The 72,089-nt window shown below is 43.9% G+C and overlaps 1 protein-coding gene across 2 annotated transcripts; it reads left to right on the forward strand.

Annotated features, from left to right (window-relative positions):
- The first annotated feature begins 13,436 nt into the window (after positions 1 to 13,436).
- FBXO32 (F-box protein 32) lies at positions 13,437 to 51,212 on the forward strand. 2 transcript variants are annotated; one of them, XM_027560908.1, is made up of 9 exons: positions 13,437 to 14,440; positions 20,502 to 20,614; positions 21,465 to 21,514; positions 22,566 to 22,658; positions 36,075 to 36,168; positions 37,010 to 37,194; positions 43,880 to 44,062; positions 45,099 to 45,242; positions 45,889 to 51,212. In XM_027560908.1, exons 1-9 carry the CDS (start codon positions 14,325 to 14,327, stop codon positions 45,976 to 45,978), a joined length of 1,068 nt encoding a protein of 355 aa, XP_027416709.1. In that variant the 5' UTR covers positions 13,437 to 14,324; the 3' UTR covers positions 45,979 to 51,212. The 2 variants fall into 2 exon arrangements, with proteins under 2 accessions (XP_027416709.1, XP_027416710.1); XM_027560909.1 differs by lacking the exon at positions 45,099 to 45,242 and having other exon boundaries at positions 14,058 to 14,440.
- Positions 51,213 to 72,089: the final 20,877 nt, after the last annotated feature.

Genomic DNA, 72,089 nt, shown 5'->3' on the forward strand with positions numbered 1-72,089 from the left:
TTATAACTTGATGACAACAAATCAAAAAAAGTAGAGTAACAGCTAAATTCTACCACAAGTCTATAGAAATCAACTTTCTCGTTTATGACATAGAAATGATGTAACTCACCATAAGAAATACTAGGAAGAAAATACATACATCTATGTAGCAAACAGACTCGTGGTTGCCAAGGGGAAGGGAGGAGAGGAGGGAAGGATGGCAGTTTGGGATTTGTCGATATAAACTATTATATCTACGACAGAATGAATAAGCAACAAGGAATACTGCCTAGCACAAGGATCTATATTCAGTATCCTCCAATAAACCATAATGGAAAAGAATATTTTTAAAATGAACATCTATGTGTGTATAACTGAATCACTGCTGAATAGTGGAGATTGGCACAACACTGTAAATCAATTGTACTTCAATTTAAAAAATAAAACTTAAAGAAAATATGTCTGCCTAACTTTCTTAGGTAAAAGAGACTTTTAAAATAGCCCTCCATCTCCTCTTATTTTATATGATTCCTGGCATGGCTGCATGTAAATCAAACATTTGTAGATCAAATTGATTTAAATATTGTAGAAACTCTTTTTCAAGAAATACTACTGGGAAAGTGAAGGCTGCTTCAATAAGATGAAAACATTCTGCTTCAATGAAATGAAATCAGCTCCCAATTTGTACCACACATGGGCCCAGCAGGTTACAAAACTCTGCTCCAATGGTTGAACATAAGCGGTTTTAATGAAGGCATAAGTTACAGAGGTGTAGATAGAGTTAAGGGAGCTTTCAAGAGACAAGGACAGCAGGAAGCTGTTGTTACCTCTGGGTCTTCAAGGGCAAGGAGAGAAAAGCAATTCTTCAGAATCCAATGAGAATTGAAATTAGGGCAGAGGAGCTGCCTGGCAGGAACCAGAGTCATAGAAGGCTTGGGCCAAAGTGCTGAAGCAAAGAGGAAGATATATTCTGACCTCTCTCCTCCCACCCTCTAATTTTTTTGCCCATAACTCCCATTGACCAAACCCAAATGGAAACCAGAGGGCAAGAGAGCCCAGATGAGGTGGTCTACAGGGCTTAGCCCTAAGCCTAGAGTGTGTGCATGTGTGATGAGTCACCCAAGTCGTGTCCAACTCTTTACAACCCTATGGACTGTAGCCCACCAGGCTCCTCTGTCCATGGGATTCTCCAGGCAAAAATACTGGAGTGGGTTGCCATGTCCTCTTCTAGGGGATCTTCCTAACCCAGGGATCGAACCCGGGTCTCTTAAGTCTCCCGCATTTGCATGTGGGTTCTTTACCACTAGCGCCAGCTGGGAAGACCTTAGGTCTAGAGAAGGACAGAAAATGATTGTGGGGAAGAGAAAGGGAGAGAGGCTGAGAGCCACCTGCCTGGGCCACCCTGTTGCATCCACTCAACATCCATCTTGTCCTTCACTCAGATGAAGAAACTCTCATCCCCAACATTATTGAGACACCAAGTCTCACAAACTGCCATATCATGGAAAAGAGATCTCAGAACAGTCACATTCTCACCTGGAACCTAACTTGTAACTCACCCTTTACCAGAGGTAGCAGAAAGACAAGCAGAAAAAGGAAACTGTACTTGATTAGATAAGACACCTACAGCAACTACCATCCACTCCTCAGTTGCTGATCAAGGAACCGAAATCAACAACCAAACTTCCTTTTTCCATTACCCAATCCACCTTCTCCCCACTCTCAGCACTGTAGAGGACTGGAGTTTTGTTTACTTGATAGATGAGTCAGCCTTTTATTTCCATAGGATTGGAGCCCTTAGTGACCCAATATTTACTGGGTTGTCATGGTTTTTCACTAACCATTGCTACTGTATGTGAGAGCACCAAGTGACCCAGTGAGTCTTCTGGGCTCTGGATGTGTTTTTTTCTTGGCTTTGTTGGGTGGCAGTAACCTACTTTTCCTTGATAATGAGGATCAGTCAATCTCTCCAGCCAACACAGTAATCTTCCGACTGCCTGTTGGTCCAGTGGAATGGTGGTGATGGTTTAGTCGTTAAGTCATGTCTGACTCTTGCAACGGCATGTGCTATAGCCTGCTGGGCTCCTCTGTCCATGGAACTCTCTAGGCAAGAATACTGGAGAGGGTTGGAATGCCCTCCTCCAGGGGATCTTCCCGACCCAGGAATCAAACCCACCTCTCCTGCTTTGGCAGCCAAATTCTTTACCACTTAGCACCACCAGGTAAGCCAGTGAGGCGCCTCAAATGGCCAGGGACACTTTCAGCTTCAGCTGTAATGCAACTGTGTCTGTGGTCCCTGGTAAAACCAGGACCTCCAAACCCGCCAACCCAAGATCTCAGGGATGAAAAGCCCCAAAACACTCTAAGCGCGTTGTTAGGTATAATAATCTAAAAACAAGATGAAGGTACTCCCACCTCCCCCTGGGTTCCAAGACCTTGTATTCTGAATCTGGCAGAACACCATATATATTTACTCTATTTCTTAGGACAGGAGACTCAAACCTTTAGGACATTATTTCCCAGCGGTCTTTAGGTCATTCTATGATTCTATCAAGCCTCTGAGTGATGGGCCACACAGTCATATCAGCTAATTTTGTCAACAAGAGGCCAGTGCTATATTTCCCCTGCTGTAAACTGAGTTCCTCGGTTATTTAGGGGTGAGATGGTATGGGACACCAAGACAATTGAGGCCCCCTCCCCGAGTCCACGTGGCAGCTGTGTTACAAACCAGTCAGCTATGGTCTCAACTCTCCTTTACATGGAAGAATTTTCTTCCTAAGGTCTAGTATCCTACTCTCTGTTTTATTCTTCCTGTTGGTTTCACATAAACTTCAGAAGGCAGAATGGTGTCATAGGAAGAGCATAAGTTTTGGGGTCAAAAGACCCAGATTCAGATCCCAATTCGGCCTCTTATAAGCTGTGCAAGTCTAACTATACAATTTCTTTGTGAATAAAATCAGGATATTACACTTACTTTGCAATTTTCAGGGTGAATTAAATAAACTAATGTAGATGAAAAGTCAGGCACACAATACACATTCAATAGACGGTCCTCCCCCTCTTCTGTCTTCAAGCTAAATCCCACACCTGAAACATCAATTTTAGAAGTTGTTTATAACAAAATGTATACTTTAAGGAAACTTATAAAATATCACCCACTGAATTTTCTCTGCCTCAGTCTTGCTGCCCTGATGATGCACATGGCATGGATTTACAAGAAAAACCTACAGCTTTCGGCTTTTCAATTCTTCATCTTTTTCTTTCACACATGGCCAGCTCAGCATTCTTCTCTGTCTCAATGTTTCTAAATCTGCCAGTTTTGTGCAAACCAAAATCCCCTGTCTGGGCTTGAGTCCAGTTTTCTCAGCAGATGATTTCTTTTGGTAAGCCCTAATACTTACAAATCATCCTCTGGTCTAACTCAACCCTTGGCCCCAGTTTACACGTAAGCACATGAGACTACAGGGCTTAAAGGAGTGCAGGGTGGAGGGGAGGGTGTGTGTGTGTGTGTGTGTGTGTGTGTGTGTGTGTGTGAGACCCAGTGTTTGAATACCTTTCCTACATGGGAGTTCCATACTGTGAAGATTGTTGTTTGCAAGCAACAGAAATCAACCCTGTTGATTTCTCTTGAACACAAGATTTTATTGGAAGACCATCAGAGTCGATAGCATCAGCAAGAGACTGAAAAAACAGGTGTGGAAAATAGGTGGAAACCGAGGGAGCCCAAGGACTATGGCAGCACCCCTCCAGTGATGCTAGCCAGGAATGTCTTCCAACAAGAAACCACCAACTTCCTTCCATCGTTCTCCTGGGAGTGTTTGTAATCAGTCAAGTCTAAGTCACATGTCTGTCCCTGACCCGACCACAGCAGGGAGCAAGAAAATCTGGTCCCCTCAGGTCCTATATTTGGAAATAAGCACTACCTCCCACCAAGACACAATGGGGTATCCCCCCCTAAATCAGGATGCTAGCAGGAGGGTGCTACTAACCAGATGGTAAACACATACACACAACAAATTTTCAACACACATGCATTCACACATGCATTGGTTTTAGGCATTTTATAATTCTTGGCTTATTTGTTTAAAAGAAAGTTTGTTAGAACTTATTTATAGTGAGAAATAGCTCTATATATATTTGTAACATTTTTCACAGCCTGTGAAGAGGGAGCTTTTCATTTCATGGTTCAAGGCTGTGTGCTGCAACCACTGGCAGAGAAGAGCCATCTCATATGGACCAGATAGGGGAGGGCAAAAGAGAAGAGCCCCTCTGGATGTTGTTCCAAAGAGAGTTCCTGCCTCCTTCTGGGCAGGTCTGGGCAAGTAGGAAAAGGTCCTTTCAGCAACACAGGCAATCTCCCCTACCCACCTCCAGACAGAGAAAACACAGAGTTTGTTCTGTTCTCGACTTTAAACCAGTGAAAGTGAGGCCTCATTCAAACAATGAGACTCTAGTCTTCAGCCTCCCATCCAAGCATTCACTTTTCCTTTCACCTAGGCTAGAATCTTGAAAGCCCTCCTTGGCACTTCCGTCTTCATCCTTTGCATCTAATCAATTGCCAAATCCTGCAGTGTCTACCTCCTACACGCATCTCAAGTCCATCCCCTCCTCATTGCCCCAGCTGCCTCTCTCCTGGCTCTGACGCTCATCAGCTGCTGCCTGGAGACATCCTCCTACCTTGTCCCCTGTCGCCTGTCCCACGTGCTTCTCCGTTAATCCCTCTGACACCCAAGAGATACGTACCTACAGCACCATCAACCATGAGATTCCCCTGCTGACAGCTCTTCCCTGGCTCCCACCGCTTAGAGCAAGCCCAGGCTTTCCAACAGTCCTCACTGAGCTCTCTGCCATGTCCCCCAACCCCAAGCCCTCCATCCCCAGCTCTCCTCACTCCCTGCTTCAAGGTCTGAACTTTGCTGCACCCAGTGCCATTCCCCTCCTCTTGTCATTGGCCTGTCTCCCCCACCTACATAGCCACCCCACTCCCATCTTTATCTCCTTTTGCTTCATCAGCTCTTTGTTGTTGTTTAGTCGCTAAGTCATGTCCAACTCTTTGGCGACCCCAAGGACTGTAGCCCAGCAGGCTCCTGTCCATGGGATTTCCCAGGCAAGAATACTGGAGTGGGTTGCCATTCCCTTCTGCAGGGGATCTTCCCAACCCAGGGATCAGACTTGCATCTCCTGCACTGGCAGGTGGATTCTTTACCACTGAGCCACTAGGGAATTCCCATTTTAAGACTCAGCCCAGGAGCAACTCCAGGAAGCCTCGCCTGACCATCCCAGGTTGGCTTTGGTGCTTTATCCCTCCCTGTGGATGTCCCAATGACTTCCATGCAAACCTCAATCACTGCACATATCACACAGTTTTAGGAGTGTATTTTTATGTGTCTCTCTTTCCCTATGGCCTATACTCCCTCTGAGAGTAAATGGTCATCTCTGTGTTCTCTAAGCTGCTTTAGATAGAAAAGATATGATGTGTCCTTGCTGAGACAATGAATTAATGACATTCTATAATAAATTCTACAGCCTGTAAGATGATCAAAAAACAGAATAAAGATAACCACTCCTTTTACTTAGTTGATAGAAGAAACAATCTAATTTACATACCATCTCTTTAATAAACACACCATTTGAAGACATTTAGCAAAAGCTTTTATGGAATACCATTTTTAGCAAAGCAGATGTTTAAAAGACTAAATTATTTCTTAAATTACTATCAACAGTAAATCCTGGTTGAAAATAGTATGTCTCTTAAGGGACTGAATTTCTCAGGCAGTAGTCAAAATGGGAAAGATGAACATTTTGTACTTCCTTTAAAATTACCTTCTTCTTCCTGAAATGAATGTACTGTTGTTTAAAAGAAATCATGGGTTCATTTTATTTTTATCGAATCACCTGAGGCAAACAGTAAAACAGTTTTCAGTTCAGAGACCACAGTTCTAGGCTATGACTTAGCAATTCAATTGTACATACACAGAGACCTCCTATGCACCAGGCATCGGGCACACATCAGAGAAGAAAATTCACTTACAGACTCTGGGGAAAACCATGGCTAAGACAGGCAGAAATAGACAACTGACTCAAGAAAAAGCACAGCAGAGAATTGTTTTCCTATTTCCCAGTGAAAATTTGTAATGATTGTTATCGATCACCCTTCAACCAATGATGTCATAGAACTGTATAACCATGTCTATTCCACGTATGTGTTCACAAATGTGAAAAACTGAACACCAAACAGGTTAAGTGACTTCTCCAGGACTTGACAAATCAGTAGCTGACTCATATGAGGAAACACATTCACCATAATTCATAAACCCCTTCTCCAATCACTAGGGTTGACAAATCCAAACATGCATTGATTACAATTTGTCAAAATATAACAAGCTGTACATTTGCATTCAGTCTGATGGTCAAGTAAGGACTTACAAGGCACTTGATTTTTCAAATCTGCTGTTTCTCCAGAAGCCTAACTTTGAAGAGGAGTCTCTTTAAGGGTTCAAATACCTGTGACCGTTTTCCTTCTATTCTTTGGACCAAACTCACTGATGAAACTCTTGATAAAATCCAATCATTGGAATGTGCAAAGCAAAGGTTTGAATTTTGCTTCAAATGTTACTTTTCTCGGGGACAGTGGTCAGTACGAAAGGTTAATGGAATATTCTGACCCTATTGGCTTGGCATCATGTTTCTCGGTTCCCAGGACCGCTACTAACTAGTTCTGTGTTCCTGAGTGACTTTCTTTTCTTTGGAAGTGGACTCGGTAACCTCTAAAAGTTGGTTCTCATTTTTATCAGCAGACTTTCAAGTAAGTGGTTAACATACCCGAGCATTAGTCTCTTCATCTGGGTCATTAGTTTCTTCACCTTCATCTGGATTCACGGAATAAATCACATACCTCACAAAGTTATGTGAACATGAGTGCTGATAAGTAAGTAAACCACAAGACACAAAGCCTAGGCAAATTTTAGTTTGAGCTACTTTTGCATAGGAGAAATCTCAGAACTCAGATTTGCTATTCAACCATTCAAGATACTATTTGAAGAACTATAGACAGTTTTAGCCAATTTCAAGCACTCATACTGTATTTAAAGCTTTATATCCATTACAAATGTAACATAAAACTTTAATATAACAAAATTGAACATTCACATATTTTAAATCTATGAATTTTTTAAAAAGACATTAGAAGTCTGGGCTGTTGGTGTAAATGTTGCAGTTTTATTTATTTCCCTATATTATACAAAAGTTAGTAGTTTTGTCTCCAGATCCTTTCTGCTACTTATCAAGAGAAAAAAAAGAATTTTCATTAAAGTTGACCTATAAAAGAAGGATTATAGCAAAATGTCCTTGACCCTCTCTCAGAAACAGAACCAAGCCCCTATTTGAAGAATAGCAAATGATTCTCATTAAAGTAATGAGAATATTTGCAGTGACATGTGTCCGACCAACTTTAATTTTGTTGGCAGGACTCCTGGAAGCCAGGGACCCAGAAATAACACACAGCTGGCAGTTCCTGCTCAAACACACCTAGCAGACATATTTCACACTGTTTCAAGGATGCCCTACCCTACACAGCCAAGGCACAAGGTCATATGCAAATTTCTGTAGCATTAAACATACAATCCTCATGACAACACTAGCAGGTTGAAAATACACTAACTCCTCCTTTATAAAATTTACTCTAACTTGAACAGGCTGAGCCAACAAACTTGTTGATTCCAGCCCCCGCCCAACCCAACAAGCTATTTTTAACTCACAATTACTGCTGATAAGTATTTTTCACACACACACACAAAAAACACCCTTTTAGAAAGAGAAACTATGAAAAATCAAAATATCATTACATTTCAGGGAGAAGAAGTCAGTCCCTCGGTCAAAGCTATAAAAAGATGTCATTTTTAATTAGAAACATATTTATCATATTTATTATACTTACCAAGTTTTTCACAGTTCTCTCTACAAACAGTTTCTCTAAACAGCCTTACATGGTAGTAATCAGCCTACAACTGTGCCAGGTTTAACTTTGAAAACGCAGTCTTTGGAACAAGAATAAGGCCCACTTCCAGAGTTCAAGTGCAATAAATAATTACTAACAATATGTAAACTTTCATTTCATTGTACAGTTTGCTCCAATAGACACATTGTCTCATATCTGGAAAATAGCTAAGTGAGCTGTGCTCTGTGTCCTCAACACTTAAAATTTGGTAGGGAAATGGCATAAATGCACTTAAGCAAATTTTGCATGAAAATAATAATAACTACTACTGATGGTAGCACTATTATATGTACTTTATACACATTACTTCAATAAATCCTCACAATACCCTCTGAAGTAGGTACTGTCATCATTCCCATTTCACAAATGAGGAAAGAGTAGCACAGAGAGGTTAAGTAACTTGCCCAAGGTCACACAGCCATTTCAGGAGGGAACTATGATTTGAATCCAGTCAATCTGGCTCCAGTTGGAATTGAAGTTAGATTCAAAAGCAGAGACATTACTTTGCCAACAAAGGTCCTTCTAGTTAAGGCTATGGTTTTTCCTGTGGTCATGTATGGATGCGAGAGTTGGACTGTGAAGAAGGCTGAGCGCCAAAGAATTGATGCTTTTGAACTGTGGTGTTGGAGAAGACTCTTGAGAGTCCCTTGGACTGCAAGGAGATCCAACCAGTCCATTCTGAAGGAGATCAGCCCTGGCATTTCTTTGGAAGGAATGATGCTAAAGCTGAAACTCCAGTACTTTGGCCACCTCATGCAAAGAGTTGACTCATTGGAAAAGACTCTGATGCTGGGAGGGATTGTGGGCAGGAGGAGAAGGGGACGACAGAGGATGAGATGGCTGGATGGCATCACTGACTCGATGGACGTGAGTCTGAGTGAACTCCAGGAGTTGGTGATGGACAGGGAGGCCTGGCGTGCTGCGATTCATGGGGTCACAAAGAGTCGGACACAACTGAGCCACTGAACTGAACTGAACTGGGTACTAGCCTGGGTTCCACCACATACTAGCTGGGTTATCCCAGACAGGCTATTTAACTCTTCTGAGCCTCAGTTTCCTCATCTATAAAATGGGAATAATGGTACCTAGCTCACAGGCTTTTGTGAGGATTGTTAAACAGGATTACATTTGCGAAGTTCTTGGCACACTATCTTCAGTATGGCTAGTATCTGCCATCAAGGTAACAAGCGCATGAAAACATCATTTTGAGGGAAGCCACCACCTTCTCTATTTGCCTCACCAACTGGTAAGGCATCACTGTTGGAGAATTCAGATATGCAGGGCAGGACTAGGGAATGTTACCCTCCCACCTCCTTGTTCTGTCATGTCCTTAGAAATAATAAGGTGTCAGCAGGTAAAGACGTGGCACTACCAGCATCCCAGGGTTAGCTCAACATTCACTGTGTTATTTATGGTTTATCTGTTATGTACCAAGCACTATGCTAGGCACTGTGATGACACAGCCCTGCCAACAAGGAGCTCTCAGCCTCATAGGGGAGAAACACAGATAAATAACCGAATACCCAGCGTGTGATCTGATCAGTCTGTTGCACAAAGCTGTTCAGCAAAGGCAGAGGCTCAGTATCTGTGCAGTGGAACTCAGCCACGGTACCTGCATTGTGTGAACTGCTCAAGCCCCTAGGCCATGCTTCTAGGCCATGCTCCTGCCCAGACTGGGCCTTGGGAAATTCTCAGAGTATCCTTCTGCTTCTGTATCTTGAGTCCACAGGCATCACACTGACATTTTGTCTTTGTGGTTCTCAACTGCTCAGTCATGACAAGGATTCCAACTCCACAGCCTTTGCAGAGTCAAGGTAATTGGTCTAGACGTGGCCGAGTACATTCTTTATCTTGAAGGGCTCACAGCATTACAAGGCTTCCTGGTTGGAAACCATGTGTTGGAAAAAGTGTCAAGTTGGATTTTAAATGGTGTGGGAAATCTAAAGCAGTCACTCAGACATTAGTAATGGCAGAGCTAAGATATGATAGTCACAGAAGGAGAAAGCCAAAGGACTAGAGACAAACACTGAAGCTTCCTGAGATTAGTTCTTAGCCAAAAAGTCAAGGACCCCAAAATTGTGATTTCCTACTTATGCTTAAATTTTTTAAGTTAAAACTTCCATAGAGTTTTATCTACTCAACCCTAGTCAGCAACTGACACAAGAATTCTGTGTAATAAGAGACCACAATAATCACAGTGGCATTCAAAAATAAATATTTATTTCTTGCTACCATATCTGTGGGACAAGTGGGGTTGTCTGTTCTACGTGTTGCATTCTAGGACCCAGGCTTGAGAAGCAGTGGCTACTCTGAGTATTCTCTTGTCATGGTTTTGGTAGAAGTACAAGAAGACAAGCCCAATCAGACAAACACACACATGATATCCTCTGCTCGCATCACATCCCCTGGCATCCCACTGGCCAAAGCAAGCTACATGGCCAGAATCAGTGTTAAGAATAAGGGAAGTACTGAGTTCATATTACAAAGCTACAATAATCAAAACGGCATGATACTAGCGCAGTAACAGACACCTAGATCAATGGAGCAGTATAGAGAGCCCAGAAATAAATCTACGGTCAATTAATCTACAAACGAAGGGAGCAATAATATACACTGGAAAAAAGAGTCTCTTCAATAATAGGTGGTGCTGGGAAAACTGGATAGCCACATGTAAAAGGAAGAGATTAGAACATTTTCTCATACCATACACAAAAATGAGTTCAAAATTAGAGACATGAATGTAAACTCTGAAACCATAAAACTCCTAGAAGGGAGCATGGACAGAACACTCTTTGACATAAATGGTAGCAAGATTGTTTGTATCTATCTCCTAAGGCAAAAGAAATAAAAGCAAAAATAAACAAATGAGACCTAATTAAACTTAAAAACTTTTTCCCAGCAAAGAAAATCATCAACAAAATGAAAAGACAACCTACTGAACAAGGGAAAATATTTGCAAATGATACTATTGACAAGGAGTTAATACCCAAATTATGTAAACAGTTTATACAACTCAAATATCAGAAAAACAAACAATGTGATTAAAAAAAAAACAAAACAGGCAGAAGATCTGAGTAGACATTTTTCCAAAGAAGACATACAGATAGTTAACAGGCACATGAAAAGATACTCAACATCACTAATTATTAGAGAAATGCAAATAAAAACAAAAATAAGATATCACTCACACCTATCAGAATGGCTATTATCAAAAAGTCTAAAATAACAAATGTTGATGACGATATGGATGTACACTGTTAGTGGGGATGTAAACTAGTACTAGTACTAGTACTAGAAAACAATACGGAAGTTCCTCAAAACACTAAAAATAAGAGTTACCCTATGATCCAGCAATCCCACTCCTGGCAATATATCCAAAATAAATGAAAACACTAATTTGAAAACATACATGCACCCCAATGTTCATAGCAGCCCTATTTACAATAGTCAAGATATGGAAGCAACAGAAGTATCCATCAGCAGACAAGTGGATAAAGAAGGTGTGGTGTATATACACAATGCAATACTACTCAGTCATAAAAAAGGAACAAAAATCTGCCATGTGCAGCTATGCGGATGGACCCAGAAGATAGTATGCTTAGTGAAATTAGTCAGGCAGAGAAACACAAATATTTTATCATTTATATGTGGAATCTAAAAAATAAAAATGAATATAGCAAAACAGAAAGAGACAAAACAGAGGGAACAAAGTAACGGATAATAGTGGGGAGAGGGGCTAGATAGGAGTCAAGGATTAAGAGATAGAAACTACTATGTACAAAATAGATATTCAACAAGGATATATTGTACAGCACAGGGAACTATAGCCATTATTTTGTAATAACTTTAAATGGAGTATAATCTATAAAAATACTGAATCATTATGCTCTACACCTGAAACTAATATAATATTGTAAGTCAACTATATTTCAACTTTTAAAAAAGAATCAGGGAATTACATATTATTAAGAGGCCGTGTGCCACGTGAGGGCATTACACAATCAAAGGGAAAAGAACTGGTAACAATAATCCCATTTAAAATACTTTCTAAACAATCCTGAAAGGTAGACATTTATAGGCTCTATTCTTTCCTGACAGCTGAGAAAACTGAGCCTCCAGAATTTGTCATTCATCCAGGTCAGACAGACAATACGTTGCTCTAGCAGAATTAGAATTCAAATCTTCTGCCTTCTGTAGTTTCTACAGAGCTATAGCTCATGTGAAACTGGCACGCATTTTTAATAATCACATCCCTTAATTATGCTCCCTTGCAGGTATCAGCTCTCCCCAACAAAGGCCAGACCCAACACCATCTCATCTATGAGCCAGAAAATAGTGACTATCATTTGTTTGGGACCTTCTTTAGTGTTTTTACAAGCTATTTTTACTATTACTACACTAATAAATTATTTATGGTGGAAAACCTGAATCAGAAAACTCTGGCTACTTGAAAACAGACTTTATTAAAAACATCTCCTTTCCCCTCCAACATGTACCCCTCCCAAGACACACGCAATTTGTCTACTCTGAGCCTTCAAGATAGCAAGAGTTGGTGGCTGCAGAGGAGGGATTGTGGAGGTATCAGGGAATCAAGCAGAAGCTAACTCTTGAGCATGGAGATTTTACTTTGCTGTGACCACTCTTTGCAATCCAGTCACCAAACGGAACAGATCATAAAGCACCATAACTAGAAGTCATGAAGAGCAAGATGATAGCCTGAGGTCAGCAGCCTCCCATATGCATTCACCTACTCATACGACAAATAGTTATGGAAGGCCGTCTCCAAGCCTGGCAAAGTGCTGGAGCTGGGATGCTCCCCAAACAAGACGCTGGAGCTCCCCCGGAGTTTACATTCTGCAGAGAGTGGTAAAACTTATTACCAAAAAGCAAACAGGGTGATTTCAGACTGTACAGTGGGTTGTGAAGAAACAAGCCTTGTGACCCTGGCTAAGTCATAGGCTTAACCTTTCTCAGGGGCTGGATCGCTGCCAGACTGGACCCCCTGCTCGCGGTTAGGAGGATTAGGTGAATAAACTGAGGTCTGTGAGGGTCTAGGACTCCGGAGGCATTGCCTCCTCACTGTGGGCTTTGACCGAACTTCCTTCAGTCCCCTTCAGTCGGGCGGAGGGGCTTTCTGGAAACTCTTACCAAAACTAAAACAAAACTCCTGGCCTGATTCTTCCCGGAGGAGGGCCTAATAGCCCAGAGGATACCAAACAGCAAGGAAGGGGAAGGGGCTTAGAGGTTCTTCAGAACAAAAGCCCAGGCCCCGACGCCCTAGAGGGAGGCTCGGACAGCGAGCGGAGCTAGGACTTGTCTAACCTGCTCCCAGACTGCGCTGTGCGGGGCCGGGCGCCGCAGCAGCCAGGGCGCGCAGAGTGGGTAGGGGACGGTCCCTGCTCTCCACTCCCACCGCCCGGGGACCAGCCGCCGCCCGGCCTCCTCCTCCTTCCTTTGCCACCCGGGGGACAGGTCTGACAGCAGACTCTTCAACAGTTCGAAGGCAGAGGGAGGAGTTCCTCCTCCCCATCCCCGCCTCACGGCGGATCCCTTCCTCCACCGAGGAGATCGAGGTCTAGGCAGTGAGAGAGGCCAGGAGGCTGCACCCCGCTACCCGGCTCCGGGCTGCGCAGTGCCGGGTCAGCTCCCGCAAGGCCGCTTGGAACCGCGGGGCTCGACTGTCACAGCTCGGGGCTGGGAGGCGGGGAGCCTCCTTTCCCCCCACCCCGAATCCGCAGCGATCCAGACGCCGCCCGGGCCTAGTCCTCCCCGCACCTCGCCAGGCCGGGAGCTGCAGGAGGACTGGGTGCAGTTTCCCCGAGCGCCCTGCCTCGCGCTCGAGCCGCAGCAGCTGCGCTCTTTGCGTGCGGGAAGGGGGCGCAGAGGGGCCCGGGGCGGAGAGGGCAGTGGGAGCCTCGGCCCCGCAGCGCGGCTTCAAGTTTCCATCGGCGAGCGGTTGTGCAACAGCCAGAAGAGCTGGAGCCGCGGGCGCCGCGGAAAACAAGTCGAGCCTATAAACAAAGCCACGTGGCCTCCGGGCTGGAGGGGCCGGGCTAAGAGCAGGCGGCTCTTCCGGCAACAAAGAGCCGCGGCCGGCGGCCCAAGATAAATACGGCGGCCCGGACCGCAGCGCTGCACTGCAGCGAGCTTCGCGCGCCCCGCGACCCTCTACCGTGCGTTCCGCGAGCGCCGGCACCTCGCTCCGCACCCCCGGATCCCGCAGCCGCTCCCTCACCGGCCCCCAAGTACCCCCGAGCAGCCGCCCAGGGCAGGCGCGCCCCCGAGGCCGCCAGGCAGGTCCCCGTCCATCAGTCCGTCGCGCCCATCCGTCGCATCCCTCGGCAGTGCCATGCCATTCCTCGGGCAGGACTGGCGGTCGCCGGGGCAGAGCTGGGTGAAGACAGCGGATGGCTGGAAACGCTTCCTGGACGAGAAGAGCGGCAGCTTCGTGAGCGACCTCGGCAGGTGAGGGGGTCGCCACCAACTTCAGCTGCGGTGGACAGACTCTGGCTGGCCTCTCGGAGTCGGGGGCGGGTGAATGGGACGCAGGCAGGCCGGAACAGGGTGAGGAGGGAGCCCCGGACCAGAAGGATGGAAGTGACTTATCCCGGGTTTCTGCAGAGATGTCGCCAGAGCACCAGTGTTTGGTTTCTCTTATTGTTCAAGGTCAGCGTCTCCAAGTGGGCACTTCTTACAGAATCCTGGTCCCTCTGAGAAACTGATCTTATCCCCAAACGCTAAAACTTAGACCCAACTTCAAGGGTCCACTGCCTTAAAGGACACCAGCGTCGTGCGATTTGCGTGGGGGGTGGGGGTGGGGGGTGAACGCCGGCGAGTGGGTCGCATGACCTTCACCCTGGGGTGGACCCTGGGGTGGCGGGGCTCTGAGCACAAGTCTGAGACAGGATTGGACACGGGTCCTGCCCGCCGCGCCTCCAGGCTCTTCCCACGCACAGACGACCACAGAGTGGGCAGGGAGGATGAGTAACCAGGAAGGGGCGACCAGATGGTCCCTGGGGCATCCGTGCTGGCAGAGCGACGGTAAAGACCCGAGGAGGCAGAGCTGCGGAGGAGGGGAGGGAGGCGGGCTGAGAACCCCACAAGCCCTCGGCCTGTGGGAGGACCGCGTCTTTGCACCTGTTTCCTCAGGGGCCCTTTCCGTCGTTTTCTTTGAGTAGTGCGTGCGCCCCCATTTCAAGTGATGCCCATCCCCTGCAGAAAGTCCACCTGGCTTGGGTGAGCCTCTGGAGTCAAGTTCCACCTGAACTGTCAGTGTGGTGGAAAATCTGAGTTTCCGAGGAGCCTGATGCCCCACCTCCACCCCGTTTAATAACACAGAAGCAGCGACTCAGGAGTTAGACGGCCTGGAGTCTGTCAGCCCTCATCACCACAGTTGGCATCCACATCGCTGCCATTTGGCCCAGAGGGGATCAGTGCAACCTGCTCACCCTTGGGTGACTTAACCCGTGGCCTTTGGTGAAAACCACTGCTCCCCACCCCCAGCCCTTACACTGACCTCGGTGGAGAATCCTGTAGGAGGGCCAGCTTCCACTCAGGTTTACCAGTGGTTGTTTGGCTGAGCCCCTGGCACTCAATTTTACAAAAACTATCAAGGAAATACGGTTATTTCAGCGTCCTGACCTCCAGGGCCCCGCACCTCTTTGTGATTTGTGAAGCATCACTTTTTGTTTTCCAGTGGAAAAAAATAAAAGTAATTAGTCTTGGGGGTCTGCCAGGGAAGACAAGAGCACATTGACCTTTACTTTAAAGACACTTTGAGGTCGTCCCTGGGGAGTTTGGGGAGCACTCTAAAGAAATCTTACTTATAGAAACTCAGAAAATTTACGGAAAAATAAAAAGACCAACTGCTGTCTCTAGACTCTTTTAGGGACTCTAGTTGCCTATTTGGCCTAAATTTTTCTCCCTGGACTAAAAGCTTCTTTTTTAGTATAGTAGGAATGGAAGCTTCTTTCCTTCCTTCCTTCCTCCCTTCCTCCTCATTCCTAAGAAGTGAGGATCTAATATTTTGGACTTTATTTTGAGGTGATAGTTTGGATTCTTCTAGGGAGCTGCAGCCATGGTCTGCTTAGCTGTGTCCCAGCGGCTCACCCAGATACAAGCGTAGGCTGTTCCTCAGTGGGAGACAGACCAGTGGGTTCAGCAGGAGAGTTTCCAAATCAGAGGCTCTGCTTGGCATAAACATTCACACTGAATCTGCTCTGGGAGATAAGCTGGTGTCACTCCTATTTAGAATAGTGGTGCCTCTCTCTCCATAGTAGGGGAGACCTGGAGACAGGTTTACCTTACCACGAAAGTTTGCCCTTAGCTTCCCACCCCTCTCTCCCCTTCTTGAAACTCCTTTCTTTCCTCGCTTTTCAGGCCATCTGAGCTAGAACTGCCACCTTACCACCATCATGACAAATGGTGATCCATTTAGTGACCACTTGGGGCTTTTGGATGAGTCAGATTTGAGGACTCATTTGGTAGCTCCTAGCAAAGCAGCTGCCTATTTGTTTGCAGAGTATTTTTTTTCTCCCAGCAATTGTAAACAATCCCTTCCCTACTTCACATGAGAAGTCTGCCAATTTCTTCAAAGCTGTTGGCCTTCTGAGACCCGGGTTTGCAGGCTCAAATATCCCTCCTGTTTTCAGTCCTGGTGATGTTGCCCTGTGATGTCAGGTTTGGGCTGCCAGCCTACCTACTCAGGTGAAGCTGAATGCCTCTCCTGTTAGGAGAAAACAAAAGGCAGGCCCTTTTGAAAAAGAGGGAGGGGGGTGGATGTGCAACGGAGGCCTGCAAAAGAGGCCTCAGGCACTTAGTCTGATTCCACCTCCCATTCTGTGAGCTGCCTGGACAAGAGTAGTGGGGGGGGGGCGCGGGGAGGCAGCTGGGGTGAGGGTGCCTTTGGTGTGTTGCAACCTGGGGACCATGGGGATTTTTGCGTGTGGACCACAGCTTCTCTGCCCAGAGCACCTTCTCTGGACCCTGCTGGCCATTCTGTCTGTGTCCCCGGCCCTGTCTTCTTCCAGCAGCAGAATGTTCCAAAACCCCATCACAGCTAAGTGCCCTGAACTGAGATCAAGGGAGGATTTCAGATAAACTTCAAGGAGGGCGCCTTGTGAAAAAGTTGAAACTACCTAAGAGGAATGGCAAGTGTTACATTTGGGCAGATGAAGAAAATTCAAGGAAAGAGTTCAGCAGGAATTAGGGCGATCCAAGGCTTCAAGGAACTGGTGATTGAGCCACCTCGGAAGCAATCCTGCTCACCAATAACCCCCAGCCCTGCCCCGCCCCACCCCCCAGATGAGTAATCTCAGCTCCCTGAGCCTGGGCCACTCTTCTGCAAGCCTGCAGTGGTGCCTCTGAAAACTCCAAAAGTACAGCTAAGGCTGAACCAGGAAGCAGGAAGTTTACCCTGGTGCCCTGGGTGCACAAATAAAAACAAGCAAATAAAATAGTGAATAAACAAATAAAATAATAGTTAAGATTTTTATGAGCGTTTACCGTGTACAAGGCAGTGTTCTCAGGGCTTCATACACTAGGCTGTTTGTTTTGCCTCAACAATGGGGTTCTCGCCCTGTGAGTCTGACAGTTTGGGTATGTATTGGAGCAAATTAGCCTAGAACTCTCATTGGCCTTCATCTACAACTAAGCCTTAGGAGTAGGCCACAGCTTTCTCCAAATGGTCAATTACAAATGAGAAATAGGACTTCTTTTTTTTCTTCTTCTTCCCTCCCTTTGTCTCTGCTGCCAAATGCACTTATTTTGAAATCTTTCATTTTTTCTAAAGTTGTCTTTAAGTATCTTGGTATGTGTGTGATGACAGTACAGGGCTGGAAGAGGTCTTTTTTTTCTTATTCTAGGCCTGTGCCTATAAAAATCAAGATTAGTTAGAACTGACTATAAAATAGCAAGTTACTGGTTACTATTGCATTTAATGAAGAAGACAGCCTCTTTAAATGGTTTTGCTTATTAAAAAAAAAAAAAGTCATGGTTCCTAAATGATGATGGCTTTTCTTGTTCAAAATTTCAGTTGTAATTTTCCATTGGCTTTGCATTTTCTTGAAATGGACATAATTGAACTCTCAAAATAGCCTCTAACTGAATATATTATTGCTTAAAAGAAAACATATAAGCAGGCAACACAAATAAACCCCGTAGTTCTTCCTTCAAGGCCCTACCTCTGAGGTCCAAAACCTAAGTGAAAAAGTGCAGGGTTTCTCTTTGGTTAAAGCTTTTCTACATTCTCCAATGGGAGAGCGCCATCAATTATGTCCAATTCTTCTTAAACTAGCTTTGGAAATGAGTCACTCGGGCTTAAAGCAGGTTATTGTTATTTCTGAGGAAAGCAAGTGCTCAAATTCCTTTGAGGAATGTTTTCAATTAGAAAAGAATAAGATGAAAGATAAATATTTAACATTGCTAAGGAATGGTCACCATCTATGGCCCAGGCTCCAAAAATGCTCCACTAACCCTTAAATGTGTGATTGAGAATAAGACAGCTTCATTTTGTGGTGCTCTCTGTGTGGAATCCAGGCTGTAGGTGTCTGCTCATGGTGCCAGTGTGTGTTTCCTTTAAAAATAAGTCTTCGTGTGATATTTTTACACAAAATGGCCTCCACTTTGTTTTCTAAAGCTGTTCTCAGCTTTGGTACATCATGGACCAGTCAAGTGACTTTCCATTTTCCTCCCTTCTCCTCAGCGTTGACAGAAATTTCTTAAATTAGCTCTAAGGACTCCGAATTCCGCTCTCTGTTTCTTCTGCCCCTCTTACCCTGCTGAACTTGGCGCAGGGCAGCTGGCTGCTCAGTGGTTTTGTGCCCCTAGAGCTGTGCAAGCAAATACACACTCACGTGTGACACAAAGCCAGGCCCAAAACATTCACCCTGGGCTCAGTAAGACTTAGTGTTCCCTAAGACAGGGCATTTCTACAGTAAACCCGCTGAAACCTCAAAGTATCCTGTATCCCAGGATGAGAAGGAGAGGGCTAATGATATTAGGAAGTTCAATAAATGGTATTAAGCTTGGCCTTCTGAGGGAAGATTAACAAATGACTGATTATCCATCTAGCCTATCCCTCTGGGTCCAGAAACACTGAGTATATTGTTGGTGCTGTCACGTGTAAGCATGTTAGCAAGATACTTATTGTACTTATTGAAGTACTGGAGAGATCATTGTATTGATAGTAATAGGATACCGGAGATTGTTTTTCAACCCCTCTTTTCTCTTTTACATAATACTCATAACATGTAGAAGTGCAGGTGTGCCTCATCTTATCCAACAGATATTGGTCCAAACGATATAAATCAAATCACAATTTAATTCAGAAAGTTAAAGGGCTCTAATATATGGTTGATGTAAGTAAAAAAAAAAAAAAAAACCAGTTGATGTTTTACTGGTTGACATTATAAATCTTGCCTGAAAAAATAAAAATCCTGCCTGGCATACGCATACCCCATGGGAATTGGGAAGTAGGGGTAAGGGGATCTTTTCATTGTATCTTCTCAATATTTCTCCTGCATTTCTTCTGCGGAAACTTTTTGGAGATTTACCTCTCAAGTCCCATTACATAATAGAACTCCATCAGCCCCCCAGAGACAGCTAAGCTTACTGAAGGAAATATGCCCCAACCCAAGGTGAAACTGTACATTGTTTAGTGACCTGTGAATTGACCAGTTGTCTTTTCAGCCCTAACAGATGTGTGAATTGTAAATTCAGCTTGTTTCATTTAGGACTCAAGGTCTTCACCTCACAACATGATGTCTAGTGTTAGTCAAGGAATGATATGAAACCTAAACAACTAATCCTATACGCTGAACACCTCCTAGAAATACAGTCTATAAGTCAGACTTCTGTAAATGTTTTAAAGACAGGAGGGGAGCATGCTAGTTAAAAGCAGCTTGGGATGGGGAGGGAGATGGGAGGAAGGTTCAAGAGGGAGGGGACACATGTATACCTATGGCTGATTCATGTTGATTTTTGACAGAAAACAACAAAATTCTGTAAAGCAATTATCCTTCAATTAAAAAATAAGTTAATTAAAAATAAATAAATAGGTCAAAGATATGGTATGTGAATCATATCTCCATAAAGCTATTTTTTTTTAAAGCAGCTTGAGGTGGATGATTTTTGCAAAATGAAAATATTGTATATTATAGTGATAGCAGTAGCCCTTCCTCTTCCTCCCTCCCCACCCATTCATAATTTTTGCTTAAAATAATGTTGCTGTACCCTGGGTGGCTCTTAAAGAGTGCAGAACTATGTATCTAATACAATGGCAAACACCGTTGGGCATTCAAAATGAGTAGAAGTCCCCATCCCTGTCTTCCATAGAGATGTGACACTATTTTCTTCCTAAAAGAGGCAAGTTTGGGCCTGTGCAGACTTCTTTTGAGTGATTATTTTATTGCTTTGTTTGAGGAGCACATATGATTGAGTTTTATAACTGCAGTGAGTTATTTATAGAAACAGCTCATGTTAAAGTATAACTGTTACAGCTCATCCCCTCTGGTCTTGTTATTCCTAGTTACTGCAGCAAGGAAGTATACAATAAGGAGAATCTTTTCAACAGCCTGAACTATGACGTTGCAGCCAAGAAGAGAAAGAAGGACATGCTGAATAGCAAAACCAAAACTCAGTGTAAGCTGTTTGTTTTGAACTTAAGAAAGAAAGCTGTCTGTAGATCGTTTTGATTGGTTCTTGGGGCGGGAGCGGGGGCGGTCGGGGGCGGGAATCACACCTCACGTGTTTGGCATTGGCTTTCACATTGACTGTGTCATTGACAGAGGTTACAGGGATCTCTGCACTCAAAAACGTGGTTGTGCGTTTTAGGAGTGAGATTAATGTATTCTTTATAGTTGTGTTTATAAGTCAGTTGCTAGTTGGGGTGTTTTTTCCCAGCTTGTCACTTATATTGACAGTTTAGTTATTATTCAGTAATATGGTCAGCCCAGCAGTGTGTGCTTTCATTTGGAACTGGGTTTTGAGGCTTTGAATGTACATTTCCCCCCCCCCCCCCCCTTTACTTGTATAAATACTAGTAACAGTTCTAGATGCTGGATGTATGAACAGAGAGTCTAAATTTCTGTTAATAAGCAGGAATTACAGATCTTTAGTTGATTCCATCTGTACTGCATGGCTTTCTCATGTTATCTGTTTTATTTCTACTCTTGAAGGCGTTGTTTAACTTGTAGGCTTGGCATTTAACACCAACTTGTACTTGGGTATTAGATTTTTTTTCTTTAATTTGGAGCTTTGGTATACTCGATCTGAGTATCAAAGACTTGAAATGCCTTCAACAAAGTAAATTATAACTCTGGTATTTATACACTGCAGAAATTAGGCATTTGCATCCCCTTAGACTGTCAGTAGAGTCTTTGTATTTTCTGTCAAAACTTGTTAACACTTTGGAATAAATGAAAAATAAATGCAAAATCTTGGGCATGTTGTAAATTTTAAAGCTATTGGGTTTTTTTGTTTGTCTTTTTAGATTTCCACCAAGAAAAATGGATCTATGTTCACAAAGGAAGTACTAAAGAGGTGAGCACTCATCTGTTAAGGAGAATGCTTAGTTTTATACCTGCCCTGGGAGAATATAGGACTGTCTCCTTGGGTGTGGGTGGTGGTAGCTTGCAGCCCACTGCCTAGCCAACCATCAGAGTTTGGGGCTACAGAGATAGAGGCAAAAGTCACTAGGTGGACTCCCCAGTTGTTCAGTGAGATGATGACTGTAAAAGTGCTTTATGGAGATGAATATTCCCATCTCAAATGTACTGTTATAAAGTTCCAGCCTTTCCCTCAGGACAGTGCCTCCCTTTTGTTCTAACATCAGTTTTAGACTTCAACTCAGTTCATTTTAGCCCTGGAGGTTTACTTACTAAACACAGCAGAAGTGTTTGTGCCTGCCTGGTGCGACACTGCGCAAACAAGATGCAGAAGAGAACACGATGTGGTAAGATCTAAATTTGCATGGTAGATTGATAGAATTTCTGTCACTGTCAGGGCCCTTGGAGAACTAGTTCCCTCTGTGATTTGAGGCCCTGAGAGGGAGACAGTGATATACCCGAGACCACCCAGGTACTAGGAGTAGAGCTGGGGCTGTGAGTCAGGGTTTTCCACCCTCAGTGCCTTGCGCATTCACAGGGGAAAGACCAAAACTTCCTGGCTCCTTCGTGAAGCCTTAAAAACACTTCTGATGATCACAGTGAGAAAAGCCCTAGAGACGTGAGGCAGGGTGGCAGACAGAGCTAACACAGGCAGGGTTAATTCTCCCCCCAGAAGTATGTTCCCGTGATCAACATATATCACATATCCATCTCCCAACCATTCCTCAACAAGCAAGTGCATGCGGAGGACAAGGGCCCACGAGGTACACATCATGACTTCAGTCACTGACTAAAGCAACTGTCTGCTGAACCACCCATCTTTGTGGCTCACGGGGGTGAGGGGTAGGGGGGTGGAGGTTCCCAGCAAGAGCTGATCATGGTGCAGGAAAGGAGCAGGTTACCTGAGACAGCCACCCAGCTGGTCGGCAGAGTCCCGGCAGATCATTCTAGAACTTGACCTCTGCACCCCCTGTTTTCATATTCAGCGCCATGGATACTGCACTCTGGGGGAAGCTTTCAACAGGCTGGACTTTTCAACTGCCATTCTGGATTCCAGAAGATTTAACTATGTTGTACGGGTAAGTCTCTGTAGATTACCCAGACTCTCAAGTTGAAGTGTCTCTTTAGCTTGTCTTGAAGTAGCCCCCACCCCCACCCCTGCATGATAAGAATAAAAGTAACTTTTTAGGACCCTGGGCATCTTGAGGAAAGCAGAAAATGGACTCCTCAACTTCCCCTTCCCCGGATGGACTTCTGTTCCATATGGATCCTGTTAAGACGTGCCTGTGATTGGCAGCCCCAGACAGGGACCGCCATAATCCCTCATGTGAGCCACAGGGCGGGCAGCATGGGCTCTGGCAGCAACATTAGCCAGAGAGAATTTAGCAGAAAACAAGTTGTAAAGCACCTTGGCTTGTTTTAAAAATTTTATGCCCCTCTGGTCATTCTCACTGGCCTTCCTCCTTGCCCAATTGTAGCTGACTCTGTGTGAACTTTTAAGACATTTCTGGTGTAAGCCTCAAAGCTGGGTGTTCAGGCACGTTGGAACCTTGTTTCCCTGACTCCCTTCCACCACCCCTCCACCGCCACGTGATGACAATATTCAGTCCCAGGTTCACTGCAAGCCTGAAACTACCCACTTGGGTCAGTTGCTTCCTATTTTAAACCCTGCGTTGGGGTGAAAAAAAAAATTAATGAGCTTTAGCAAAATAGTGATGATGAAGGTAGTAAAACAAGCTAAGCCTAACCATGACCTTCAAGTTACTGATTCTTTTTAATTGCTTGGTGGCTGTTTTTCCCCCTAAGCTCCCTTGTGTGGTGTTGTCAGCGGTTCCATCCGGGAGGTAGCAGCTGTTTGGGTTTTAGGATCAGAATTAGGAGGCAGTTTACCCCTATGGGTGTTGGTCGGTCGGGTTTTTATTTTCTTTTTCCTGGGTTGTTGTGCTTCTCGGTGCCGTGTCGGTGAGTCAGATGATTGCAAAGGCTCAGCCAGAGCGATGACATTCAAGCCCCCTTGAGGCCTGGATCGTTCACCTGTCATCTGGGCAGATATAGGCCTGGCTGTCCCAACTGACCTGATTTTAAAACACACACACACACACACACCCAGGCCTCTTGTAGGTTAGAAGCTCTGAGCTGGGCCCATGATCAGATCTGTCTGCTCTTCAGATGAACCCTTATTCCAGACCAAAAGGGATAACAATCAGAGACCTTTCTGATGAAATGTTCATGTCACTCAGTGTGACTCTGCTGACTCTGGGAGGTCATTTTGGCCCACAACTCAGTGCAGGCTGGTTGGAGTCAGGCCCAGGAAGACCTGGAACTTGTCACTAACAAAGTGAATAGTTTCCAATCTCCCAGATCTGATGTCTTGATCCCAAACTGATCAGCATATGGTTAATTTTTAGATGGTTCTCCTTTCTACCTGTTCTCCTTTCCCCAAGAAATAAGATAAAGCAAAGGAACAAAGGAGTTGAATTGTGGAGATCTAGTTCAAACAATTGTGTGCACTGATACCTCTTAGCCTTCCATTAACCATGTAAAGTGTAGGTACTTTTATTCTCTGTTTACATAAAGAGAGAGGTACAGAGAAGTAAAATGACCTGTCCAAGGTGACAAAGCTACATAAGCGAAGATACCCAAATCTGAAACCGGCAGTTAAAGTCCACACTCTTTAGCTGCGACAAGGAGGAGCTCCACACAAGCAAAGGACTGAAAGTAAAGTGGCCTGCGGTCAGATCTCAGCTCCACGTCTTTCCGTTGTTTCACCCTCACGCTCCCAAGTGTCAGAAGGACTTAGAATAACCTAACTTCACAGAGTAGCTGTGAAACTCAGTAACATACATGGAAATTTTCTGCAGACCGGAATATGTTAGTCAAAGTCAGCTACTAATATTTGTTATTACCTACCTGTCAAAATTACTGTTTATAAGAGTCAACTCTAATTGATCACACAAGGCAATTTTATTTCTGGGAATTCAATTAATATTTTTGACTTTTATGACAAGATTTTATAATTGGTAAGCTTTTCCAGACTTAATTTTTAGACTAGTTGACTATTAAATCTTCTTGTGTGTTTAAAACATTATTGTTTATTCTCCCTGAAAGACCTTTTCAATTTGGTTGATAAAAAAAAATGATTTTCTACTTAAAAAAAAAATACCTGGAGAATCATGCCCTTTGCTCTCGATTAAAACTCAGCATGAAGAACTTGTGTCTAACAGTATGAGCACAATCTCCTAATCTTGAAGTTAAAGAAACTGTTGAATGCTTTCTGTTATTAGGTTCAGAAAGAGGGGGAAAATATCTATTTTGGAAAGAATAATCTTTTTTTCCTCTTCACTGTTAGAGTCCTCTGTAATTTGAGAAATGTTATTTTTATAAAGAGCTTAAACATTTTAATGATAGGCACCACATTTTGAGGGTTTTCTTCTAAGGAACTTAAGACACTTAAGTTGTTCTCAAATAGTCTTCTTATCCTTAAAGCAACTTTGCAAAGTAGCTTGCCAGTGTTTTATCCTCATCCTACTGCTTTGGCCTAATGGTTTCTTAATACTACAATGATTCCTCAGTACCAGAAGAATCAACTTTGACGCCTTCAAATTTGTTTAACCTCTTTAAAGACAAAGTACATTTTAAAAAATGAATCGTATTCATACTGGCTATCAATCTCCATAAAAGAGACAGGCAGAGGGAATGAAAAAGATGGCCAACAATCCTATCTCAGTGTTATGATTTTTATCAGATAGCATGAAAATTTTGTGGAACTTTTAGAATCAGAAATTTGATGATAAATTGGAGAGGTTTTTATATAACGTTTGTACCTTTGCTTAATTGGCTTTAGGCTACACTCATTGCCTCTACCCACTTCTCTCCATACCACCAATGGCTTAAACACAGTTTTAACTGTGGTTTTTAAAGATGGTTTAAAATCTCTAAAAGCAGAAACTTACCCACTTATGAAAGGTCACTTTTTCAAAAATGGGTTTACACCATGCCTCAAGACCAACACATTTTGGAAATTCCCCTAGGGAGCTGATGAAGATTCCAGGAGATGGGCCAGTGGTGGGGTTAGAACTGTAACCAGGAAAACACAAGTGCTGACTAACCCATCCAGGGCACAGAGAGGCCAGCAAAGTAGGTCTCCAGAAGACACACAGTTGCACATTAGAAGCACCTGTGAAACATTTTTCCCTAGGAAGCCCACCTCTAGTGCATTCGAGTTCATCAGCTGAAGCTGGTACCTTGGCATTGCTACTTAAGTTTATCCACCAGTTGATGCTAGCGTGTTTTCAAGTTTGCCAACCAGCCCAGAAACCGCTTGGGAACCCAACTTATATTTTGCATAATAAGTTTTTAAACAAGACACACTGAGGCATGAGTGCAAGAGAGGGCTTTAACACTTTAATGCCAGAATGATCTTTGGTCCTCCCAGCTCTCTCTATGGCATGAGAATGTGGCCAAGTACTTGGTAACTCTAGATGCTGCCTTTAGACCAGGAAGAACCTTGAATAGCAATTTCCTGACCTTAATAAAGGGGATTCCCAGGTGGCAGTGGTGCTAGTGGTAAGAACCCAGCTGACAATGCAGGAGACATAAGAAATGCAGGTTCAGTCCCTGGCTCGGAAAGATCCCCTGGAGGAGGGCATGGCAACCCACTCCAGTATTCTTGCCTGGAGGATCCCATGGACAGAGGAGCCTGGCGGGCTACAGTCCATAGAGACGCACAGAGTCGGACACAACTGAAGCAACTTAGCATGCACGCACACATGACCTTAATGAATTGCCCCTTGTGTGCAACGGTTGGGGAAGGACAAACAAAAAGTTTGCAACCGCACTCTCTCCGCTCCTCTGCCATAGAGAACATCCACAACCTAAACCGATGCACATTTTTATTTTTTTCTGCATTACAGCCCTAAGTCCATTTGAATGTTTCCAGCAAGTTACTGACTTCTTACCACCCCCTAAAAATCTTTTTCCAAAAACATGTTTTAGTTTAAGTTGACCGGCGGTTTGGCAAACGAAAGGCTGAAATATGGCACGATAATGACTCAAATTTAAACCCAATGCCTTCAATTAAAGGGCGTGCTGTTGCCAAGCCCCTGATGGGTCATGATGTGTGCGGGCAGCTGGGCCCTGCACCGGGTCCCTCTGCCCAAGTGACCTTGGATTAATCTGGTGGTGCACAGCCTTCCTTTGCTTAAAGTTCGAGTCTTGCCCCCTGGGTCTTAAAACTGGTGGTGTCTTCTTCCTTCGAGACTGAGAAACCGAGATGGAGGGAAGGAGGCCAGCCCTCCCAATGGCAATAAAATCAAAGGAGCAGAGCCCTAAGCCCATTTGAAAATGAGGGCAGAAGTGGTTAGGAACTGGGAGAATCCACCCGTAGGGTATTAGCACTGAGGGTCCCGAGCTAAGCTTAAGGTGACTGCTGATGAGGGTGCTGGCGATTTTACCAAGCAGTGCTGCATCTCAGGATTCCTAGCTTTCTCAGTCATCCTAAGCATTTAGGCAAGGAGATCGTGCAATTTCTAGGTGCCCTAAGAAGTGGGGGACACTCACAGGCCTTGAGGGTATGACCACAGAATTGGATGAGTACATGCAGAAGTAGGGGGCTACCTGAAGAAGTGGGGGTACCCACACAATGACAAAAGTAACAGAATACTTGCAGAAGTAGGGGGTACCCACCGAAGTGGGGGTGCCCCCAAAAATGGAGGAAGGCTGGAAGACCAGAATAGTGGTGTTTTTGACCACGGACAACTGACAGTGCACGTATTCTCAATTTATATATATTCATAAATTCACTTGTAAATCATACACAGATGCATGCATGCGTGCTTAGTTGCTTCAGTCATGTCCAATTCTTTGCTCCCCTGTGGACTATAGCCCACCAAGCTCCTCTGTTCATGGGATTCTCCTGGCAAGAATACTGGAGTGGATTGCCATGCCTTCCTCCTGGGGATTTTCCCAACCCAGGGAGTGAACCCACGTCTCCTGCATCTCCTGCATTGCAGGTGGATTCTTTATCCGCTGAGCCACATGGGAAGCCCCATATACCTCTAAAAGGTGCTAATAATGGTACCTACTATCCTATTGCTACAAAATTAAACTGAATTTAATCCCTTGAAATGCCTATGAACAGTGCCCAGTACATCCATTGCTGCTATAACTATTGTCATCTTTAGGGTGGTAATTAGGCATTAGAAAATATATGAAAATAGAAATTCAAGATGAAATAAAATATAGAGATTGACTTTTTTATGATTTTCCTACCTGATTTTCTTTTGCATCCCACTTTGGAGATGGAGAAACACTGGAGGTGGATTCTTGAAAGAGGTTGAACCTGAGAGTCTCCTTCCTTGAAGGAAGGCCAGGATTTGGCCAGGTGGAGAGACAGTAGAAGGCTTTGCAGAGACAAATGGCATGAGCCCCAAACTGGAGATGGGAAAAAGAGAAAGGAGAGTCAAGGGCAGTGTGACAATGAGCCTGGTTCAATGCTAGGGTGGGGGTAAAGAGGCTGCGTAGACAGGGAGCCTGATTTCAGCAGACTCATTGTGGCAAACAGAGGTGCTCAGGTCAATACAGGGAACAGGGCATCACTCTTAAGTTCAGAATTTTCTGGGATGGATAGAAGACAGAGAGGCAAGTTGCTCTCGGCTGAGAATACAATTGATTTGTATAAACTTGGCCCTCAGTTAGAGAGATGTTTCACTTGCAAATAATATTTACCCAATCTTGACATGCCTGGAGATTATTAATGTAGCCAAAATGCTCCCTCTTCCAACCTGTCAGTGTTCAGGCTCAAAGTCAGGACAAAACTTTCCAGGTTCTAATCTAGGTTGTCCATTGAATAAATAAGGGTCTTGCAAGTACACAGAGGTATTGCCTGATATAACCAAAGGTTTATTGCAGAAGACATAATTTTCCTATGGGCACCCAGCTTGGGTACTGAGCATGGGAGAAAGGGCAGGGGCTTCTCCAAGCTTCTTAAAGTTTTTTCCTACCTTTGAGAATCCTTTGGCATATTTTCTGACCGGACATGAATGTCCTTTAAACCTCAGAGCCTACTGTCATAGGGAAAAGAGAAATTTAGGGATGAATTACATTTTTAACAATATTCTATGCAAGACAGAGTATGTTTGGGTATGCATGCTGCATAGCTAACCTCGAACCAACAAGGCAAGTAGCTGCTCTTTCTGTTTGTGCTTCTAAAGCCCCAGTTGCCTGGTATTCCTTTAAATCTCAGCTGCTTGCCTTCCTGGTAAGTGTTAATGATGTGTTTGCATTAAAAGTGATGTATCAGTCTGGGAAAAGACCCCATATGAATGCCAGCCTGACAGTCCATACCATCTACTGTTGATCGTGTCATTTGACCCCCCTTGAGCCCCCTTTTCTAAAGCAGGAGGGAATATGCATAAACTGTTATCCAGGGCCCCTCTAGCTATAGTACTCCTTGAGTCTAAAGACAGATGTGTTAAATATATATACAGTTGAGTGCCTGCCATGTGCCAGGTGGGGTTAGTTGTTGTTGTTCAGTCACTAAGTCGTGTCCAACTTCCTGTGACCCGATGAACTATAGCACCCCAGGCTTCCCTGTCCTTCACTATCTCCGTGTATTTGCTCAAACTCATGTCCATTGAGTCAGTGATGCCATCCAACCGTCTCATCCTCTGTTGCCCTCTTCTCCTTTTGCCCTCAATCCTTCCTAGCATTAAGGTCTTTTCCAATGAGTCAACTCTTCATATCAGGTGGCAAAGTTTTGGAACTTCAGTATCAGTCCTTCCAATGAATATTCAGGGTTGATTTTCTTTAGGATTGACTGGTTTGATCTCCTTGCCATCCAAGGGATGCTCAGGAGTCTTCTCCAGCAGGTTGGGGTGGGGTAGAGTGGTAAACAAAACAACCCTTTCTGTCTTGAGGTTTCTATTCCAATTAGACAGTCAGCAAGCAAGTAAACAAGATCATTTCAGACATGTACAAATGAAATGATGAAGAACAATGAAACCATAGTAAGATCTAGGAGAGTCCAGAAAGGGCTCTCTGAGCTCTCAGCAGGCAACATTGAAACCGAAACCTGAATGGAGCTTCCCATGAAGATGTGCCCGGGACAAAGCCTGAGAGGTGGGAATGAGCTAGAAGGTGGTTCGGGGAACCAGAGGCGGGCTGTGGAGCCAGAGCGGAGTCAGCTGGGGAAGGACTGGGTGCAATGAGGCTGGACAGGGAGTGAAGACCAGGTCAGGGAGGACCTAGCTAGTCATGGTCAGGAGGCTAATTTTTTTTCTAAGGGCCAAGGGAAGGCATTTGAGGGTTTCGAGCAGAGAAGTGACTCAAGCAAATTTATTTTTAAAAGTCTGAATGCTAAAAAAAAAGTCTGAATGCTGTGATGAACCAAACGGAAGAGACGATAGAAACCTACTTTTTCTGCGGGCAAAGTGAGATATGAGGGCAGTCTCTTTTCTGCCCATTCATCTTCCACACACCCCTTCAAGCTGTGGTTGGCATCCGTTCCGAGATTGGCTGTAGGATGTTGCTTGCAACTAGATTTTTCTTCTCAGTGTGTCTAAGAGTAGCATGAGTCAAAGCCGAAGGGCAGGATGTGGTTTCGGCACGCGGTGACCACCAGCCCTTCCTCCGGGAGCCCAGAACCGGTCCTGTTACTGCACAGCTAGTCACTGAGGATCCTACTGGATCCCCAGGCAGTCCCACAGTAATGATAGCCTGGAATTAGAACCCTCTTCTCACCCCCACCACACCCCCGCCTCTCTTTAAACACAGCCACAAATTACTGGCACCTGGACTAAAATTTGCCCAGCAGAAAACAAACAGCCATTTGCAAATAGTCCGTTTTCCTCTTCTTTTTCTCTTGTGGCCAGAGGCAAAGAATCCAACTGGCTAAGTCATCTTGGTAAATAAATTGCTAGATACAGCTCTACACCCCTAGGCACACAGCTCCCTTGACACAAGTAAAATTAATAAATTCTGTCCTCCTTGCTACCAGTTTCATACAGTACTGGTTCTGGATCTGTAGAATTATACTGATGTGGAAAGACCTACGTGATTTACCTAAAGCTATTGGCTTCCCTGATAGCTCAGTTGGTAAAGAATCCACCTGCAATGCAGGAGACTCCGGTTTGATTCCTGGGTTGGGAAGATCCCCTGGAGAAGGGAAAGGCTACCCACTCCAGTATTCTTGCCTGGAGAATTCCATGGACTGTATAGTCCATGGGGTCACAAAGAGTCAGACACAACTGAGCAACTTTCTCACACACACACATTGCCTCATCACTGAGCAACTAACACACACACAAATAGGTTGTTTCAAGAAGGACGTGGCAACCCACTCCAGTATTCTTGCCTGGAGAATCACATGGATGGAGAAGCCTGGCGGGCTACTGTCCATGGGGTCATAAAGAGTCGGACATGACAGAGCAACTCACACACACACACACACAAACATTTTATTAACCCTTTCTGGATATTATTTCTTCCTTAATGTTACAAGCTGATTACCTATCACAGGGTAATATTGATATAAGGTTTTCAGACTCTGTTTCCTAGAACATAGCAATACATGATATTACTACTGTTTTTAAAGTTTGGCCCTAGATGCAAATTTGATTAGCCTTGAGAAACTGAAGTCCTTAAACTATCAGAAAAACCGGTTCTCAGGACTTCCCTGGCAGTCCAGTGATTAAGACTCAGCGCTTCCACTGCAAGAGGCACAGGTTCAGTCCCTGGTTGGGGAACTAAGATTCCCACATGCCACCTGGCATAGCCAAAAAGTTAAATAAATAAATAAATATGTTCTCTGTTAGACATATCTGGGCCCAAGTCCTGGCTCCTCCACTTGCTACAGCTGTATGTCTTTAGATGAGTTGCATAGTTTCTCCGGGCCACAGTCCTCTTTTGACTAGTGGAGAACCCACTTCATTGGGTTGCCGTTGAAGGTGAAATAAGATCACACATGTAAAGTAGTGAGCACAGTCACTGGCATTTGGCAACCACCTGTTAGTGTTTACAAAATGAGACTTCATGGTAGATGCACCTAGGTGAGTCATAGAATGTATCAACGTTAACTTTTATCATCAGACAAGAAGCTATTAAATGTATCAGAACTATAATAAAAGTGACAGAAAGGAATATGAGAATTTGAAAGAATTTAAGCATTTGGTTGACAATATATAAAGTTGAAATACAACAATTCTAAAGGTCTTTAAACCAGCTGTACTTTACCCTACTAATTCACTACGCCTTCCCTGGCAATAATTTTACCTAGTAATATTCTCTGTGCTATGATAAGAAACAAATGATAGTAATTTATTGAGTATATTTTTGGTATCAGGCACTGTTCTAAGTGCTTTATGGATGCATTTAATCTTCACAACAATTCTAAAGCAGGTACTGTTACCGTGTACATTTTAAAGCTAGGGAAATGGAGGCCGGCAGTTTGGCTCTAGAGCCCTCACTCTTGAACTCTGTGATAAATATATATATCAAATTCTATACTCTATCAGAAATTGATAGACTGTAGCCCAAGAGCTGAATCTGCCCCCCATGTCTGTTTTTATAAATAAAGTTTTATTGGAACACAGACACACCTGTTCATATACATACTGTCCTGGGCTGCTTTTGTACTACCATTGCTGAGTTAAGTAGTTGCAATAGAGACTTTATGGCTCTCAAAGGCAAAAATATTTACTATCTAGCCCTTTATAGAAAAAGCTTTATGGAAATGATAACCCTTGATATCAACTTAAAACTTCACTAAAAGATTGGGATTTGGAAGGGAAAGAAATAATACCTTATTGTAATGATGCCCTGTATTTGGTTTCTATATACTGATCTCACGTAATTCTCATTACAGCCCGTGAAGTAGGTAGTCTTTTTTTTAAGTTGTTTATTTACTTTTGGTTGCACTGGGTCTTTGTTGCTGCATACACGCTTTCTCTAGTTGCGGAAAGTGGGGCTGCTCTCTAGTTGCAGTCTGCAGGCTTCTCACTGCAGTAGCTTCCCTTGTTGCAGAGCACAGGCTCTAGGCTCCCGGGCTTCAGTAGTTGTGGCACATGGGTTTAGTTGCTCTGAGGCATGTGGGATCTTCCTGAACCAGGGATCGAACCCGTGTCCCCTGCATTGGCAGGCAGATTCTTAACCGCTGGGCCACCAGGGAAGTCCCAGGTAGTCTTTTTTTTTTAATGTCCACTTCAGAAATGAAGAAACTGAGGTTCTGGAAAGTAAAATGACTTACATCACAGACTAGACGGTAACCCCCCTGAGTCTAGGGATCGTGTGTCTTAATCCATGTCACCTACCACAACATTAGAACAGAATTGACACGCAGAAAACACTTGCTAAGTGATTGACAGCTGCAAAGGTCACCCAGCTAGAGCGTCCGGTCTCCTCCTGTTCCAGGGTTCTCTCGTGACCCCGAGGCTGCCTGGCGGTGAAAGGAAGGACTTTCTTTTGACACAGGAATAAACAGAGGGTGGTTGACATGTTATTCTTCTGCCAATTGACTGGTTTTTGCTACTCTATCTTGCTGCTCTTCCTTAGTCAAAGATCATCTCAGTCAGGCTAAAGGGTTTTTCTTGTTTCCCCTCAAATGCACAGTCATAGCCTTGAGAATTTTTGTGTTCTTGGGATTGGTGCAATTTTAGACAAGATTGAAGCTGACGCCCTCGTGAGATGGCAGTCACATGGAATGGGGCTTTTGGAAGGATTTCAGGCAGAGTTCTGCCTACCCCACCTCCTACCCCGTGATGAGTCATGGCTCACAGCCGACTGCCCTTCCCAGAGCCACCTCAAGACTGTTGTTTTCTTTCATCTTGCTTTGTGCTGGTCATGTGAGGCTCAGGGTATTAATAGGCTGTGGTCTTGGCCTTCTGGATCTTGTTGTTGGTCAGGGAGATAAACGAAAAGTTTGGCCAGTCCTTTGTGCCATTTTTCACCCCTCTCTCGACTGTCACGTGTTGGCTGGTGACAGAGCTGAGCTGGACATGCAGAGGACATCCAGTCTGGTCACCCCCCTGGGGACATGGCCTCTGCTGATGTGTTGACTTCTTTCCTCTCCTCATGGGCATTTGGTCAGTTCCTGACATCCAACCTTGAATCCCCAGTACTGATCTTAGCAAACCATCCTTTCTTCACCATCCTCCCCAGCCCAAAGACGGCATCTCTCCCAGCATGTGTGAGATATACCTAAGCCAGGCAGGGAAGGATTGGGGGTCTTGTGGTTGTTGTTGTTCAGTCACCAAGTCGTGTCTGACTCTTTATGACCCCGTGGACTACAGCACACCAGGCCTCCCTCACCACCTCCTGGAGTTCACCCAAGTTCATGTCTGTTGAGTCAGTGATGCCATCCAACCATCTCATCCTCTGCCGCCCTCCTCTCCTTTTGCCTTCAGTCTTTCCCATGATCAGGGTCTTTTCCAATGAGTTGGCTCTTAGCATCAGGTGGCCCGAGCATATTTTTAACTTCGAGCAAAATTATTTTCAGGAAATTAAAAGTCTGTGCGTGGTTCAACAGGCTCCTAAGGAGCTTCATGGGGACAAAACTTTTTAAACAAATGCCTTGGAAACAGAGGTTCTTTGAATTGCCTGGGGCTTTGATCCAAAAGTTTCAATTCTTCTCTACAGCCCAGGTTTTTAAATGTCACTTTGCTAGTTCCCTCAGCCTGGATTCCAGTACCCAGTACAGTGTCATATTTGGTGATTACTGACCTGAAGTGAAGTTGGGCTGGGGCCTGGCCCAGGAGATGAAGCTTCTTTGGAAAGTTTCCTAGGAGCAGAGACTCAAGCTTTAACATAAAGGGGAATCTTGGTTCTCTACATCTAATTGACTGGCTATGAGACTAGTCAGTTTTCCTTTGCCTGGTGGGGTTCTGGGTGCAGTTAATTACTTTCCGTTTATATCAACCTCTTTTGTTCAATAACTGTGAAAGCATGAAGTGTGTTAAGAAGATCCTGCTGATCCCTTTCACTCTTTGTGGTGTAGTTGGTGAAGTTTAGTCTCTTGGGCCTCATTTTGCTCATTTGTTAACTGGGTTGAACTGTATGATCACTAAGACCCCATTTCAGTCTAAATTTTCATTTTTTTCAATGACAACATTTTTGATTAAAAAAGAAAAATCTTGCCATATCTGTAAGAATTTTACTTTTGAGGGAAAAAGAATGATTATGCTAAGGGTGCACCAACTTAAATTATTATCTTTATTTCTTTTTGTTTAGTGATAACATGGGTGGGGGGAATGGACCATACTCCCACAATAAACCAACCAACCTCTATTTTCTACCTAATTTATGCCAAGTGCTCTGCTAATGGCTTTATGTGTGTTTCCTCATTTAACACTCAACAATCTTGAAGACTCTAGTATTACAAGTACAGATGAAGAAACTTGGGGCACTAAGAAATTCAGGAAGTTTCCCAGAGTCACAGAGCTAATAAGTAGTCAAAACAAGACTTGCACATAATTTTAAGAACTACAAGGATCCTAACCTCTAGGTAGAAAGATATGTATACACTATATATTCCTGAAGGTCTCTTTTCCTGTTATTAGCTTCTTTCTTTTTTTCACTCTACAAGTTTTTATTAGAATTTTACTATATCATATATTGTTTTTTTCATTTTATATTGGAGTATAGCCAATTAGGGGGCTTCTCCAGTAGCTCAGTGGTAAAGAATCTGCTTGCAATGCAAGAGCCACAGGAGATGTGTGTTTAATCCCTAGGTCAGGAAGATCCCCTGGAAAAGGGCATGACAACCCACTCCAGTATTCCTGCCTGGAGCATCCCGTCAACAGAGGAGCCTGGTGGGCTACAGTCCATAGAGTCACCAAAGAGTCAGACACGACTGAAGCAACTTAGCACACATGCACACACATAGCCAGTTAACAATATTGTGATAGTTTCAGGGGGACAGCAAAGGGATTCAGTCATGCATTGGCATCTTTCTACAGAGAGTTAAGCGTGATGAAAGATTCTAATTAATGGACATGTTTATTGAGCACTGCATAAGCAGGAGATATCTGGATAAGAATTGCCACTTCCTTGAAAAGTGCACATCACTGCTGAACTTGAGCTTTTTGGTGCCTTGAGAGCAGTCCCAGCCCGTGGGGAGAAGTTCAAGTCCAGGTAGAACTCCCTCTGGGAGTGATTATATAGAACTCCAACATCACGGGTCATGGGAGGTTTTGTTCCCCTTGGAAAACCTCAGCTTCACTTGTTGAAGTAGGACAAGTAGAATGAATTAGCTCTGACTGATGCCAAGCTCTTTATATTTAAAAGAAAAAAAGCAATTAAATATTCAACCTGATGCCGAGGTTTTAGATTACCCCCATTTGTCTTTCACTCAGAGCATCTGCTTTTTATTGCATTGTGGCCCTGTCTGCCATTTATCTCTCCCCGTCAATCCATATCTATGTGTCACGTGACTCAAAAGTGAAGATTAGAGGAGAAAAATATCTCTGTAGTCTAAGCCTGGCAACTTCTATTTTTATCCACAGCTGTTGGAACTGATAGCAAAGTCACAGCTCACATCCCTGAGTGGCATTGCCCAGAAGAACTTCATGAACATTTTGGAAAAAGTGGTACTGAAAGGTGAGCTCTTTCCCACTCTCTCACCCCCTTTTATAGGTCTGGGGCTGGGCAGATGGATTTTCCAATGCAGTGGACATGTCACTGGATTTAAGGGAATGTGAGTGGATGGAAATGAATGACTCCAGATGCATTTCATGGGTGCCAGATTCCAGTTGAGAAAGGAGGGCCATTCGTGCGCATGACAAAGGATGGGACGATGACCATCCTGTCGTATTGGAATCATCCATTTGTCCTGCTCTCTGCCTCTCAGGCTTCTCAGTGGAGGCACACATCCCAACCTTGGCTACCAAACCTCTAGATTCCACATTCCTAGAAAAGTGAGCAGGGTGCAAGGCAGGATAGATTCACAGACTCTCTGAGCTAGAAAAAACTGGACGTCTCTGGCTCAACTGACTCATTGTATACATGAGAGAAAGAGTGGTTTATCCACAATCACACAAAGAGGCAGCCAGACTGGATGGGAATCCAAGTTCCTGACCCCTAGACCCATGCTTCTACCACTGATCATCTGAAAGACACATCACTGCTGGGCAAGAGACACTGCTTTCAGATCAGGTGAGCCCATGGTGCTGGCGGGACCAGTGAAAAGAGAAACAGTCTTTGTGGAAAATGGAGAGAAGAGAACAAAGAGGGACCTAGATAATGGAAACTCTACCCCATACCCTCGAGTGCAGAAGCTTAGGCAAGTGTAGAATAAACACCAGTGAGAAAGAAGACCATATCCCCTGGGGGTGTACCCGGTAACACGAGCACAATAGAGCAGAAGAAAGGACCACTTGTAAAATTATGGCGTGTTCTAGTCTTATAAACTCTTCCTACTGTTTTTCTCCCCACACTCAAGTCCTTGAAGACCAGCAAAACATTAGACTAATAAGGGAGCTCCTGCAGACCCTCTACACATCCTTATGTACCCTGGTCCAAAGAGTCGGCAAGTCTGTGCTGGTGGGGAACATCAACATGTGGGTGTATCGGATGGAGACGATCCTGCACTGGCAGCAGCAGCTGAATAACATCCAAATCACCAGGGTAAGCAGGGACCCCCCAGCTTCCTCCCAGCAGGAAAGGCCCCTCTGCAGTCAGTTCCTCTGTCGAGATGCTGGGCAGCCTCACCAGGACTTTAAACCCGCTCTGGTGATGGAAGAGCCTAGATGGCTCTGCTCAGGTACTGTATCTTGGGTGCTGAGGGTGGGCTGGGGACTTTCTGATAAAGGGAGGGTGGGAAGAACTTGGCAGAGCAGGATCAAAGCCCATGGAGGATGACAACCAATGGAAAGGTGGGAAAAACTGGAAACTTGACCTTTGGATCAGATGTTGGCTATACCACTGAAATCTTCAGTGGGATCTGGAGATTTCTGCCCGTTTCCTCTTAAAGTACAAGTTCGTTTATAGCTTTAAGATGCTGCCTGGAATACAAAGAAGCTATGACGGCGGTGGCTTGGAGAACTGATGGTACCAGCCTTTTAAAACTCTAGTTCCAGTTATTAACTGGAAGGAAAGGAAGCCTTTGAGTAAAGACTGTAAACATACAGGTGGGGAAAGAGATGGGCAAGTCTCACTCAAGGCACACAAATCAACCAAACCCCCCACATTTCCAGCTAAATTACTACCAGTAGTTTCTTCTGTCTTGTAAAACATAAGCTGGCCCCCTTACTCTTGTCCTCTTGAGAGTGAGCAGAAGGACCAAGACACACGAAAAATGTGAGAAAGATGTTGGTGTAATCTCTCAAGGCTCCCTAATGGACAGACACACTTAGGCCGCTCACGTAGCACTTGGCTGACTTATCTAATCACTCACCACGGCTGTTTTAAGTGGTTCTGGGATCCAGCCTGATAAGTTAGGTTCTGCCTCGTCTCTTGAGAATGAAACATAAAAAAAAAAAAAACTTCTTTGACCTCTTTTAAGTGTTTCACTGTATGAAGCTTGCAAAATTCAGTGTCCTTGACTTTATAGTTAATAACCTCTCTGTGTCTTGGGTTTTTTTTTTAACTCAGAAACAGAGGGAATAATTAGAAACCTCAGAGTTCTATGACTTCCTTAGAATTACATAGGCTACACTACACACGTACACACACACACTACATAGATACCAGTGATACCTAGTCAATTATATAAATGAGCAAATCCCATTAATCTCAAGGGCATCTTCCCTCCAATAACTTGGAACACCCGTTTAGACGGTCCCGCTTGCCCAGAACTTGCCTCTGTTCTCTCTTTCCCTCACAGGAGCTGCCCCCTCCTTTGGCCACATCTGCCCACTTTCATGTGTCTGCTCTCCCTAAAGCCCTCCTTAGTTTATCTACAGACTCTCATGGGAGGTACCCATTGTAGTTGCTTCACCCTTCATGGAGTGAGGGGCGAGGAGGGATCAGAGAAGCCCAGTGATTTTCCCAAGTAACACAGCAGTCAGGCCAGAGCTGAGGTCAGAACCCTGAGCTTCTTATTCCTAAAATGGCAAAGCTTTTTAGCATCAGTGGTTTCCAAAATTTTTTCAATCCAGCTTTCTTCCAACTATGTATTCAGTGATTCAGCTTTTTGCAAACCTTTTAAATCCGATGAAATCTCACACAGGATGGATCAGACCCTGAAATTCATCTCAGTCTCCCCTCTGCTCATGGCACCCCAGCCAGGCCAAGCTATTCTCAGCTTGGTCCTACCTTGGGGCTTTGAAGATAGCTGCTTCTTCTGACCATCCAGTCTTTTGAAGCCTCTGTCATCTTACTGTCCTCAGAGCCGCTATGATGAACTGAAATTATCTGATACATATATTCATCCACTGGCTTATAAACTCCACAAAGAAAGGACAGTACCTCTAGTTCCCTGCTCTGTTTCCTGTCCCTGGACCAAAGCAGATGGCAGTCAGTAGACATTAGTTGAATGAATGAGTGACTGAAGGCAACTGTCCTCCCTACACCTACCTAAAGAACTTGCTCAGTGTTCAGAGGAATACAGTCACGAAATACTGCCCTGTATACAGATGAGGATGAAAATTTACCAACTGCAAGATCTGAGGAAAGATATTCAACATCTCTGTGCCTCACTTTTCTCATTTGGGAAATAGGAGCAATCATGCCTATCTCATAGTCCTGGTATGAGATTTAATAAGTTAATACATAGAAAGCACTTAGAGCAGAGCCTGACATGTAGTATTGTAAATGCGTCAGCTATTATTATTGTTATGAGGGGCTCACTCTGTGGCACTCTTCAAAGTCCTCTAATGTATTAATTAACTCATCTAGTGACTAATTGTAAGCAAAGTGAAAGTGAAGTCGCTCAGTCGTGTCCAACTCTTTGCAACCCCATGGACTGTAGCCTATCAGGCTCCTCCATCCATGGGATTTTCCAGGCAAGAGTGCTGGAGTAGATTGCCATTTCCTTCTCCAGGGGATCTTCCCAACCCAGGAATCGAACCCGGGTCTCCTGCATCGCAGGCAGACGCTTTACCGTCTGAGCCACCAGGGAAGCCTAATTGTAAGGAGGGGTGATTATAAAATTAATATTAACTGGCCGCTGTGCTCAGTACTTCCAGACATGGTCTCATGAGAAAAATCAGACTGAGCGGTTAAGAATAATCTGGCCGGGGCCTCCCCACCAATAAGATGTGGGCTGAACCCAGGCCTGTCTGCAGAAGCTTAAGATACCCATCAGTCTCTGCTCCCTCAGGCCCTCCTTCCTAACCCTCCATGGCTCTGAGCTACATTATTTTGATAGCAGTGCTGGGAACCCACGGAGCTCTGAAGTGCTTTTCACAGAAATGCCCACGTCTTCAGAGGAAAGAAAAATGGACAGAGAGAGAGAGAGAGAAAGTGAGGGTGGGCAGAAAAAAATTTAGTTGCTCAGTTGTGTCCGACTCTGTGGCCCCAAGGACTGTAACCCACCAGGCTCCTCTGTTCATGTAGTTCCCAGGCAAGAATATTGGAGTGGGTTGCCATTCCCTTCTCCAGAGGCTTTTCCTGACTCAGGGATCAAACCCAGGTCTCCTGTGTTGCAGGCAGAATCTTTACCATCTGAGCCACCAGGGAAGCCCAAGGGACTTAATTACTTCAGTGTGGACTGTATTTTAAAACTTTTTAACAGTTTGGACCAAAGAGAAGTATGTTATTACATGAAAATGTTAAGGTGACATTTACAGTCATTGTTTTCTGTTTGCCAAAGTTCTATCAGTATCTCCCCAGCACATAATCTTGTTTTCTTTCAGAATTTCCTATCTCATTCTATGGAGCCAATTTTTATTGGCAAAATAATTAATATAATAAATAATAAAAGGGAGAAAAACGAAGAGAACTGGCTTGGGGCCGGGGGGCGCAGGGGGGAATCACAGAATCACAGTGCGCTGTGAGCAAGACAGAGTTTGGAAGCGTAGTGGGGCAGGGAAGGCAGGGTGAATATAAAAGGATTTTTAGCCAAATACTTGATAGGGGGAGCAAGAGTGACTTCTTTTTCTTTAATATGTTTATATTCAAATAGAAGAAGGTACACAAGCAGTTAATCATTTATCAGGAGTAAAGGCTCAGCATGGGGTCTGGGCAAGGATTTTGGAAAAGTTCAGGTTTGAAAATTTGAGAGTGAATTTGCCAAGTGGACTTTAATAGGAGTTCATGTAATAATTGGCCTGGGAGTTTTAACCAAAAAAGTAGATGCTTTGAAGTGCTGGAAACAAAAAGAACATCTCATGGCAGTTTTATTGGCTCATATGATCAGCCACAGATGATAAATGACAAATGGGTCTAGGACCTTCTGCAGTCCAGCAAAGTCCTGAATTCTGCAAACAGTTGAAAGTTCAGCCCAGCAGCCTGAACAGTATAAATTGTCAAGTCAGAGACACTTCTGATGGGTTAGGAGGCTGATGCTACTCCAAGTCTGAGATGGTTGGAGCTGGAGGGGATCCTCAGAGACTTCTAAGCCTGCTCATTTTGGACACGAAGGAAGTATGAAAGGAAGTGTTAGTCGCTCAGTCGTGTCCAACCCTTTGCAACCCCGTGGACTATATAGCCTGCCAGGCTCCTCCGTCCATGGAATTCTCCAGGCCATGGAGTGGGTTGCTATTCCCTTCTCCAGGGGATCTTCCCCACCCAGGGATTGAACCTGTGTCTCCTGCATTGCAGGCAGTTTCTTTACCAGACGTACAGAAATTGAGACCCAGATTTCCCACGGGATCTCGATCTGCTGCTGCTCCATCCCATGGTCCTCCCACGCCACCTCCTGTTCTTCTCCATCATCCAGCATCCCAAGGCACCCTGTGACTGCCCACCTTCCCTCTACATGCCTGTCCTGCTTTGCAAAGACACGGCAGGGTGAAGAGGCGGGGATCGCTGACACTGTGTGTCCCCTTGGAATCCTATGTGTTCCAGCCTTGACATGCCTCGTACAGAGTTTAGTTAGCTAAAATTTCAAGGAGAGAACTCAATACCCATTCCCAGGATATTTTCCCCTGAGCTAAGGAAAGGTTTCTTCATCCTGTTTGTGAGTGTGTGTGTGTTTTTCCCCTCTTGTGACCTCCAGAGGTGATAGAACACTGAGCTAAAAATGTCACTATTTCAAGTTCAAGAGCTCACCCAGGACTAGCATGGGAAGGACACAGAACCACAGTCTTGGTCTCGAGCGATTTGTGCTGACTTCTTATCCAGATGGCAGAAGCTAGTTGCTGTTCAAGAAATAGCAACAAGTACTACTGAGCATCTTCTGTACAGATAGTTCCCATAGCACTTGGTGCTTGTCTCCTTGGTGGCATTTAACCTTTGTTCTCCAATGATTTGCTTATGTTTCTGGGTCTCTCACCCTGCAGCAACTCTAGCGCCAGAAGAGGGTTTTTATGCTAGACTAGTCTGCAGGCGTTACAAGCTTAGACCTTGGCTTCAAGGATCTAGGTCTGGATAGGCTAACATAAGCTCATCCAAATTTAAACAATAAAGGACTTAAATATAAATGCAAGGATATAATAGAAGAAGCTTCTGGAGAAGCTCACAATTAATTGCCAGTGTGTTCTCCACAGATAAGTAGTTTTCAAAATGTTCCATGGAGCCTAAGGTTCAATAGAGATGCCTGAACAGATGGATCTTTAGGCTGAAAGATTCTTGACCAGCCCTTCCGAAAGTGTGCATACATGTATACACACACACACACACACACACACACACACAAGTACAGAGTCTTTCTCTTGTGGTTGTTTTTACCTGTTTAATTATTTTATTTTCATCATTCCACAAATATTTATTGAGTGCCTACTATATGCTAACACACTTCTAGACTCTTCTAGACATAGCAATGAAAGAACACAAAAATTTCTGCCTCTGTGGAGCTTATATCCTAGCAGGAATTTTCCATTAAGCTTTTTTTTGGAGACGGGGTCTGAAAGATGGGATTTCCTTGGTGTTCCAGTGGTTAAGACTCCACATTCCCAGTGTAGGGGGCTTGGGTTCCATCCCTGGTCAGGAAACTAAGATCATGCATGCCCCTTGGTGCAGCCAAAAAAGACGGTGGTGTCTGAAAGAGATCATAGGAATTCTAGGAAGATGCAGTGCCTAAGACTTGAGGGAGACACAAAAGCAGTTTTCAGAGGAGGTGAGTTTGAACAGGGGCTTCCCAGGTGGGCTACTGGTTAAAAAAAAAAAAAAACTGCCAATGCAGGTAGACTTAAGAGACACAGGTTTGATCCCTGGGTTGGGAAGGTCCCCTGGAGGAGGAGAGCATGGCAACCTACTTCAGTATTCTTGCCCAGAGAATCCCCATGGACAGAGGAGCCTAGTGGGCTACAGTCTATAGGGTCGCAAAGAATTGGACACGACTGAAGGGACTTGGCATGCACAAATTTGAACTTGATCTGAGAAGAGTCACTTATAGATGAGCAGAGGCCTGGACAGAGCGACAGCCTTGTGTGCAGTGTTTGGGGGCCAGTGAGAAAGCCTGTTTTGGAGGATCGGTGGTCACAAGGAGGCAGGCCATGAGATCTGAGGCTGGGGGTGCCCTGCCAGGGTAGTGAGTCCTTCAGGACTATTGTAATTGAGAAAAGCACAGCAATCCAATTCTTGCTATTAGGAGAATCTTTCCAGGCAGTGCTAGTGGTAATGAACCCAGCTGCCAATGCAGGAGATATTAGAGATTCAGATTGCATCCCTGGAGAAGGGTATGGCAACCCACTCCAGTATTCTTGCCTTGAGAATCTCATGGACAGAAGAGCCTGGTGAGCTATAGTCCTTAGAGTTGCAAAGCAACTGAAGCAACTTAGCACTTCACAGTAAAAGTGTAAATCAGTGAAGGAAATTAAGAGGTACAAGCCTCCAGTTATAAAACAAATGAGCCACTGGGGCTGTAGTATAAGGAATATGGTCAATCATGTTGTAATAGCTTTATATGGGGACACACAGTTACTAGACTTACTAGATGGTCATTTCATAACATATGTAAATATCAAATCACTCTGTAGTTCACCTGAAACTAACAGGATAGTGTATGTCAACTACTTTTTTTTAAGCATAAAGTTTTGTGCAACTTAGGAAAATTTCTCTGGCACCATTGGCCGGAGCTGCTCCAGGCTGTTCTTTGTGCATCTCGGTCATGGGTCCTGTCTTGTACTCAGGGCAGGGAGAATGGCTGCTCTGATCAATAAACCAGCTTGAGGCTGGAGGGCAAGGGGACAGCTGCATCCTTGGAGGGTGTCGCCTGGTGCCTGGCTGCTCTCCGCCCTGTAACTTAACACCGTCCTTCTCCTTGCAGCCTGCCTTCAAGGGCCTCACCTTCACAGACCTGCCTTTGTGCTTACAACTGAATATCATGCAAAGGCTGAGCGACGGGCGAGACCTGGTCAGCCTGGGCCAGGTGGCCCCCGACCTGCACGTGCTCAGCGAGGACCGGCTCTTATGGAAGAAGCTCTGCCAGTACCACTTCTCCGAGCGGCAGGTTGGTATGGCCCAGCGGTCGTTCCTTCCTTCTCTCCCACTCTGCCTGCCACCCTGCCAAGCTTCCTTGGCATCTTTCTCAAACCCACCCTGGGGTGCTCCCTAGTTTGACTAGAAAGCAGTCCGAGGAGTTTCTAAATAATACTTGTGAGATTTCTTTTATGTAATTCAAAAAGGAAAAAAAAAAACTTATATTTTTAGCCCGTTCCCATTTTATAGCTTGCTCTGAAAACAATTCATAAATTGGCAATAGCCCTTCTTTTCTATAACAAAATAACTTACATTTTTATGACATTTTACAGCTAAAGGATTTTCCTGATGTTATTTCATGTTATGCTGATAAGCCAGGGAAAGGCAGCCCTGGAGTTGGAAATGGCAACCCCACTCCAGTATTCTCTGGGAAATCCCACAGACAGGAGCCTGGCGGGCTGCAAGTCCATGGGGTTGCAGCGAGTCGGATACGACTAAGTGACTGAGCATATTATGCCCACTTTAAACAGACGGAGGGACTGAAGCCACAAGTGGCTAAATGACATATCCAAATTAGTGGCGTGCTCTCCAGGTGAGGAAAATGGCCTTGGATTTGAATTTGGGTCTTCGGACACCAGTTCTAGGCCTTTTTCCCCTCCATACACTGCCTCAGATTTTTTTTTTCCCCCAACTTCTTTATATAGAAGTGTGAGTTCAACAGGGTCTGTTCACGAAGCCACTAATATTTAGATATAAAATAGAGCCACTGTGCCAAACAGTCACCACATCTCCCTGGAAATAATCACTCAAGTCTGTAGCAGAGAAAAGATTGAAGTTGTTTATGGAGATCACCTAAACTTTCAACACCAGAAGATGTCACCAGCCACCTGTTTCTTTTAAAGACTAGTTAAAAGCTATTGTTTCTTTCACTGGGTAGCGATCAGAAGCGACATTTTTATCTCTCTGCTACTCTTTCCCTGGCTATCATCAGGGTATAGATGAAAAAGGTGGGGAAAGGGGGCAGGAGCAAAACTTTTCAGAACAACTTTTATGTGTTTGATACTTAGATCCGCAAGCGATTAATCTTGTCCGACAAAGGACAGCTGGATTGGAAGAAGATGTATTTTAAACTTGCACGATGCTACCCACGGAAAGAGCAGTATGGAGACACCCTTCAGCTCTGCAGACACTGCCACATTCTTTCCTGGAAGGTATGTGTCTCAGAGGTGGTGGCCACGCCCCCCCCAAGCCCAGCCCCTAAGAGCCAATGACACCCGCACCATGTTGCCAAATGCTTTCCTGCTCTTCCACTATTGTAGCCCCCAGGTGAAGGTGAAGGTAAGACTGATGCAGGCCCTGGGGAGAGAAACTTTCAAAGACTTTCATTTCCTTTACCCCATTGTGTCAACTTTCTCTGCAGTACCCCCAAACTCCCCCATCTCTCTGTGCACAGGTACACACACACACACACATACACACACACACATACAGCACTCTTTAGTTTTGCGTAACACAGGGTGTTCTTGAGAGAGGAATGTTGTTTTGAGGTTGGGCAATGCCTTAGGATAGGACTTCCCTGGGGGCTCAGTGGTAGAGAACCCACCTGCCAATGCAGGAGACATGAGTTCGATCCCTGGGTCAGAAAGATCCCCTGGAGAAGGAAATGGCAACCCACTCCTGTATTCTTGCCTGGAGGATCCCATGGACAAAGAAGCCTGATGGGCTATAGTCCATGGGGTCTCGAAAGAGTCAGACACGACTGAGTGACTGAACAGCAGCAGCAGCAATTCCTCAGGGTACCACAAGCCAATGGGATGCTGGGGAGAATGCCCACCTAACCATGATGTTCCTTTCCAGGGCACCGATCACCCGTGCACAGCCAATAACCCAGAGAGCTGTTCCATTTCACTTTCACCCCAGGACTTTATCAACTTGTTCAAGTTCTGAATCCCAGCACATGACAGCACTTCAGAAGGGTTCCCCTGATGGTTGGATGGTTGGGAATCCAGAGTTTGGACACTTCATTTGTAAATAGTGTACATGTTAAACATTGGCTCAAAACTTCTGAGATAAGGGACACTGGAGGGGAGACATACAGCTGCTGGCTGGAAGTTTAAGCATATGGACTTCTCATTAGAATTGGTATGGAAAACAGAAATCCTGTAAATAAACTTTTTTTCCTAACAATTTGCCAGCAAGACTATAAGGCAGGAATTCTATTTCATCGGTGAAAATGGAATTCTCTTGAAGTTCACTGCAACTCCTTGATAGTTCCCTAGAGTTGTGGAAGAGAGGGCAAAACTCGAATACAAAATAGAATGCTCTTTGTTTACAATGTGAAAATTTGTTGGGGAGAAAAAAAAAAATAAGAAGAAAAACTACATGTGAGAAACCCCTGGGCTTTGGGTTTTGATTTGGGGTTTGTTTGGCAAAGGCAATGGAAGCACCACTCATCTTAAACCCACATGGGTGTAGATAGGGCCTTATCTTCCGAAGACACCGCACAATAGTCTACCTCGGAAAGCTGCAACGCTCGCTCTGACAAACCGCATGGTCCAGTAGACGGCCTCTGTCTGTTTTGTGTCTTCATCAAAAGTGAAACAGGAAGAGAGATTGGAGGCATCCTTCCTCATGCTTCAGGCTTCCCTTTTAGACGAATGGGGCACTCTTTGGGGTTTCTTCTCTTTGAGAACAAACCCCAAAGCACGTATGCCTTTTTCCCTTTCACGTTGTAGCTTATTTCGTGCAACATAAGGCCAATTAAAAGCAGTCCCAGAGGAAATCCTGCTGCAGGAAAAATGGAACGAGTCACCCAATAGCCATGAAGATTTTCTTATTCCTGTTTAACCTCTTGGCTTGTCTGGGCTTCCTAGGGTATCTTGATGGATAAGCCTGTCTCTGGGGACTGTTTGGAGCCAGAGGCCTGATAAAGACTTGTAGAACAGGTTTTACATATCAGCTGCTGTTCTTCTTGATGGGTGATGAGTTTTCTTTACATCCAGCACCGAAATTTAGTCAACCTGAGCTAGGGCTTCTTACGAGGTTGATAAAGCCTGGTGTTCTAGCCAGACAGGGAGTGGATGGAGGTACTTTGAGTTCAACCCCAGGGGAACCTGCTAGACAAATACCAACAGGTAGTTATATGTGGAAGAAGGAAATCTCAGGACTTAAGGAGTCAATATTCCTGGGGGGTAGTGGGGAATGTTTTTGTTTTTTACCTTTTATAGAACTTTGCTTTTCTACAACAGTGTATATATTTTTGCAATTGTATTTACTTTCCTTTTTTTTTGTACGTAAAGTGGGCACCCTCCATGATCTTGGCCAATGAGTGAAGCAGAAATAGGAACTTGGTCCACATGTATGTTGAGCAACAGTGTATTTTTAGGGATTGAATTGGGGGTGACCTGAAATGGGGATAGATGGTTAAGAACGTACAGAAACAAGCCAAGGGACCAGCTACTGATGAGGGGCCCCTTCGTGCCCTTCTCTCAAAGCACAACCCAAGTACCAGTATCTGGAGAAGAGCTTGACCACTAGTTGATGTTTCTCACTGTACAAGGTCTGTGCCTATGGGTTTCTCAATATCTTTTTTCCATCATCATCCCCCCCTAAGAGGAAAAAGGTAAATTGTATTTTAATTTTGAGGGAAAGTAAATATTAAAGAATAAGATCATGTTAGTTAAGGTTGAGCTTTGGAGGGTCACAAACCATTGTGACACCTCACAGGATCCCACCCACCCCAGTCAAGATCACATGGAGAATGCAGGTCCAGACTATGGAATCAAAGGCTCATTCTGCCCTAATTCAGGCAGGTTCTCTCCAAGGTCTCAGCCTCCTTAAAGATGTGAGTGGAGCTGAGATTGTTGTTGCGGTGAGGGCTCTGGAACCTTTGACTCTGGCAATTTGGGGCGTTCATGGCCTTTCACATCTTCCCCCCAACTTGTTCTCAGCGCCTTCGTGCTGTGTAAACCGAGACTCCTCAGCACCTTCAGGTTGACAGTTCCAGAAATGTCGCCTGCTTTGACTGTCAGCACAAAACTGGGGAACCAGTGTCGCTTGGACTGTCCGAGGTGCTCAAGACCACACCACAGGCCCCAGGCAGCAAGAACACCTACGCAAAACGACCCTACCACAAGGGACAGGCTTACAGTTTTCTGAAATGTTTACCCAGATCATGACTCCCAACTCTCCCCATCTCCTTTGACATCACTGGAGGTGGTGTGGACAGAGTCAAGGAAAATTTTTAAGGAAAAAGAAAAAAGAAACCAATACTTGTGATTCCCTTTCTTTGGAAGAGGATTATAAGGAAGGAAATGGCAGGTGGCGAGGGAGAGGGGAAGGAACAGAAGTGGGGTGTCTTTGATGCTGTGGTTTGTGCAAGGGTGGGGGCGGTGGGTGGACAAAGAGCACAGCAGTATGAGCATCTCTGCTGGTGACATAGAGTACCTCTGAAGTGTGGCCAGAGCTGCTCATATAAGTAAAACCAAAACATTTAAAAGAAAATGCTTGTTCCCTGGGCACTGATTGTCTATAGAATTTCTTTTGGCAAACCCTCCCAGGACAACCTGACCTAAAAAACAAAAAACAAAGAATCTCTGTCTCAGAACTGCTGGCCTAAAAAGCCAGAAGGGACATGACAGTGGAAAGTGCTAGAAAAGATAGAATGCTCTACTGTCTTTGCTGTACCTACCTATCCCACCGCAACTCTGGAAAAGAGGATTCAAAACTGATGTCACATATGAGAGTAATCTGGACCTCCAGAGAAGGAAAGAGTTTTTGTCCAGGACAGTAGAAGTTGATGCATGCGAGTGTAATGATTTGTTTCAATGCAAACATTTCTGATCAACAATCCTAGAGTTTCTTGAGAAGAAGGCACAGCGTTTGAGGAAAGGAGAATATGTGATGCTTACGTAGGACTCAATTTATAGCAAGATCCAGACATTTTAAAGTAGATCACATTATGACTCAACACTGTTACTTTGAGCAGATGGACCAGTCACGTGGGAGGATGGCGGCAGAAACTACTGTGAAAACATCTCCAGTTTTGAGATGAAAAGGGTCAGTTGTGAGATGAGCTCTGTTTAGCCATGATCCATTTTATGTTGAAGTAGATCAGAGGAGATATTTTAGATGGGCTGGATTTACACTGCAAAACTGTCAATGCAAAAACGGGCTTTACTTGGCAATGATGAAAGAAGGTGACAAGTGTGATTACCTTATTGCAGTTCTCTCTTCAAAAACTGTTTGGGGGCTTGCAATTAACAGAGGCTCCTTGTTTCCATTGTTTTTATGTGGGAGAAGAGAAAGGGCTTGGAATCTGATTTGTCTAAACAAGTGTGTGATTTGCAAGAAGTTCAGTCATTTCAACAGTATATCATGCTTAGTGTTCAATACAATGTTTATCATAAAATATGCACCTGAGTTTATATATTTCTGCCAGGCTGTAGGGCAATTACATCCTGCTATGCAAACACTATTTTATGTGTGAATTTTTTTAACTGTAATTTTATGTGTGAATTTTTTAAACTAAACTCTATCATCATTTTCCATGTTGACATCTGTTGTTTTTTGTGTTTTTTTGTTTTAATCTGTTTCCAACTCTCAGAGTCTGTGAACCATCCCTCTGACTGGATGCTGGCCTAAAATCCTATTAGTGTTTAAACAGACCTCAGAAACACCCGAACCTCTAGGCAAATGCAGAGATGGGGCTCTTTGATATAGCTTGGGCCCTTGATGTCTTCAACAAACAAGATCGTAATTCCTTTCAACTCCACGTTTTCTGTAGACGCTTTCTTCTCTGTTTTGTTAAGGAGTCGTCTCGTGGTTTTCCAGAGGAAGGAAACTCCTCTCCTAGACTTGAGTGCTGGGAGGAAGGTTAGTGATGATGGAGTCTGGCATTCCTTCTGCCTTTCCAGATGAGGTAGTGGGTCCAGAATATTTGGGAGGCATGCCTCAACCCCGCTGGTACTCAGCAGTGGTCCTGAGTGTAAACTTGGGACTTTGTGAGCCTTGACTTTGTGCCCCCTACCCCAGCACCTTTTGTTGTGGCTGGACACACGTGACACCAGAGCTGATTCCGCTCAAGACTTTCACATTGGTGGTCCAGGGCTAGGCGTCTGGCTGCTAACTTTTAAAAAAACATTTGAAGCCCCTGATTCTTCCTGGAGAAGTTAAGGAACCTCTTCACGTTTTTATAGAACTCTGACTCTGCTGTGGGTACGGCATACTAGTGAGTACAACCTGCTTGCCATAAAGTTAGCAGCCTATGTTGACAAATTCATTTTTCTCTAGGTACTCAGGTTTTAATTGTAAAGGTGGCCCCTGAGACAGATGACCACTGAGCACTTGGATTGCTTTCTAGAAACTGAGATTCTGATGGTAACCAAGCAGGTGTTTCCTCTCTCCTTAGACTAAGAGGTACATTTGCCCCATCCCTTCCATCTCCTGGTCCTCTGGTACCTGCTGTGAGACCCAATGAGTTTCTACCAATGGAAGGTCACTTTCTGCTAAACCTCACAAGCAAAGGGGGATTAGTCCATGAGGCAGCAAGGAGCAAGGGACCAGGATATTCATGACTTTGTTGCTAGACGTTTTTCAAAGTATCCTTGAACTCAGCAAACAAAGTTTTCTGAGAGATCTCTCAAAATTCAGGCCCTGCTCCATTTGGCCAAAAATGGATGGCTGCTTCAAAACTCTGAACGGCTTGAAACTCCATCTGCTGCAACATTACTTCCGGAGTTTGAACATGACTTTTTCTGTCTTTGAGTATAGAAATGTTTATTTAATTAACGATATACAAGGCTGTTAAACAGAAGGCGCCAAGCTGTGCTCTGCACTTGAGAACACTTGGCACCATCTTTATTCTGCCGATACTGCCAATCATCCTGGCTAGAGGAGGTGTATGTGAAAGTCCATATCCTAAGCTTAGAAGCTTTCAAGTACTTTTTTAATGAAAAATGCTATAGGGGATTGAACATTTTAACTAAAAGTATAAGGTTAGACCAATTACATGCAGAGATGTTTATTTAATATTGTGTGAACTGAGTCCTTCTGTATAAATTATTTGCACTCTCTTCTTGCATGACGAACTGATTTTTTTATAGTTGTTTGTACCAGACGGTGGCATATTTTTGTAAAATTTTTTGACACTGAATTGCAATAAATGTTTTTCCAACAACACACACTGGTGCATTTTTGGTGCATGTCAATTCAAGTTGGTTTTTTATCAAACTGAGTATGTTTACCTTTTGCTAAGTGAGGCTTATATTCCTTCTCTCAGAAACTTAACATTGTTGTAAAATTTTCTAGGAATACACAGAAAGCTAAGCTTGCTGCTGAGTACCAACCTGAATCATAAATACAGTATTATGCTTAAATGGGATATTCCTACTTACTATTCATAAAATAGAATGCTTAGGGAATAATGAACTTTAAAGTCAGTATTAATTTACTCATCAACAGACATCTATTGAGCATGATAGACTCTGTGCAAGGTACTGGGCATAAGATGGTGAACAAGACAGATGGAGTCTATATCTTAATGGAATTTAGATTCTAGTGGGAAAGAAAAAAACAAGTTGTTGTTCAGTCACTCAGTCACATCCAACTCCATGTAACCCCATGGACCATAGTGCACCAGGCTACCCTGTCCCTCACCATCTCCTTGAGTTTGCTCAAACTCATGTCCATTGAGTTGGTGATGCCATCCAACCATCTCATCTTCTGTCATCCCCTTCTCCTCCTGCCCTCAATCTTTCCCAGTGTCAGGGTCTTTTCTAGTGAGTCAGTTCTTCACATCAGGTGGCCAAAGTATTGGCGCTTCAGCTTCAGCATCAGTCCTTCCAATGAATATTCAGGGTTGATTTCCTTTAGGATTGACTGGTTTGATCTCCTTGCTGTCCAAGTAGGGGACAAAAAAATAAGTAGGGGACAAATTTAATTTGTAATAAGTGCTATGAAGGGAAAAAAGGAAGGGACTAAGGTGCAGAATAACAAGGTGTGGGGCGGAAATGGGCCATCTGAGGAAGTGATGTTGAAAGATGAGGAGAGCTGGCTTCAGAAGATGGTGGCACGAGCATCCCAGAAAGGGGAAACAGCCTCTGCAAGGTTTATATCATGGACCTGGCACTCACGTGCAGTGTGGCTTTTGTCACATAACCCTTCTCTGTGTCAATTTCCTCAACTGTGTTGATAATAAACCTATTTCTTATGGCTATGAGGGTTAAGTGAGCTAATACTTATAAAGTGCCTGGAGCTGGGCACATAATATGAGCTCAATAAATGTTAGCAGTTATGATTTCCTGAGCAACGAGAGAATCAGGTTAGGAATTGCACTGTGTTCCCCGTTACTTATGTGTGATTGCTCTGGTGACTAACTCGGGGGTGACTGATTTACTCGACACATTTACTCTAGAGCATGCCCTGATCTTGACACTGACTCTCCATCAGAAATTGACATAAAAGGCACCTGAGAATAATTAGAATTTTTTAAAAACTCCCAACAGGATCACAAAATCTCACCATTCCCTACGCATGCTATGCAGTCTTCTTTTAGGCCATTCTACCTTCCTACAGTGCTCTTCCCAGCCCCTCTGTCTGATAATTATCCACTGCTCCTTAGGGCCATTTCCTAGCTGCAGCTTTCTCCAACTGAGTAAATCTCATCTTCTGGTATCACTTTTTTGGCTTTCCTGGTGGTTCAGATGGTAAAGAATCTTCCTGAAGTGCAGGAGACACGGGTTTGACCTCTGGGTCAGAAAGATCCCCTGGAGAAGGGAATGGCAATCCACTCCAGTATTCTTGCCTGGAGAAGTCCATGGACAGAGGAGCCTGGAGGGCCACAGTCCATGGGGTCACAAAGAGTCTGACAGGACTCAGTGACTAATACTATATTTTCTGTTATACTGTAATCTTACTTGTACCTAGGATACTGCCTGGGCCAAATGAATGAATAAATCCACACATACATTCACAAAATGTTTCTGAAAGTCTCACTTAGGACCGCAGACTTACCCTGGACTAGAATAAGTATCAGCCTGAGTTTATTTGCATAGACCTATTTATAGCATCTTGGTTACAAATTAATGGTAGTTGAAAAAGTAACAAATGTGGAGACCTAGTGTTCATTAAAGTTTAAATTCAAGTAAATATAAGTCCAGTAAATTTTCATACGAAATAAGAGGGCCTTTTATTATTCTTTGAGAAACTCAAACATTGAACAGACTAAACAAGTCCCTTTGACGATAAAAATTCTTTTAAATGTTTTAAAACTGCAATTACAACTCTAATGCATTTGCTTTTTTTTAAAAGTAAGCACTTCAAATACCTGCTCACAGAAGGTTCAATCCTAATAAGCAAAACATTCCCAAGTTAATTAATAACTTATAAATTTAGTAAGTTAAACATAAATATATCTCGAATTCTCTCAAAGAAAAACTTCAGCATTCTTAAAATTAGTGAAATTATCATACCTTTCCATTAAAAATCATATCTTACACTAATAGCTTATTTTAAAATGGAAAGCATAAGGCTACTATGGTGGGCGGAATAATGGTCCCCCAGAGCCAAGGAACGAGATCAAAGTCTACTGGAAAAGGCAAGGATTAAACATCCACCCCTGGAGCCTACGGACTTCCCTGGTGGCTCAGTTGGTAAAGCGTCTGCCTACAACGTGGGAGACCTGAGTTCGATCCTTGGGTCGGGAAGATCTCCTGGAGAAGGAAATGGCAACCCAGTCCAGTACTCTTGCCTAGAAAATCCCATGGACAGAGAAGCCTGCTGGGCTACAGTCCATGGACTCGCAAAGAGTTGGACACAACTGAGCGACTTCACTTCCTGGAGCCTATAGAAGGGAACCTCGCCCTGCTGACACCTTGACCTTGGCCCAGAGAGACCTGTGTCAGCCTTCTGGCCTTCTAATGAATTTGTGTTGTCTTAAGCCACTGAGTTTGTGGTAACTTGTTACAGCCACACAGGAAGCTAAGACAGAGAACCTAGCAGACACTCTAGCTCTGCCCCTTCAGATAAATTCCCACTCATCCTTCTGCTCCATGTCCCCCGTCCCCCGCTGAGTGGGGAAGCTGTCTGCCATTAAAGGCACAGCCTAAGTCAGCACCCAGTCACTCTGGCCACCCTGATACATGAACCTGCAAAGCTGGACCGGATGGCTCCACCTGTTGGGTGCAGGTGTGAAGCTGCCTCCTTCCCGCTCTACATGGGCTTCATTGAGGCTGATGCCAATCATGCTTCTGCCCAAGAAGCATCACAGAGACCCAGCATTTCAACTTCTCTCCAATAAGCCATGTTTATGAAGCAACAGCGTCCTGGGCACTGGAGCAGCCCATCAGAACTGTGAGCTCAGGGACTTCCCTGGTGGTCCAATGGCTGAGACTCTGAGTTCCCAATGCAGGGGCCCAGGTTCCATCCGTGGTCAGGGAACTAGATGCTACAACTAAGAGTCTGTACACCACAACTGAAGAGCCCATGTACCACAACTGAGGCCTGGTGCAGCCAAATAAATAAATAAAATTTTAAATAAATATTCAGTTCAGTCATTCAGTCGTGTCTGACTCTTGGTGACCCATGGACTGCAGCACACCAGGCTTCCCTGTCCATCACCCACTGCCAGAGCTTGCTCCTCATGTCCATCGAGTCAGAGATGCCATCTGACCATCTCATCCTCTGTCATTCCCTTCTCCTCCTGCCTTCAGTCTTTCCCAGCATCAGGGTCTTTTCCAATGAGCTTCAGTTTCAGCATCAGTCCTTCCAATGAGTGAAAAAGTTAGCTTAAAACTCAACATTCAGAAAACTAAGATCATGGTATCTGGTTCCATCACTTCGTGGCAAATAGATGGGGAAACAGTGGAAACAGTGACAGACTTTATTTTTTGGGCTCCAAAATCACTGCAGATGGTGACTGCAGCCATGAAATTAAAAAGACACTTGCTCCTTAGAAGAAAAGCTATGACCAACCTAGACAGCATATTAAAAAGCAGAGACATTACTTTGTCAACAAAGGTCCATCTAGTCAAAGCTACGGTTTTTCCAGTAGTCATGTATGGATGTGAGAATTGGACTGTAAAGAAAGCTGAGCACCAAAGAATTGATGCTTTTGAACTGTGGTGTTGGAGAAGACTCTTGAGAGTCCCTTGGACTACAAGGAGATCCAACCAGTCCATCCTAAAGCAAACCAGTCCTGAATATTCATTGTAAGGTCTGATGCTGAAGCTGAAACTCCAATACTTTGGCCACCTGATGTGAAGAACTGACTTATTTGAAAAGACCCTAATGCTGGGAAAGATTGAAGGCAGGAGGAGAAGGGGATGACAGGGGATGAGATGGTTGGATGGCATCACTGACTCAATGGACATGAGTTTGAGTAAACTCCGGAAGTTGGCAATGGACAGGGAGGCCTGGCGTGCTGCAGTCCATGGGGTTGCAAAGAGTCAGATATGACTGAGTGACTGAACTGAACTGAACTGAATGATTATTCAGGACTGATTTCCTTTAGGATTGACTGGTTTGAAGAAAACCGAAAAACAATGGTCACATAAGTTTTAAATGAATAAGTAAATCTGTATAGATAGATTTTAAAGAACAAAATATTTTACGTATCTATTAATATATCTGGGAGAGGGGCTACTATCTATAGAGAGAGATGGAGAGAGAGAGACCAATACCTCCTATTGGTTCTATTCCTCTCAAGAACCCTAAAAAATACAAGCTCCTAGAAAGAGAACAAGGGCAAGGCAAGTCTAGAGGAAGACTTCAGAGGGCAAGAGGGAAAATCCAGAGGAGAGTGGAATCTAGTGGGTACCAGAGGCAGTTAGCCAGCTACCACATCCTGAAAATCATATTTGGCAGATGCCAAAGAGCACAAGGAAATAGTCACTCTTAACCCACAAAAGAGCATTTGAGTGACTCTCCTGTCTGTACTTTTAAAACTTGTATTCAACTGTTTTGATTTTACTTTGCAATTTTTTTCCTTAATTTCAAAATTACTCCATGGAGCCCCTACTTCCTTCAAAGAGGCAGCAAGGCCTAGAGATCAAGAGCAAAGAATGTGAAGTCAACTTCCTGGGTTCGAACCCCACGCTACCTCTTCCTGGCTGTACCGAACACTGTACTAAAACCTTGACCTGCCTAGTCCCCTTATCTGTAAAATGGGAATGATGACAGTACCCACATCATGGAGTTGCTGTAAGGAGTAATTGAGTTGATGCATTTTACATGGATTTTGTGTGGTTAGAGCAGAGCTTAACACAGAAGCTTACTTATAAACATTTGTTATTATTATTCACAAGCCCACTCTCCCTTTTATTTTGTTTTTTTGCATTATGTCTTCTAGGCAGGAAAACCACGTCACCTTCACTGTCTCTAAAGAGAAGCACAATGACTAAATCAATGACCCCCGCAATTCTAGCCTTTGTTTATTATTTAAAACCAGTGGTCTCCAACCATCCCATCAGTAAATATTTTTTAAGCATAAACCAAAATACGTGTATTTATATATTTATGAAGTATTGGCAGGCACTATTATCTTTAATTAATATTTCAAAGCATAGTGCACACACAGAAGGAGATTCATTATTAGTAATAATGGACATAAATCCATATTTCAAATAGCTGTGACCATTATGAACTTTTGGGCCAATATTCAATTCAATTTCATTAGCTTATCATTGAGCTAATGTAGCCAGTGAAGAGCAATGTCAGTGCTCACAGTCTCTTGTTCCTTGGCATCTGCAACAGTATCTTCACTCTGATGTTTCTTTGCAAGAAACTAGGAAACTTCTTAAAGCATTTGTCCATTTTGTGAGATTTTTCTTATTTCAAACTAGATACTGTAATCCACAAATCCATTTAGTCGGTCAGTACACTGATCAACTTTGGGTTCCAGTGCCCTCCACTCCTCATTGGGACCAAAGTGCCTTGGGTACTGAATGATGTCTGATACGGATGGAAAGACCACTGTCAACCCAGGCATTAAACATCTTTAAGGCTTCTGTGCTAGTTGTTCTCTGCTTGACCCTGAAGATACATTCTCCGCTTCTCTGCCCAGCTCAGTGCCCTAGGAGACTGACCACAAAGGGCCCTACATCCCCCAGACTCTCTTGCCAGTTGGCATCTGGTTGGGTTTGCCCAATAGGAGGTGCTGGCAGAGACCAGAGCAGAGAAAGAGTTCAGTGTCCTTCCTGCCTGCTCTCTCCTGGCTGGTCCCTGGCGGAAACTGTATCCCTCCTCCTCACAGTTCCAGCCATCCCTAGGCTTCTCTCCAAACCTGGGAGAAGTAATTGTCATTGTTGCTCATCTCTGGGGGCCTCAGCATCTTCTGTGTTCCCTTAATCCTGCCCACACCTGTCTGAGTAATTCCTTTGATGAAACAACACAAGATTATTCCCTGGCAGAAGATAATTGCTTGACGTCTCTTTAATAGAAAAATCAATAGTAGTTGTTGGCTTTTTTTCTTCCAGCATCTCACTTTGGAGACTACTGGTTTAAAGAACTGTTCTGATAATTGAGTCAAATCACTTTTCCTGAATAGTATGAAAGGAAGCCTGAGATTTCCATCACTCTTTGCTCATGCCAACAAGCACAAGCTGAGAAGAGGTGGACTCACAAATGAGTCCCGAATAGCCAGTCAGCAGAGCCGGCTTCTATTCGGGGCTCCATCACAGCTGGGCTAAACCTAGAAAGCTAAACCAGAGAAGTGGCTTTCTCTCTCTGACTCAGTTTCCTCATCTGTAATAGGAAGGAAGGTGGGTTGGTTTAGCTGTTTCTAGGTCCCTTCTATTTCATATAACCTTTTGTGATTTTAGGAAATCATTTATTAGTTCAGATGAAACTAGTTTATTTTGTCTTTTTATTTCTTGCTTCTTCAATGGTCTCTCCATCCCCTCTCCAGCTTCCACAACAGACATTTACACACCCTCCACCAGTTAGAATTTTTCTTGGATGAAAATCCTTTCAAATTTTATAAACTCCTAGGTAATAAGAAATGAGAAAGCCAAGATGCAGCATCAGTAATAAACTGAATCCTACTCTTGGCCAAATGCTTTCAAATGTATTATTCTTTTGAACTGTCATAGCAGCCCTGTTAGGGAGATACTAGTATTGAATATTATCCTCACTTCACAAGTGTGGAAACCGGGGAGGCTCATAGAAACTAGATGATGTGTCCAAAATCACATAGGCTGGAAACGGCTCATGAGAGCTGAGCTGAATGCATTCACCTTTTTTCAACTCCACATTCAGTACATGTTAGTAACTTACCATCAACCATAGTGGGAATATTTCCATCTCAGAAATCAGCAAGAACTACAAATCAGAACTTTTTTTTCTTATTTGGAGAGCTGATTCTTTTAAACATTTACTATCACACACTTTGGTCACACAGTTCCTAAACCACAGAGATAGGTTCTAAGCTCAAATCTGACCCTAAACCTGCTGTCCTTTTATGACTCTGCAGCTCCTTTTGCCACATAGTGCCTAGTACTATACCATGTGAAGAGTCTTTGTGAAATATTTCCTGCACCAGGTGCCCAGGGTCCCTCGGCTAAACTTTCATTAGCTTTGACATCCAAATGGTCTTTCAGAGGGAGACTTGCCAACAAGTAACTGAAAAACTTCTTGGCTTGTGCTCACAGCCTTGCCCCAGTAGACGAGAAAAGATTATACAGAGAGTACAGCCCTGTGTCCGTCCCCCTCCTATGTGTGAACACAGCTCCCTCCGCCCCTCTCCCGGTCAGCATCTGCCCCTCTTTCTAGTCAGGCATTTCACAGCTCTGAAGTGCTTTGACATGAAAGTGATTTTCAAACTATAACTGATTACGATATTACGCTAGTTTCTGGTGTACAGCAAAGGGATTCAGTTATATATAAATATTTATGTGTTATTTTTCAGATTCTTTTCCATTATAGATAATTAAAACATATTGAATATATAGTTCCCTGTGCTATACAGTAAATCTTTATTGTTATCTATTTTATATATAGGGATGTGTATCTGTTAATCACATGCTCCTAATTTATCCTTCCCCCTTGCTTCCCCTTTGATAACCATAAGCTTATTTTCTATGTCTGTGTTTCTGTTTTACAAGTAAATTCAGTTGTATTGTTAGTAAGTGATATCATATGATATTTGTCATTCTCTGTCTGACATACATCACTTAGCGTGATCATCTCTAGGCCCACTCATGTTGTTGCAAATGGCAACATTTCATTCCTTTGTGTGGTTTTTGTTGTTGTTTAGTCGTGTCCAACTCCAGTATTCTTGCCTGGGAAATCCCATGGACCAAGGAGGCTGACAGGCTACAATCTATGCTGACAGGTCACAAAGAGTCAGACACAACTTAGTGACTAAACAGCAAAACAGTGTCACATAAGGTTAAAGTATACAACATAATGATTTGGTACATGGGATGTTATGATTTTTTGTAACACCTTATGGAAAAATATTAACAAATTTTTTGGCCAACCCAATATATTGTTACATGATACCACAATTAGGTTAGTTAATACCCTCATCAAAAAAAGTTGGCTTAAACATCATCATGAAAAAGTTAAATCTCAACATTCAGAAAACTAAGATCATGGCATCCGGTCCCATCATTTCATGGCAAATAGATGGGGAAACAATGGAAACAGTGACAGACTTTATTTTTGGGGCTCCAAAATTACTGCAGATGGTGACTGCAGCCATGAAATTAAAAGATGCTTGCTCTTTGGAAGAAAAGCTATGACCTAGACAGCATATTAAAAAGCAGAAACATTACTCCATCAACAAAGTTCTGTCTAGTCAAAGCTATGGTTTTTCCAGTAGTCACATATGGATGTGAGAGTTGGACTATAAATAAAGCCGAGTGCTGAAGAATTGATGCTTTTGAACTGTGGCACTGGAGAAAACTTTTGAGAGTCCCTTAGACTGCAAGGAGATCCAACCAGTCAGTCCTAAAGGAAATCAGTCCTGAATATTCATTGAAAGGACTGATGCTGAAACTGAAGCTCCAATACTTTGGCCACCTGATGCGAAGAACTGACTCATTAGAAAAGACCCTGGAGCTGGGAAAGATTGAAGGCAGGAGGAGAAGGGGATGACAGAGGATGAGATGGTTGGATGGCATCAGTCACTCAATGGGCATGAGTTTGAGTAAGTTCTGGGAGCTGGTGATGGACAGGGAAGCCTGGCATGCTGTGGTCCACGGGGTCGCAAAGAGTCGGACACAACTGAGTGACTGAACTGAACACCTTCATCACCTGATGTGATTACCATTTTAGATGTCTGTGGTAAAAACATTTAAGATTTACTCTCTGAGCAACTTTCAAGTATCTAATACATTGTTAACTCAGGCTATACCCCAGAATTTATTCATCTTACAACTGAAGGTCTGTATCATTTACCCAAGAGTTCTCCATTTCTTCCAGCTCCCAGCTCCTGTCTATTTCTGTGAGTTTGGCTGTTTTAGATTCCAATATCAGTGAGATTATGTAGCATTTGTCTTTCTCTGTCTACTTATTTTACTTAGCATAATGTTAATGTGCTCAGGGTCCATGCATGTTGTCACCGATGGCAAGATTTTATTTTTCCTTTCATGGCTGAATAATATTCCATTACATATTTTTAATATGGGATATTAAAATGTATTTTTATATAATGTATATATTTATCTATATTATTTTGTTTCTGAGTCTCTGTGTTGTATCCAACTTTGTGACCCCATGGACTGCAGCACGCCAGGCTTCCCTGTCCTTCACCATCTCCCAGAGCTTGCTCAAACTTGTGTCCATTGAATTGGTGATGCCATCCAACCATCTCATCCTCTGTCATCCCCTTCTCCTCCTGCCTTCAGTCTTTCCCGCCATCAGGGTATTTTCCCATGAGTCAGCTCTTTGCATCAGGTGGCCAAAGTATTGGAGCTTCAGCTTATATATTATATATAATATAACATATATATGCAAATATTTATATATCACATATTCTTTATCCATTCGTCTGCCAATGGACACTTAGTTTGCTTCCCTGTCTTGCCTATTGTGAACAACAAAGCTGCAATGACGTCCCAGGACTTGAGATAAAACTCAGTGCAAAGGACAAATGGCACTGAGTATTCTGACCTTGTAAATTCAACAGCTGGAGCCAGCCACCACCCCGAAGGGCTTATGGAGAGGTCAGAATCAACTGAATTCCCTCCACCCTCTGAGTCAGTGTAACAGGAAGAGTGAAGAGACTTGGAGAACAGTGTTCACAGGAAGAGCCTATATCCTCCCCGACTCCCCCACCGGGACTCCAGGAGAATTCATTCATAAAGTCCAGGAGTTCCAATGATCTAGAAGACCAGCATTTCATTCCCTACTTGTAACTGTTAACTGGGGTAGGGGAGGAGAGACTTGGAGAGGACACTGGCTTGGGAGAGAGAGGGGTAGCAAGGCATCTGGCTACGCCCCTAGAGGCACACACGGGCGTGCACATTTCCCCAGGGTGGAGTGGACACTAAGAAGGTGACTGGGCTTGAGCCATCTTCTCTGCACCTCATTAAAAGAGGATTCCCCTATATATTCAGTTCAGTTCAGTTCAGTCACTCAGTCATGTCCAACTCTTTGCAACCCCAAGAATCGCAGCACGCCAGGCCTCCCTGTCCATCACCAACTCCTGGAGTTCACTCAAACTCATATCCATCGAGTCAAAGATGCCATCCAGCCATCTCATCCTCTGTCTTCCCCTTCTCCTCCTGCCCCCAATGCCTCCCAGCATCAGAGTCTTTTCCAAAGAGTCAACTCTTCGCATGAGGCCAAAGTACTGGAGTTTCAGCTTTAGCATCATTCCTTCCAAAGAACACCCAGGACTGATCTTCTTTAGAATGGACTGGTTGGATCTCCTTGCAGTCCAAGGGGCTCTTAGGAGTCTTCTCCAATACCACAGTTCAAAAGCATCAATTCTATGGCGCTCAGCTTTCTTCACAGTCCAACTCTCAAATCCATACACGACCACTGGAAAAACCATAGCCTTGACTAGACGGACCTTTGTTGGCAAAGTAATGTCTCTGCTTTTTAATATGCTGTCTAGGTTTTAAGTTAACCTTAAAAAAGCATTCCAGTATATAGTAGGTACAAACACACAGTGTTTGATTCCATTTATATGAGGGACCTAGAATAATGAGGGACAGGGAGGCCTGGCATTCTGCAGTCCATGGGGTCCCAAAGAGTCAGACACATCTTAGCGATGGAACAACAATGACAAAGAATAGTCAAATTCATAGAGTCAGATCCCATCCTCTTTGCCAAAAAAAAATTCACAGTCAGAAAACACATTGGTAGATGCCAGGGGCTGAGGGGTGGAGGGTGGGAAAGAGGAATGGGGACTTAGAGTTGAATGGGGACAGAGTTTCAGTTTAGGAAGGTGAAAAACTCCAGAGATGTATAATGGTGAGAGTCGCACAATGTGAATGTCCTGAGTGCCACTGAACTGTACAGTTAAACATGGTCAAAATAGTATGTTTTATATTATGCGACTTCTACCACAATAAAAAAAAAAACACATTTTAAAAGGGGTGTCCCCCAGGTCAGTGACCCCAGCAGCCATGGAAGAGGCAGGAACTAAAGTAGGGTCAGGGGAAGAGGTTGCAACTGGAGGCAGGTCTCCGAGCTGGGGAGTGTGTTGGGGAGGGAGAGATTCCCAAAGGGCCTGCAAAGGACCGGCCCTCACACACCATGGAAGACCCAGCCTTGAGCACCCGCCCCCGCCCCCCGCCCCGAGAGAGAACCGACTACCAAGCAGCTGGAGAGACAGCAAAAGCCTGTGCAGAGAGGACGGAAACCTCACGCTGGACTGCCAAGTAAGGCAAATGTCACCCTGATGCCACCCTCCTACAGCCCACCCACACCTAAGCTCCGGGAGGAGAGACAGCCACAGGGAAACCAGCAGGGACTGCAGTCACCACTGCACTGGCCAGGAGGGGAGGAGAGCTACAGCCGGAATCGGAGAGAGACGTTATAAAATAAACCAGGCTGAAGCCCAGTTCTGGAGTGAAACTGCCAATAACCAGCGGGAAATGAAAAACTGCATAATTTGGCCCGAAGGTCATCAAGGAAGCTGTTCCCACGGAGCTTCGGAAAGACCCATATAACAACGGTTGGGAGCCAATACTGAAACAATATGTATTTTCATTTTGATGCCCCAAACTGACACTTCCCACTAAGCTCCTTCCAATTTATTTAACATTATTACTGTGTGTCTGGTACTAGATCTATGATAAATTGGGAGATTGGGATTGACATATACACACTTAACTATGTATAAAGTGGATAACTAATGAGACCCTTGCCCAGGGGGGAAAATAAAGGCAGCTAGAGTTATCATATTTGAGGAGCTCACATATTTATGGAAGAGAGCCAGGTATATAAACCGATAATTTTAATACTCTACAACCAGGTTTATATGAGGTTCAGCAGAGACACAAGAATATTTATACCCAATAGACTTTTCTATGTTTCAGTTTCCTCATCTATAAAACAGGAATAATAACAGCATCTACTTATAGGATTGCTGGTTGGATAAAGAGAGCTGTTTTATGTAGAAAAGTACCTGGCACAGAGTAAGCTGAACACTTTTGCTAGTATTCAATATTTCTAGCCGTGGTTATTTTTGCTACTTGTATATTGAATTAGCAAGGCACTGTTCTAAGCATGTGAAATGGTTGATTATCTCAACAATTCTATGGAATAGGCACTACTTATTAGCCCCCCTTTATAGACAGAACTGAAGTACAGGAGGATGAGCAGCTTGGCCAGGGACACACAGTGGAACTGGCATTCAAACCTGGGCTGTCTAAATCCAGAGCGCACACTCACTTCGCTGGGCACTTCCGGGAACGCAGAGGCGAAAGCTCTTTTTTTCCAAAACAGAAACCGATAAAATATAAGTCCTAAAATAACTTGCAACAAAAAAAGAAGTCTGGCTCTGGACTCTTTGAAAACACTCGCACACATTTTTCGATCCAATTTTAAATGTGAAAAGGCAGACATCATGGTGGAGTCCTGGATGTGCAGACATGAATTCACTGGGTGGTGTGGCCGGGGTCCCTCCTGGTGCCCCTGCCATCAATCCCACCTCTGGCTCTGCATGGCGAAGCGGCGTCCTGCCCCTCGGCCTGCTTCGACTTGAGTGCCGTTCCATCCAAAGGGGAATTCAGGTCCTTGAAGTGTAGCCTGGACGAGCTATGTTGCTCTCTGTGTTTATGTAACCATCCCAGCTCCAAGACGAGAGATGCCAGTACTGGGTAATGACAGGCTTGTAGGCCTGTCACTGGGGAGAGAAAACATGGATAAGAGCTCCATCTGCCTGTGGAGTCCAAACTTGTCTGAAAGCCCAAGAAAGCACCATGAAAAGGAATCAACAGGCCAAATCCCCTAGCACCCCCATTCAAAACATCCTTTTTTTATTAAATAGACAGAATTTGGCCTCCCCCAAACTGAGCATGATTGTGAAGTTGTAAATGACATCATCTCATCTGGATAGCATTTTATTAAAATGGAGAGGCTCCTATAAAGTTCCCAGCCACAAAACCCTCCCCTCCAACATGTTCTTTAATCAAGAACAGTAAAAAAGAAGAGTTCAACTTAAGAAGTAATTTTTTTAAAAGAAGTTCATTAACCCATGCTATGCATCAGGATTCCAGATATCAAAACCTTGCTTCTCTTTTACACTCTAAATTATGGGCTCATGTCTGCTGTTCCCATGGGGGGTTTGGGGGTCCCAGCTATCAATTCTAGGGCCTTTCATCAATCCTAAAAATTAACATTCTTTCCATTTTTTATGTCTTTGAATTCAGGCTGCATCTTAACAATCCATGGCATCTTAGATATAATGAAACACAGACATGATTGAAACACATGTAGCCCATCAATTCCACTGTTAAATTCCTCCCTGGTCAGCCCCTCCTCTCCTCTTCTAGTGCCTTCCCCCAACTAGAGCCCTCAGCATCGCTTGCCTGGAAGTTTACAAGAGATGCTTAACCTGTCTCCCCATCTCTAGCCTGAACCCCTCCAACATACCCACTTTGCTGCCTGAGAAGTCTTTCTAGAACACATTATTTACTCCCACCACTTCCCTGTTTATGATCATTCAATAGATAATCGTTGAATCTGGATAATATGTCAATGAAGATTCTTTTTGCTATTTTTTCTAATTTTGGGAAGGTGTCTTAGTCTCAGGCTGCCACAAAAAATAAAATAGACTGGGGCCTTTAACAACAAAAATTTATTTTTTCACAGTTCCAGAGGCTGGAGGGTCCCAGATCAAGGGCGAGCAGGGTCCAGTTTCTGATAAGAACTCTCTTAGACCTGCAGACATCCATTTTCTTGCTGTTGCCTCACATGATGGACAGCTGACCTCTTTTAATCTTAATTTCCTTCTAAAGACCCTATCTCCAAATACAGTCACGTTGGGAATTACAGCTTCAACATGTGAATTTTAGGAGGGAACACAATTCAGTCCATAGGAGTATATTTGAAAGCATACATAATAAAATGTATAATACATCAATGAGGATGCCCCAAGCTATTACAATGGCTACCTCAGGGTGGGCGGGGGGGAGTGGGGACTGAATCGGATGGACCCAGAAGAGAGTAGTGAAAGAGAACTTTCACTCTTTAACTGTAAAATTATTCTTGCTTGTTCCAAAGTATGGCAAGAGTTACTTTTGTCATTTTTATAATAATTTTTCAAATTATTCTGAAGCTTCCCATTAACACTAATCTAACACTCAAGCTCAGTGTCATGGCAGCAGGGCTGGTGATGGTGTAATCCATGCATCCCCAAAAGCCACATTCAGAGACATACATACCTTCTGCCCCGGTTCAGTTCAGTTCAGTCGCTCAGTCGTGTCTGACTCTTTGCGACCCCATGAATCACAGCACGCCAGGCCTCCCTGTCCATCACCAACTCCCGGAGTTCACTCAGACTCACGTCCATCGAGTCAGTGATGCCATCCAGCCATCTCATCCTCTGTTGTCCCCTTCTCCTCCTGCTCCCAATCCCTCCCAGCATCAGAGTCTTTTCCAATGAGTCAACTCTTCATGTCAGGTGGTCAAAGTACTGGAGTTTCAGCTTCAGCATCATTCCTTCCAAAGAAATCCCAGGGCTGATCTCCTTCAGAATGGACTGGTTGCCCCAGGTCCTCAAAATTACAGGCAGCTCCCTAAACTAGCCATCTCTTTCATGCCTCTGTTGTGAATTCTTCCCACTGTCTGGAATGCCCTTCCCTGTTCCGTAAACTCCAACTCTCCCTACAAGACCCAGCGCCAATATGACCTCTTCTATAAAGACTTCTTTGAGCATCTCCTCCCAATTCCTAAGGCACTATGTCCATGGTCCCATCACCGCCCCGATCTCACTGTATTGTAATTATTTGTTGGCAGAGCTGTCCCTCCCAATAAGCTAAATCTTTGAAAATCTGTATTATTATTCATTCATTTCTGTATCCACCATGCATAGTTCAGTGGCTGCCAAATCATAGTAGTTTATTACATGTATGCAGTATAATTAACTAACGAAATAGATTTTTCTGTTCATACCCAACTGTGTTTGGTAAATTTAATTCCGAGCACAATCCAGCTGACCTGAAGTGGAAGTGGGTAAGCTTCTGGAGGAGGCAGTTTTAAGACTAACAAAAAGTCTGCTTTCACATCATATGGAGCTAGTGAATCTATAGTCAGTTTGTCCAAAAAAGAAAAAAATCTCTAAGGCACTTGTTGTTCCTTATAATCTCTTGGGACATATTTTTATTTTTTAACGTTTTATTTTATACTGAAGCGTAGCCAATTAACAATGTTGTGATAGTTTCAGGTGGATAGCAAAGGGACTCAGCCATATATATACATGCATCCCTTCTCCTTCTGGGAGCTTATTTTTAAAAGAAGACGGATTTTCAGTCCTCACTCTGACCAACTAAATGAGAATCCCCAAGTCTGTAAAAGCTTAAAACACCCTGGAAATGCTGATGAAGTTGGTCCGAGGATAGGTGCTTTGAGACTTCCATTTTAGGGGAAAACAGGAAGAAGACTGGGGTAAATTCACTCACAACACTGCGATGTCAAGCAGCTGTTTCTTCTTATATTTACAGTAAACGGTGGATTAACTTTAATTCATCTCATTTGCTTTGGAAACTTGCTGCATCCCTCTCACGGGTGAATTAGATATTAGAAACAGGTGCATTGACATCCTTTATCTGTACTATAAAGGTGTGAGGCAAAACCAAAGATGTTTTCGAAGGCTGTGCTAGAGAGAACTCACTAAAGAAAGGGCCGAGATAAGCCAAGGCAGCACGCCAAACGTCCTGCTTTATTATAGGCTCCAGATGAAGAGCAAACCGCTCAGCTTGGCAGCCTGTGCTGCGCTGGACATTTTCTCTCTGCTGCTCCAGTTTCACTCTCCTCTCCCCTCCATCCTCTTTGTCACCTAAAAGGCTGGCCTGTGTGAACTGCATCTGTGGGTTTCTCACCTGTGGCTTCTGGTTAGATCCAGCCAACGGAAGGAAGACAAAGAGCTCTGGAGGGTGAGGCAGGGTGGAAGGCAGATTACTTATTCCTGCCAGCACCTCCCTGCTGTAATTAGGGACCACAATCCTAGAGGTGAAAAGCAACACAAATTTCTCATTTTGCAGTTCTGTAGGTCAGAAGTCTAGAATGGGTTGCCAGCACTGGTTCCTTCTGAAGGTTCTCAGGGAGAATCCATGTCTTTGCCTTTTCCAGTTTCTAGAGGCTGCTTGCTTTCCTAGGCTGTTGGCCCCACATCACTCTGACCGCTGCTTCCACCATCACATCTCTTTTTCTGTCTCTGACTATCCACCCTCCCTCCTAAGGAATGCTTGGTCCCAGTCACCACTATCTTTTGTACAGACAATCCCAACAACATTCTTTCCTTCATATTTATTTTTATTTATTTATTTGTTTGGCTGTGCTGGGTCTTGTTGTGGCACATGGAATCTTCTAGTTATGGTCTGTGAGATCTAGATTCGAAAGGTTGTTGCTGAGCCATGAAAAGACACGGGGATTCTTGGCCTCCAGAGGAGAAGAATTCAAGCCAGGGCCAGAGACAAGGCTTGATCGCTCAGAGCTTTTGTGTAATAAAGTTTTATTAAAGTATAAAGGAGATAGAGAAAGCTTCTGACATAGGCGTCAGAAGGGGGCAGAAAGAGTACCCCCCTGCTGGTTTTTTAGCTGGATGTTATATAGTCATTAGCAGTCCGTTAATGAAAGAAAGGAATGTCTTAAAACTCAGAACGGCACCAGGCCCCTCATCCATAAGATGTATTTTGGGATAATCTTGGCACCAGATGAGTCATCCTGGGCCAAAAAATGATTGACTTGAATCTTGTAGAAGGGCAGATAACCATACAAATAGTTTCATTTACATAGATTAGGGGAACAATGTCTGAGTATAACATAATGGTTTGTCAAGTTGGTTCCGCCTAATGGCTCCTTTTAAATTTGTATAGAGCAGGGGGAAAAAAAATATCACTGGTTTGTTTCCTCCTACCACTTAAGAGAGAGAGAAAAAATGTCTGACACTTGCAGCCTATTTCCTCTGTTTGGAGACTCCTGGCCTTCCTACCTGTTACCCTCTCAGTTTCCTAACCAGGGTTCGAACCTGGGCCCTCTGTATTGGGGGTGCTGAATCTTAGCCACTAGACTACCAGGGAAGGCCCCTCAACAGCATTCCCATTCTGTCTACTTCATTCTCCACACAGCAGCAAATCAGATAATGTCACTTGTCTATTTAGGACCCTTTGGTGGGTTCCTATTACACTTAGAATAAAACTGAATTTCTTACCAAGGGCTGGTAAGGCCCTCCATAACCTGTCCTGACCATCTTTCCGGCCTCATCTTAGCCACACACACTCTCTTTCAAACCCTTGAACTTGTCAAGTTCTTTCCCCACCCACTCACCAAAACCTTTGTATTATTTCTTCTTTCCAGGCTCTTTCCTATCATCAGGGCTTAAATGTCACCTGGTCAAAGAAGTCTTCCTTTCCTTCCCATGCAAAGTAAGAGCTGAGCTTCCTTCCCCATCCCAACCCATTATTCTATATTGCAACCCTTCCACTATTTCCTTGGTGGTGCCTATTACAATTTGTAATGATTCCACTTGCTTGTTTTTTAATGTATTCTCTGCTAGATTGTAAATCCATGAGCACAAGGATTCTGTCTTACCTAATAGTGTATCCCTGCCACTTTTGAGTGTGACAAAGTGAAAGTGATAGTTGTTCAGTCTATGTCGTATTTGTTGTATGTGGTATGCAGCCATTTGTTAGACTCTTATAAACAATGGCTAATAAAGTCAAAATTGTAGATTTTATTGCTGTGTGAACCAGTTTCCTTTACTTGTTTTCAAAGGCTCAAACCTGACCAGCTGTTGGCATCATTGTATCTCCAGCCCTACGATAATGTTGCAGGTAATACAGTAAATACAAATCCTTACCATTACTATTCAATACACTCAGTTCAACAGCTACTTACAAGCACTACACACTGTGTATCTTACAAGGAGCAGAGGTGTCATCATCCACTTGTAACGAAAAGTAGCGTTATTTTACTTACACAAATAAATAATAGCAGGAATTAGTTTTGATGCATATTAAAGGACAGAAATGGTATGGACCTAACAGAAGCAGAAGATATTAAGATGAGGTGGCAAGAATACACAGAAGAACTGTACAAAAAAGATCTTCACGACCCAGATAATCATGATGGTGTGATCACTGACCTAGAGCCAGACATCCTGGAATGTGAAGTCAAGGGGGACTTAGAAAGCAACACTATGAACAAAGCTAGTGGAGGTGATGGAATTCCAGTTGAGCTATTTCAAATCCTGAAAGATGATGCTGTTAAAGTGCTGCACTCAATATGCCAGCAAATTTGGAAAACTCAGCAGTGGCCACAGGACTGGAAAAGGTCAGTTTTCATTCCAATCCCAAAGAAAGGCAATGTCAAAGAATGCTCAAACTACCACACAATTGCATTCATCTCACACGCTAGTAAAGTAATGCTCAAAATTCTCCAAGCCAGGCTTGAGCAATATGTGAACCGTGAACTTCCAGATGTTCAAGCTGGTTTTAGAAAAGGCAGAGGAACCAGAGATCAAATTGCCAACATCCGCTGGATCACTGAAAAAGCAAGAGAGTTCCAGAAAAATATCTATTTCGCTTTATTGACGATGTCAAAGCCTTTGACTGTGTGGATCACAATAAACTGTGGAAAATTCTGAAAGAGATGGGAATACCAGACCACCTGACCTGCCTCTTGAGAAACCTATATGCAGGTCAGGAAGCAACAGTTAGAACTGGACATGGAACAACAGACTGGTTCCAAATAAGAAAAGGAGTACGTCAAGGCTGTATATTGTCACCCTGCTTATTTAACTTATATGCAGAATACATCATGAGAAACGATGGGCTGGAAGAAGCACAAGCTGGAATCAAGATTGCCGGGAGAAATATCAATAACCTCAGATATGCAGATGACACCACCCTTATCACAGAAAGTGAAGAGGAACTAAAAAGCCTCTTGATGAAAGTGAAAGAGCAGAGTGAAAAAGTTGGCTTAAAACTCAACATTCAGAAAACTAAGATCATGGTATATGGTCCCATCACTTCATGGGAAATAGATAGGGAAACAATGGAAACAGTGTCAGACTTTATTTTGGGGGACTCCAAAATCACTGCAGATGGTGATTGCAGCCATGAAATTAAAAGACGCTTACTCCTTAGAAGGAAAGTTATGACCAACCTAGATAGCATATTGAAAAGCAGAAACATTACTTTGCCAACAAAGGTCTGTCTAGTCAAAGCCATGGTTTTTCCAGTGGTCATGAGTTGGACTGTGAAGAAAGCCGAGTGCCGAAGAATTGATGCTTTTGAACTGTGGTGTTGGAGAAGACTCTTGAGAGATCCAACCAGTCCATTCTAAAGGAGATCAGTCCTGGGTGTTCACTGGAAGGACTGATGCTGAAACTGAAACTCAAACTCCAATACTTTGGCCACCTGATGCAAAGAATTGACTCATTGGAAAAGACCCTGATGCTGGGAAGGATTGGGGGCAGGAGGAGAAGGGGACAACAGAGGATGAGATGGCTGAATGGCATCACCGACTCAATGGACGTGAGTTTGGGTAGACTCAGGGAGTTAGTGATGGACAGGGAGGCCTGGCGTGCTGCGATTCGTGGGGTCGCAAAGAGTCGGACACGAATGAGAGACTGAACTGAACTAAACTGAGAGGCCAGAAACCATGACAAATTTATGTACATCATCTCATTTAATTGTCAAAACAGCCCTAAACAGTATAGAATACCAAGAACATAGGTTCTGGAATCATATTTATTTGGGTTCAAATGCCAGTCCTGCTTCTCTTGTTGGTTAGTCGCCAAGTCGTGTCTGACTCTTTGTGATCCCATGGACTGTAGCCCGCCAGGCTCCTCTGTCTATGGGATTTCTCAGGCAAGAATACTGGAGTGGGTTGCTGTTTCCTACTCCAGGGAATCTTCCCAACCCAGGGATCAAACCTGCGTCTCCTGCATCTGCAGGCAGACTCTTGACCCCTGAGCCACCAGGAAAGCCTTCTGCTACTCTTACAAAGTTCCTTAACTTCTCTGTGCTTCCATTTTTTCATGGGTAAAGTGGGGGTAATAGTAGTAACCATATTAGGGTCATTGAGAGGATTAAGTGAGATCATGTATGTGATGTGCATGGCACATAGAAAGCATTGCATAGATACCATCTGCTGCTGCTTCTTAACTTGTCCTTCTGGGGGGCAGTGTATGTCCTATAGCATCACAGGATGCACCCATCACAGAGGGAGTTAGCCAGGCTGAGCTCCTACCCTTCAGAAGCACACCATCCGAGACAGCTGTGAACACACAGAATTCAGAAGCAGAGAGCAAACACGTTCCTCCAAATGGCTGTGTTCATTTTATGGGCCAAGCCCAGTAAACCCATGTTCTCATTTCCTTTTCCACCAAAATAGCTATCTCTGCTCCCTGAAGAGGCCTTGGATTATTATAGTTCCTT

The sequence above is a fragment of the Bos indicus x Bos taurus genome, chromosome 14, assembly GCF_003369695.1.
Source record: "Bos indicus x Bos taurus breed Angus x Brahman F1 hybrid chromosome 14, Bos_hybrid_MaternalHap_v2.0, whole genome shotgun sequence".
Taxonomy (NCBI): domain Eukaryota; kingdom Metazoa; phylum Chordata; class Mammalia; order Artiodactyla; family Bovidae; genus Bos; species Bos indicus x Bos taurus.

Excerpts from the sequence above, each read along its gene's own strand:
- FBXO32 (XM_027560908.1), top strand. The coding sequence starts at position 14,325 with ATGCCATTCCTCGGGCAGGACTGGCGGTCGCCGGGGCAGAGCTGGGTG. Across the intron at positions 20,615-21,464 it reads TAGCAAAACCAAAACTCAGT|ATTTCCACCAAGAAAAATGG; the intron begins GTAAGCTGTTTG and ends TTGTCTTTTTAG. Across the intron at positions 22,659-36,074 it reads GATTTAACTATGTTGTACGG|CTGTTGGAACTGATAGCAAA; the intron begins GTAAGTCTCTGT and ends TTTTATCCACAG.